We start from the raw sequence: 72089 nt of genomic DNA on the forward strand, positions 1-72089 counted from the left end.
ACCTCATTCTCAATGTAGAAGTCGGGTTGTTGGGCTTACAAGGTTTATTGCTTGAATACTGGCTCTGCTCCACTAGCCACAAAGCTGAGAGCTCTTCGTTAGAAAAACAAAAAGAAAAGCAAGACTCCTCCAAGGTCCTTCATGATGAGTGCAGGGTTAAAATGGTAGCTTCCAGACATCTATGTTTCCAACACACAGCTTGTGGTTTCATCAATCATTGTGGTTTTTCAGAGCTGTAGAGGACTTGCTGGTTCAGTCTTATCTCACAGTTAACAGGAAACAGGGTAAGAGGATGGGATAGTACTGGAATCTCTTTAAGAAAGATACAAATTGGGTGGCAGGAACAGGAGGGGTATAACAATGAGGAAAAGAAAAATTGTGTGCCCTACAGTCACTGAGTAAGGAGAACCAAGAAGTCATCTGGAGCTCACCCAATCAGGACAGAATGTCCAGTAGCTCTAGGTCACAGACACCACATCCATTGTCCCAATTACAGGACCATCTCTTCATATTAATGTTAAACCTGTGTAGTAAACAGCAATTAGTGATGAAGAAACCCAGGAAGGTCCATAAAGGATTCTGAAAGTTGTGAACAAAGGATGAGCCTGGGAGGAGATGGGCTTTAGTCATAATGAAAAGATGACATATTCACTTAAGTCCTAACTGCGGTGCCTGGGGTGTCCAAGATGTTCAGAAACAGCCATGATTCTGTGTATTTTCTACCTTCCTATAAGAACGAATTAAACGTGATTTGAAATTCCACAACTGTGTGATGTCTTGTAGAAATGCATGTTCTAGTTTTTTAAATGCCTATAATTTGGGTAACAGGATTTGGGAAGTAAAGCTGCTGTGAACATCTGTGCTATCACATCAATAAAGATTCATACTAAACACGTGTACCAAAGTTTTTATTTTTTAAAAAAACAGAAAAATATTCTAATAATTTTAATTAAACCCTCAGAAAAAACCATCACTGGAGTTCCTTTTATATGCATTCACGTACACACACACACACACACACACACACACACACACACACACACTTTATATACTTTATATTCTCTACTGACACTAAAACAAGTGACTGTGGACTTAGTGTTCAAACCCACACTGACTTATGGCCTTACAGCTGTCTGTTTTGAGCCCAGCATGAGCCTCCAGGCCCTAAGACTAAAACAGCAGAGCTATATTCCTTCTTAAAGGACCCAAATGAGAATCTCCGGTTCCTTACCTTTTCCACCTTCTAGGTGCTGGAGCCGTCTTGGCTGACAGTGTGAGAGAGCACATCACTCTGAAAGCTACCTGCCTCTCGTCTCCTTCTCCAGCACTGGATGGCTCTTCCTTTCTCCCTTCAGCATTAGAGATGGCATTGGGACCACCTAGGTGATTGAAGATAACCTCCTGATTCTAAGGCCAGTTGATTAAGAACCTTAATTCTATTTACAACTCTAATTCCCTTTTGCTACATAATATAACTTGTTCACGGGTTCTGGGTACTATGATATGGGCATCCGGGAGTGGGTAATATTCTGCCTACTGCACTTAGACTTGTTTATTCTAAACCAAATGAGGAGAAGGGAAGGAGGAAGAGAATGGAAGAAAGGAGGGGAGAAGAAGGGAAGGGAGGGGAGGGGAGGAGAGGAGATGGGAGGGGAGGGGAGGGACCTGGGACCCCCATTGTTATCTCTCTAAAAGCACCAATACCTGAACTGGATAACATATGTATAGTGATGAAGATATGTGTGTTTAAATCCTCTGACCAATCAGATTTTCATGCAGTTCTTCAAGCCTCAGGGAACACAGCCAATATAAGGATAAAACATGTTTAAGGCCACATCATAACCAATAGTTTGCAGGTGTAAACATATTCCATAACCTTCAGAGGTCATCTTTTTATGGTAACAACAACAACAATTAACATTTATTGAGCATTTACAGTGTGCCAAAAGGTTAAGTGTTCTTCATGTGCCTTTTTAACAACTACTCATTTTACAGACAAAGAGCATGAGGCAGTAGAGGCTCGTAACTCATCAGAGTCATTCAGAAAGTGCCAGAGCTAAGATTCAACCCCAGGACTGTGAGGCTCCAGGCTTTGCACTCCCAAGCATTGTACAAAAACTGCCTTTTGCTTTTAGGTCACAACAGATACCTTAAAATCATTGATTCTCTAACAGTTATAATCTTGGGGCAAAAGAAAAGGTACAACTTGCTGATACGAGTCCATCTCACGGTCATTTTTGGCTTTTATCTCCTAACCTCTCTTATGATTCTGGGGAGAAAGAAAAGAAAAGGCCATGACGATTTAGGAACAACAATGATGAGAGATTATAGGGAAAGCATTGTTCTAACAAAGGCATGTGAGAATGGCTGTCATTGCTCAAAAGATGTGGAAAATCCTAGTTCCTAAGGAAGAGCTGTAAGACAGGTTTATTGTGTACCACCCTACCCTAAGCCTAGTTGTTGTAACATGGGATAACATACAGAATGTTCTGGTAACTTTCTCAAAGGGGAAAAATGTGCCTATCCCCAAATATAAATAGTTCTAAATAAGTAACATAATAAAGGTGAGAATAAAACATACCAAAATAAAGAAATTGGGGCTGTATTTAAGATATTTATATCAAGAAAACGAGAAATCAAAAGGCACCATGATCATTAAAATGAATTCTCTAAGCTTAAAACATACTATGAAAAGTATGAGAACTATATTCAAAGCTGAACACAGGAGGCTGGGGAGATGACAGGCTGGGGGATGCATAAGCAGGAGGACTTGAGTTTGGATCACTGGCACTCATGTAAAGCCAGGCACATATCTGTAATCCCAGTAGTGTGGTGGGAGTCAATGAGGAACGGGCAGACAGATCCCTGGAGCTTTCTTACCTACTAGTCTTGCTGGAGTGTGAGCTCCAGATTCAGCAAGAGACCTTGTCTCAAAAAACTAAGGTGGAGTATGATTGAGAAAGGCACCCAACATCAGCCTCTGGCCTACACACACACACACACACACACACACACACACACACACACACACACACACACACACACCACATACACACACATACACACACACCACACATATACACACACACACACCACACATATACACACACATAAACACATATCACACACATACACACACATACACACCACACGTACACACACATACACACCACACACACACACACCACATACACACACATACACACACACCACACATATACACACACATACACACACACCACACATATACACACACATAAACACATATCACACACATACACACTACACACACACATACATATTACAAAGCACCTCTCTGTACATTAATTCATCCACTCCCCCAACAACCCTGTAAATGACACTGAATATCACTGATTGTCCCATTTTCACATAAAACCATTAAGACAAGGGAGGTCAAGGTTGCCAGGTGGGGGCGGGGAGGTAATAACAGAATGAGTACTCTAAATCCAAGGCACAATTCTGCTTGTCTGCATTGAGACAAAGCCGAGCTGTGGTTGACAGTTTCTAATCAGCAAAGCAGAGGGACTGACCACGGCTGCTCAGAAGGGAAGGCTGACACCTGGAAGCGAATCTGCGAAGACATCGTGCACACACATGAGGCCTCCACAAACACAGGGAAGACGTACAAAGCTGTGGTCATGGGGTCAGGCACGTTCTGGACCCTTCACCACTGTCTCAAAAGACAATCTGAAGCAAGGCTTCTCTTCTCCCTGTTTTAATTCTCTCACCCACTAAAAACATTTAAAAAGAGTTACTTAAAAATAACTGCTTATGAAGTTAATTATCCATAAAACAAACCCAGAACCTTCAACAAAAGAATGTGTTAGGGGAATATCTGGATGCTCTCATCTCAAGGCATACTGATTAGCACATGTATCTAACTGTACAGTCAAGCTAATATAATGAATGTATTTATTGCACAAAGGTCTTTGGACAAGTCAACATGCACACACTGCGGCACCATAAAAGCCATAAGTTGGATTTTATTTGGATGTCTTCTTTATCATAGCAGGAAAGTGGCTGAGGTTCAGGATGCCAGCCTATCATCTCTGCAGATTTCACTAAATCATTCTGCTGCCAAAGCTCACCAGTCAGTCACCAAGTACCCTACTTATGGTCCCCCCATGCTTACTCCTGCGCTCGAGAGTTCACTTTGCTCCGGGCACAGGAGCTATTGCTATGAGCACAGCTCAGCGCTGCTTCCTGAGAACTTTCTGTGATGTTTCATGACTCTGATGCTGAAGAGCAAAACACAGCATGGAACTGGCAGAGCCTGGAATCACCCACTGTAGGCGTCTGCTGTTCTTTTGTTACTTCCAATGAACACAGGAGCCCCAATAGACAGTATGCCAAAACAACATCTGGAGGCATCCCTGGTTTCATCTAGCTGTCTCTGTTCTCTCTGTTCTAGTAACTCGCATAGGTGTCTAGGTAACATTAATGGAAGGAAGGAAGGAAGGAAGGAAGGAAGGAAGGAAGGAAGGAAGGAAAGAAAGAAAGAAAGGAAAGAAGGAAAGAGAGAGAACAAAGTAATGAAGACTTTATTTTAAGAAGCGAAGTTTTACGGAGTCACCCAAACAAATGGCTGCATTTCAGGTCCCCAAAGTATCAACTAGGGATGGATTCTGGTATGAAGAGTCAATCGGGAATTCTCCCCAGGTCCCACTGGCCCTGTCACAACAAGAACCTCTGGGCTAAAGGTAAAACCTATGAGAACAAGATTTTAGGCAAATTGCGTGAGGTAATGCCTCAGCCAACCACCACCAGGGATACTCCAGACGTGTCCTCATGTGGCAATAGAAACAGAAAGTCATACCCAGCGAGCGTCGGAGCTAACATGCTGGCTGGCTTCAGGGATTATTAATGACAGCAGCCTTTGTGGAAGAGATTTGTGTGGTTAGCTGCCATCCTTGCTGGATTAAGGAGAAAATAGAGAAAAGAGCAGCGTGAAGTCACTTTGCTCTTGCAATAGCACGCCCCACCCACTGGTGCCCATCTTTTGTTCTTCAGACACCGCCAACGAGCACAATCACCTCAACAGGCCTGGCACCATGTCAAAGTAGCACCAAAGGACTCCGTTTCTAAAGCCAGGCTTATGGAATGGCGTCCCTGCACTCCTCTCAAAAACCTTACGCAGCTGCAACCTCTGCTGACTTCTCTGAAAGGTTTGGTGTCCGCTGGGAAGGAGCAGGACGATACAGGCCTTCTTTTATGGGCTGAAAACGACACAGAACGTACAATTCTCCCTATCAACTGATAGGCCAGACTACTCCTCCTCGGTGTACACCCATGTATGGAATGGCAGACATGTTGCCCAGAAGATGGTGACAAAGTCACCGTAAGGTGAAAAGACCTTGGCAACCAAGAAAGGGTGGGTTGGTGGGGGGGGTTGTTTTGTTTTGTTTTTGTGGTGGTGACAACATTAAATTTCTGTGTCTCCATGAGAACTGGCAATTCTAAACTAGAAGCGTAAAGTGGTACGGAGCACCCAGGACCAGACCTTATATGACAGGTCAGGTAGTTGGAGAAAAAAAATGCAATGGGAATGAGGAATCCAGCTGTGACAAAAGCAAGCGTCCTTACCCTTCCGTGACCCTGTCTCGCCAATGGTCCTTCCTCTTCTGCCAGTACTGTTCATTTGACAGAAAAATGAGGATATGAAACATGAACACGTAGTCCAGCAGTATATTCCTATAAAATATGAGATTCCTAAAAAAACCCAGTATTTAGTTAACTAAAGGACCATTTTGAGGGAAAAAACGCTAAAAGCTATACATCAGTAGTTCTAACTTCTCCACGGCATCTTTTCCAAGTCGTGGTAGCCCATACTGTGATCCCAGCCCCTGGGAGGCTGAGGAAGGAGGACCTCTGGGTTCAAGGACAGCCTGAGTTACATGGTGAGATCCCTTTAATAAATAAAGACAAAAGGCAGAGGTCAGTGAACACTGCACTTCTGGGGCGGCCGGGGGTGGGAGAGAGAATAAGAACAAGAGAAGAAAAAATCATATACAATTTTCAAGGTTTTTACTAACTTTTTATAGTCAATCTGCTGAATTCCAAGTTTAAAAAAAATCTCAGTTTAACATTTAAGTACTGAATTAATTTTTCACTTCGGAAATGTTTTTCCCAAATGAATGAGGAACTACAAAAACTGAAGAATTATCGACACATGAAAGTGACATAGGCATTTTGTTGCCCTGTGAACAATAGGAAATACACAACACTCTCTAGAGAAGCCAAACGTAAATCTACTAAAACGCTACATCTATTTGCTGGCTTACAGGGACTACAAGGGGCTGATGATCGTGTCTTTAAAACGAATCCAAAATTTAGGGAGTTCCAGCAGGATCTGTGTTTCCAGCTACTCCTCTGGACACTAAACGGAGCTTCTTCCACTCCTTCCCAACTGTGTCTCTGTCTTGGACCTTCTGTCACCAGGCCATTGGGTAGCACACACCCTTGTTGCCTCACCTGCCTTCAGTCGGCTTCCTTTTCTGCTCGTCTTGTCTCACAAAGACTCCTCCACACGGTCTATCACAACTTTAGCTCCCTCTCGACACCAGCCTCCGCTACCATTCCTGCTACATGCTGGAGACACTGGGGACTTAAAGATGAGTCAGGCCGTGCCTTGCTAAGTGGTGGGATAACTAGGCAGTGGTTTGCCATGGGGCATGTGCAGCAAATGTGCCTTTCAGTCATGTTTTTGTGTGTCCCAATTGCCTTAATGCTTGCTGATCTGAAAGGCAAAGACAGGAGCCACAGCAGGGATTTGGGGGTTAACTGAAGACTCTGTGTCAACATGCAAAGGGGAAAGTGGTCCAGGACGACATCTGATGTCAACCTCTGGTCTTCGCATGCACACCCATGCAGACACACACATACATACCACACCCATACATATATAAATTAAGACAAGTTCCCAGCATGGTTATTTCCTTCTTATCACTTCATAAAAACTTCCTTCTAGGATCTTAAAACATGTTTTCTCATGCGTGGTTTGTTTTGTTTTGTTTTTCTTTGTCTACTCACCACTATATAACTAAATCATTCAGAAGCAACCCTGAGCCAGCTCTACCCACCCGAGTCTGAAATGGCCTACTTCATGCTCCACTTCAACCCATTGTCTCCTTTTACCTCAACAAGTAGAAACAGTTTAATAATCACAGTGTCTGGTCTGTTACGCTATCACTATGTTTTACTTCTGTACATGCTTTTTTTTTTATGTAGCCCCTGAAACCACAGGACAGCGTCACAGGAGTTTTGTCTGGAGTCCCACTGCCATCCATCCTGAAATGCCATACATAGTAAAAATATGTTGGATGATCATTGTGGCCATTCTGCCACTATATAGAGAAAGCAGGGTGTCCTGAAATGTTTCATTGATGGAATGATTGTCTCTAAAAGGCACAGATGAACTGTGCTCTGGGTCACGGCAGCTCCCTGCTGGCTTCTGAGATGCCCACATGCAACCCCATCCATTCGCTCACCACCCAGCCTCTCCGACAGAACACTCCATTCCTTTTCATGACAGTGTCTTAGTCCATCAGAAAGAGGAAACAAATGTGAACATTACAAATAATTTTACCTAGAAAGTCACACGGAGGGAGGTGATTATAGTCATGAACAACTGGAGCTACACATAAGATCTTAAAGCTATATTGCAGGTGCAGGTGTGTCCTCTGAACAAAATGACAAAATCCTGGACCTCTGCTGGGAAAGGAGGATGAAGTTCCTCCTGGACTATTTAAAAATGATTTTTAAAATTAGATGTCAGCTGGGCGGTGGTGGCGCACGCCTTTAATCCCAGCACTTGGGAGGCAGAAGCAGGAGGATCTTTGTGAGTTCGAGGCCAGCCTGGTCTACAGAGCGAGATCCAGGAAAGGCGCAAAGCTACACAGAGAAACCCTGTCTCAAAAACCAAAAAAAATAAAAAATAAAATTAGATGTCATTTGCCCCGAATTATTCTAGCCATTCGTGTCTTCCAAATGATGTAGCTAGAGAGAGCCTGAAAGGAGCTCAGGCTTTACCAAGGGTTGCCTCTGTGTAGTGAACCTAGAAGGCTTTCTGTCTTGTACTTTCACGTGCTAACCAAACTTTAGTAATGAGCAAATATTATTTTTACACACCCAAATCCAATGGCATCATCCCTTTTAAAATCCGATAGATTCTCCACAGAAGGTTACAAGGAAATTTTCTGTGTGGTAGACCTCAAAAGACTGCCTCTCCTCAGGCCTCTCAAATTACACCATCAAGTTTCCCCCGCCCTGTTCTGGTTATGCAATACAAAAAAAAAAAAATGTTCAAGGTTAATTCTTATAAATCAAAACCCACACATACTGATGTAAAATGAGACAGGAGCCAGATATATGGGCTAGTAAGTCACGGCTTCTCAGACACACCTGAAATGATTGGGGATGGGATCAATTCCATACAGATTCTTGTGAAAGAATTTCGGGGTGCAGTCTGAACCTTTTACTCACTGGAGGCAGGGTTGTTTTTTCTATTTCCAAAGGCTGGGCCTTGTCAACAGAACCCATAGATAAACACAAACCTGAGTCAAAACCAGTGACCAAGAACTGTATGTGTCCAGCACATGACCTACTGCCATACAGTCTCTGGAGTTTATTCACTGTGTAAAGGACCACAGAGCGATGTGACCGAGTACCTCCCAAACCCAACATGTGAAAGGAAAGATTTATTTTTGGCTCATGGCTTCAGACAGTCCAGTCCATCCAGGTAAGAAGGGTGTAATGGAATTCATTGTGTCAGGAGCTTACAGCAGAGACACAGTTGTAGATGAAGAAGTGAAGAACACCGGACTCTAATGTGGGAGAGGTGTAACTTTCAAATGCTTTCTCACGGTAACCCCCTTCCATCAGCTATTGCCCACCACCTAAAGGTCTTCCAGCCTTCCAGAACAGCACTACCAGTTGGCAATATTCAATCCTTGAGGCTTTGAGGGACGTTTCAGGATCAAACAAAAGCACTTCCATGATTTTAATTGTCTCTCTGTATCTCTCTTAGTCTTCTTTCTATTGGTATGACAGAATAGCTGAGAGGTTCATTTCTTACAGTTCTAGAGGCCAGCCATGAAATTCAAGGCTGGGGGCTCACATTTGGTGAGGGTTTTCTTGCCTGTGGGGACAGTCTGCAGAGTCCTGACGCAGGAGAGGTTATCATGTGGTGAGGGAACCCATACCAGAAATGGAGCCAGGCCACATTTTACAGTGGATTCCCTCTCAAGATAACCTGCTAACCAATCAACCCATTAATATATAGAGATTAATCCATCCATGAAGGCAGAGCCTTCGATATCTAACCATCTCTTAAATGGCTCACCTGTCCCTCCTCTCCATACTTTGCAGTACAGATTAAATTCCTGCGTTTCAGAAGGGACATTGGAAAAAAAAAAAAGTGGTGACCTTTGTTCTTTATTCTCACTGGAGACATAAGTGGTCCCAAGCTCTCCTTCTAAGAACCATTGAGCTTGCTTCAGTCACAATTACAGCTTTACAGCATTTTGTATGGTGAAATAAGGAAAATTCAGAGAACATTCTTTGCTCAGTTTTTGATGCAGGGGCAGAAGGAACAGAGCTGGTGTGTCTCAATGGTTTCATTTATAATTGGAACGGGATTGACCTTTCCTACTCAAGTTCTGTGGCTTATACTCCTGACAGGGATAGGAGATAATGGCATGGAAGGGCCTGGGTTAAAATTGTAAGTCTAGAGAACTTCAATACTGAGCTTATGAAACAACACCATTTATGAAACTCTTCCATGTTTCAATGCTCCGACCAGGCTGTCGTACTTGGAAGGTAGAAGACCTAACCCTGCTTCCCAGAAGGCTGCAGTCTCAGAGACATGTAGCAAATGTGTTAGGCAGCGCCGTCAGTAGTGAGAGGGCTGGAGACCTGGCGTGGCTGGTGGGCTGCTTGTCTACCATGTAAGAAGCCCTGAGATTGATTCCCAGCACCATAGAAAGAGAGTAGCAGGGTCTGTGCCTATAATGCCAGCACTCCAGAGGTGGAAACAGGAGAATCAGAAGTTCAAGGCCCTCCTCAGCTACATAGCAAGTTTAAGGTCAGTATTAGTTACATGAGACCCTGCCTCAAGTACGGAAAGAGTAAGATTGAACCTCATTAACCACAGGAAACAGCTGGACCCTGTGGGTGCTTTATCTGCCACAGAAGAGCAGAGATACCAAGTGACCCATTGTACTAGAAAATCTTGGATCTAGATGAGGTCATTCCCTCCCATCAGGGCATCAGATTCATACTAGAGAATTCAGAAAATGATTATTGAAGGAAGCAACCTTTGAACCCACATTTCCAAGGAAGAGCCAAAGTCATGCCCTCAGTTACACTGTGCATGCAAATAACTGAATCACTCACCTCCACCAACCCCTGGTGTTTTATCTACAGAGTGTGTTACAACTGGGCATTGGACTGGGGGTGGAGGTCAGCAGCAAAGTGTTTGTATCTCACTGGTTCTGGGTTCCATTCTCAGTACTTGCCCCACACCACCACCACCCATCTCCCACACATACACACAAAGATAACAAAGACTATAACCTTTCCCTGGAAGCAACCAATTGTTGTTATAAGGATTAACAACGTCTACGAGGCTGAGAAGGCCCATTACCATTATGGAAGAAAAGCTGTGCAGGACTCTTCAGGACCAGTAACAGCACTACGTGGCAGGGAGAATCCTGCTGTGGCTTCACTGACTTGAAGCTCACCCTCCCCATGTCCCCTCTGGGCCTTATTTTCCCTTATCTGTGCAATTAGTGCCATCACATAGTAACATTGGCGTCTCTTCTCAGGACATACTTTGTTTTTTTGTTTTGGGCATATGTGTGGCATATGGTGCATGTTTGTGGGAGGATAAGCGCCCCAGAAGACAATGAAGGACACCGGGTGTCTTACTCGGTCACTTTCCACCTTGTTCCACTGAGACAGGGTCTCTTGCTGAGCCTAGAGTTGGACAGGTGGCCACCAAGCCCCAGTAATCTTCCTGTCTCTGTACCCACTCCAACAATGGTAAGGTTGCACCAGCAACACCACACCTGGCTGTTCCCATAGGTACTGGGGATTCGAACTCGGGTCCTCATGTTGGCAAAGCAAGGGCCTTTATCCACTGAACCATCTCCATAGCCCCTGACATTTTGTTTCTAAGTCCTCTTGAAATCAAGTCACCCGTAACCCGCACACAGCCCTTGCCCCAAACTATCTTATTCATTCCCAACCTTTACCTTGGCAGAAAGCTGTATCAAGCATGTCGAACATTCATGGCAGGCTTCCTGTTTCCATAGTCCCTGCCGTGGGTCACATACAAGCCAATGGTCTGAGGACTCAACCAAGAACAGAGACAGGGCTGCTGGCAATTCACAAAGCTGTATTTCTCTCTGCCCAGGGACATCCTAGGGACAGACTGGGTTGTTTGGTTTTGAGATGTGCTGGGATGAAAGGCATCCTGGAAGCGGAAGGCCAGTCATTCATTAATTAATTACGACTGTAATTGAGGGTTTGTTCTGAAGAGCGATTCCTTTGAAATTACTTTCCATCAAACAGCAACAGCCACGGAGGAGTCAGATGTCCGGTGTCCTCTCTATTTTCTTCTGCACAGGAGCAGTTTTCTTCTTCGAGGACCGGAGATTCTGGTTTGTTCTGGCTCTACCCTTCTAAGTCTTTCTTACCCTGGCTATAGAGGATTTATCTGGAGTGGTTGTGTGTGTGTGTGTGTGTGTGTGTGTGTGTGTGTGTGTGTGTGTGTGTGCACGTGATTAATGTTTAGTTTTTTTAAAAAGAAAATCTGTACCACACAAAACAGTCTTACCAAGGACTTTAATCTGACCTCTTTTCAGTGAGTGTACCTTGGAAAAATTCCATTGCAAGATTAGAAAGACATCTGAGATGGCATGCTAGCCACCTGATGTCGTGGGCCCCGCCTCCAGGTTACCACCGGGAGGGAGGAGGTAACTGGCACATTCATGTGGTTCTAAACAACAACAGCAAAGTGTGTTGGCCCAGGGGCACCTCGGGATTGACCAAGAGGAAACCCACATTGCACAATCATAGGATCTTGTCGGTACAGTTGTCAGGGAAGGAAACTCCCACAGCAAAGGGCATAAAACCATCCCGGGCAGCCCGGGGCAGCTCAGTCCTGCGGTGTCAGAGAGCCTAGGCCTGCTCCATACACAGATGGAACCATGAACTCCAACCACGGCTTTAGCCAGACCTACTCAGCCTCTGTCCATAGCTTCGGAGGCAGCTGGGGTCGGCCTGGGAGCTTCCACAGGACCCCTAGTGTCCATGGAGGGGCAGGAGGTGTCCGCATCTCCCTTTCCTTCACCACACCAGGCTGCCTGCCTCCTGGAGGATCATGGGGGTCTGGAAGAGGCAGTCCCCTGCTAGGTGGAAATGGCAAGGCCACCATGCAGAACCTCAATGATCGCCTGGCCACCTACCTAGAGAAGGTACGGGCTCTGGAGGAGGCCAATTCAAAGCTGGAAAGTCGTATCCTGCAGTGGCATCAGGAGAGAGAACCTAGCAACAAAAAAGATTATTCCCAATATGAGGAAAACATCAGCCGCCTGCAGGAGCAGGTAAGACACCGAGAGACCTTGCAGCTAGCGGTGACGCTGTCATACCCAGGGGGACGGGGGGAGGGGGAACAGCACACATGACAGTTCCTGGGGAAAACAGCAAAAGAACCCAGTCTCAAAGACTGCCCATGTAAATCTTACTGTCATACCTTAAGTAAGGACTTGGGGAAACTTGTCTGTAAAATTAGTTTTCTCTCTACGAGTGATGTAGAGAGTGGAGACAGCAAGCATTTCAGAATTATTACAGACTATCTCTTAAAAAGCAAACCTGCCTGGCTTTCTGCATGCTTTAAAACATAAAAAAGTATCTAAGCCTTAGAAATGTCAGGCAGCCAGGTGCTGTGCGGTATCACTTTCGATCCAACAACGTCAGGGCAGTGATAAGGGCTGGTATGCAGGGTGCACCCTCGGTACACAAGGCACAGGGGAGACTTCACTTTCTCATTACATCAGTTCTACCCCCCCCCTCAGAGCCCTGGCGACCGTGTGACTCTCTGCCCACAAAAGACTGAGTTACACTCTTGCGCAGATCGTGCCTAAAAAGCCGTCACACTCTGCCAGCAGAGAGATTTGCCATTATGGCATCCCTAGCTACTTTTCCAGATGCTGCTAGAAGACAAAGTTGCTCACACTTCAGAGAATGGCATATTGCTAGAGGGGGAAAGTGACAGGATGAGAGTACATCTAAAAGTTGGGAAGTTGGGATAGACTATGAAGAAGATATGCTTCGAAAAACATGTTTCTCAATCGAACATCTAAAAGGTTAAGGTCCCACCTTCTTGGGTGCCTGGATACAAGTGGAGGGAGGATAAGCATCTCACAGTTATGTTCCTAAAGCTATAAACCTCCCCTTTGTATGAAGGAGTTCCAGGAAAATCCCTGTGAACTTATGATCTACCCTACCCTGGAAAGGCCATCACAGGCTTCCAATATTAATACCATATTATTTCACAGCACTCAGCCATCTTTGCTTGAATGTAGGAAGGACCAATCAAGATAATATAAATCTGTCCTTGTAATGACCCCTAATTATTGAATAATCAGCCTAATAACTGAGTGTGTAATTGCCTTAACTACAGAGTGCACGGCTGTCTTTGTGAAGAAAACAAGTTGACTCAACATCCACACGGTGTTTTTCGTTTAATGAAGTTGCTTTGGTTTTAGAATGGAGGGAAAGGATGATGCCTGCAAATGCAGAGCCAAGAGCGAAGCCCAAAAGAAATACCAGATTATACCAGATCCAGCGGTGGGGGGGGGGGGGGTGTCAAATGTCAGACGTGCATATCTGTGAGAAGGGCTTTCTTCAGTGGTGGGAACGATCTCTATTATCTGACTTAATTCCCACATCAACTGTTAGGAAATTGAAGTTCAAAAACGTGTAATAACCCCCAAAGGCAGCCGCAAAAGGCCGAGGTGGGACTTCCTTGTGCGCCAGTCTGCTTCAAATGCTCTAACTTCCACTTCGGCATGGTGACAACTCGCCAGCCTCGGACAGAGATGAAATGGGTGTGTTGTTCACAAGAATACGGCTGTGGATGGGCAGAGCTACTCATGCCACACAGAGTTCAGGACGTATGGTTTAACTCTCATAACTTCGGGGAGCAAATATTTTTATCCCCAACTTCCAGACCAGGAGACTGAAATTGGATACCTCTTCTACTTGTTTTTCTAAATGTCTTACAATAGACTCGGGTGGGGCGGGGAATGAGTGGGTTCAGCGATGAAGCCGGGCAACTAGCCCACTCTCTTACAGGGCAGAACTCTGGGTTCTGAGGCCAAATAGGTCAAGGGTCATGCTTTTCTAGAACTGTACTTGGAATGTTTCACCTTCTATGGTTTGGAAGAGGGTCGCTCTTGGAGGTTGAGGTTGTCTGTCATTCCTGAATTACCCTATTTGCAGATGAGGTCATAAGAGGTGCCTCAGTCCCCTAAGGCTGGCCTCTCCCTGGGTCCTGATAAAATACTCTCATTTTTGCAATGTTAAATGCTACTCAAAAATCTGTGAGAAATGCTGTTCAAAAATGATTCCAAACCTTCTGAAACACAAAATTGGACATAGCAATAGGTATATCGTTCATAAAACTCCCTGGTGATTCTCGGTGTGTGACATTTGGGAGCATGGTCAAATTGCCTATTTGCCTCTACTGAGTAGAAGATTACATGCCTTGGGGCAATGATACTGTGCTAATACACCAACTCGATTTTCAAAGAATGAACTCAGAGCCTTGGGGAGAATCTAGGTGATTATTACAACATACAGCTTAAAAAGCTATGCTTCATATACTATTTCTCAATCCATCCCCATCCATTTATAAGTATGAAAGAGTCTCAGAAACAGTGGCCACATTATAACACCATATTTAGTAAAGCAAAACAGAGAGAAGCTGGTTCAAATATGAGGTGTGGGTGCTGGAGAGAGATGGCTCCATGATGAAGAGGATATACTGTTCTTGCAGAGGACCTAAGTTCCCTTCCCAGACCCCATCACCACCTGTAACCCCAGTTCTGGGGGATCAAATGGCCTCTCTGTTCTCTGCAGGCTTCTGTGTGCACATGTGGCACATACATACACTCAGGCACATATGAAAAATATGTAAATGTATATATACACATACCTATGTAGATAGGAGAGAGAGAGAGAGAGTTGGTCTCCCGTAGCCCAGACTGGCCTTGAACTCACTATGTACCCAAGGATAACCTTGAACTCCTGATCCTCCTGCCTTCACCAATCCTGGACTGGGATTGCAAGAATGTGCCATCATGCTCCATTGATGCGGTGTTGGGTATTGAACCCACGCTAGGCAAACACTCTGCAAACTGAGCTACAGCCCCCACCCTACATGCGCTGTATGCCAAGTACACTCCAAGGCCTCACTCTCATGGACCACAAGAACGCTGGCTGGGGAGGAATTACATACCTGATTCCAAAGGCTTCCCAATGGACAAGTGACCACTTTACCTTGGAAAAGGCCAAATTCACAGGGCATTTTTGCTCCTCTGGCTCTGATGCGTGCACTGTGGGGCTGCTAATGAGGAGAGCGTCAACCAGCCCGGCAGCAGCGTGGATGAATGCAGTCACTCAGTGTGCAAGGAAGAAAGTGCTCCGAGTCCCCAGCTCCGGGGATGGAGCTACTTTTATTTTGCATGAGCAAATAATACCAAGAATAAGAAGCCTAGGCGGGAGAATGCTGGAGAAAATGCCATAAAGCAGCACTGTGGGCAAGAAGCCAGGACGTGCTTGCAGTTTTCACTTTCGGGGCAAAGTTCAATGAACCTTCCAGAGTTCCTGTAGTATGATAAGTATGAGTGCAATATTATCTCATTTACGATCTTCTAACTGTCACAAGGTGACATTGGTGAGCGGCAATTACTATTCTCATCACCATTTTATGGATGAAGAAACTGAGACTCTGATATACTCAGTCAGCGAATGGGTGAAGGCGGGACCTCAGCCCTGCTTTTGGAGTTCCAGGCCCAGCGTTCCCCCTACTTGTGAAGGCGGCTATTGTGCATTCAGAAGACCAAATTCCAAGTCATTGGTGAAGCTTTAAACAGGACTAGAGTTTTAAAAGGCACCTTTGTATTAAAGAAGAGCTTTGCCCCAAGAAAAAATCCTCTCTAAATAAAGGAATTAGCTGTACAAATACAATGGGAAGGCCACAAGGTTCTGTGACTTCAGCTGCATTGCAAAAGCCTGAAGCCAGGATCTGAGTCCCCTGCTTCTAATACAAGCCCCTATTGAGCAAATGATGAGACTGAAGGACAAGGGTGGAGTGATACCCAACCATGGGCCTGTTCGGGAAGGAAGCCAGGCCAAAGAAATGCTACAGTTTCTACTCTGGCGCAATGCTCTGTACCAAAGTATTGTTCTACCTGTAGATGATGAGAAATTGACTCTGTTTCCCCACATCAAATGTGGGCTCTTTCTCTTCATAAGATCCTGTATACCCAAGCGCTCAAATAGCTCCAATGGGTCTTTTCCAATGTAAATAAAACTTCTGTAAATATCTAGTGAACATCTTTAGCTGGAGGTTTTACTACTGTGGAAACTTCTTAAGCAGTGGTAAAGAATTCACTCAGTTCTTGTTTTAATAGCTGCAACAGAGGCAATCTTATCACAAATACATTACAAACACATACATCTTCCTGAAGTTTACATGTGTGGTTCTAGTCACTTTGGGCAGAATAATAATAATGATTGCTTTATATGAAGACTATCTGAAGTATACTTCAAATTAGCTCTCACACGGAAAGTGTGAATGTGTAAGAATTACATGCATCTGAGCTAATACCTGCTCTTTAGGAAATCATACCCTATAGTCACAATCAGAAAAAACTCAGAAGCTGGGGAGGCGGCTCAGTGGGTCAGAGCGATTGCTGTGTGAACATGAGGACCTGAGTTCGGATCCTCAACATCCATGTCAAAAGCCAGAAATAACCATGCATACTTGTAACTCCAGCACTCGTGGGAGGAAGTGGGAGACAGGAGGATTGCTGGGGGTTGCTGGCCACCATCCTAACTCCAGGTTCAGTAAGAAACCCTATCTCAAAAGAATAAGGAGAGAAACGACACAGCAGGACACTTGAGGTCCTCCTCTGTCCTTCTGAAGTACATGCATGGGCACACACATGCACACACCACACACACACACATCACTTTATTTTAAAACTAACACTTTCAGATTCAGAAATGTAAGCAAAACACTAAGTCGTGTTCCCATTACTAGACAGCTAGCAGGCATTACCAAGAGGCTCAGCCCCTCCTTCCCTACTTCGGTCTTCCGGGAGTCACATCCACCCCAGCCTGTCGAAGCTCTACACAAACGCGTGCTGTTCTCAGCCTTGGAAAGAGACGCTTCTTGTTGCAATGGGTACCAATTAGCAGAGACTCCTAACTGTTCAAATCGCTGAGAATAAACAGCTCTGGGTGTCCATCTATGCTTGGGTCATCTTTATCTATCTGCCCTGCTCCCCGAGGCACAGGGAACATCAAAGAAAAGTGGACAGAAAGAATGTAAAAGCCAGAGGATGGGAGGAGTGTGGTGAAATGCTGTCTTCTGGACATGACGGCTGCAGCGCACAGGAACCCACAGCAGCTGTGGTAGACAGGACCTGCACAAGGTCAAGCCAGTTAAAACTCCAGCAGGGACGGAGCTGGGGATCACGAGGCCCCATTGCCAGCTGAGGAGCTACTGGCAGTTGGGATCTACCTGAAGAGAGGGAGGTTTTTTTTTCTTTTGGGAGGGGGATTGGATAGCACTAAATGGGCTTAGCAGGTTAAATAATAATAGTAGTAGCAATAATAACAAAGAAAAGAAAGAAGAAAGGGAGAAAGTTTAGCGTATAAAAAGACAGCAAAACCAAGAGCAGACGTATTCTTTCTGTGTCTTTCACCTAGCACATGTGACTTGATTTCCACCATTCTGCCGCAGAAAAGGAAGTTGAAAGAAAGGGGGGCTGGAGACATGGCTCAACAGTTAAGAGCACTTGCTGCTCTCTCAGAGGACCTGGGTTTGATTCCCAGCACCGACATCAGGTGACCCTCTGACTTCCAAGGGCTCCTGTATACACATGGTGCACTAAAGTCATGCAGGCACACACATACACACACACACACACACACACACACACACACACACACACACACTAAATAAATCTTTTTAAGAAGAAAAAGATTGTTATCTGGGCTGCAGATTGCTGGCAGAGGAAACCAGAGCTCAGACACACCACTGTCACGGGTGGATCTGTCCAGCTGGAATAATTCTCTGTACATATTTTACAGATCGTGGACAGTAAGATGACAAATGCTCAAATTGTCGTGCTCATTGACAACGCCAGGATGGCCGTGGATGACTTCAACCTCAAGTAAGTCCCTTCTTCACAGAGCTCCGCAGAAGGGAAGCTGGGCCTGCTGTGACTGGCTGCCAAAATCTTCCTGAATTATAATTAAAGGGCATGACAAGAGTCACGTGCAATTTAACTAAGCCAGACATAAAGTGCACATGAAAGCATGTGAGGATTCGAATAGGAATTAAGAATTAGGTGCTATTAAAAACTCTCCACTTTAGGGATGGTAATTTGGTTGTACTTTTTTAGAAAAAAATACATTTTTTATTAGATGCACTCTGTGGTATTTAGGGTTAAAGTGTCATAATGTCTGTAATCTGCTTTAAACATTTTCAGCAATGAGCCGTGTTTGTTGATGCACACTTGTGATCTCAGCTCTTGGGAGGCAGAGGCAGTAGAATGGTATGTTTAAGAGCAGCCTGGGATATAGATTGAGTTCAAGAGCATCCTGTACTACATAGCAGACCTTGTCCAAAAATAAATAATCAACCAGCTACCACAAAAAAAAATCAGCAATGAATTTAGATGAAGCAAACACGCAAGATGCTCATGGGTAATGAAGCTAGGTGACAGGTATAGGTCTGTGGGTATCCTCTTCTGTACTGCACTTAAAAGTTGACCTTGAGTCACCAACACAGACAAGCACAGCATGGAACAAGTGTTTTATAGTCCTGTGTGTGTCCTGTATCAGTGCGCCAATGTGCTAATGATGCCCTGTATGTATCAGTCAGTCTCTCACACCTGAAAAGTAAGAGAGCCCCCTCTAAACCTGAGTGGACTCCAGCCAAGCCCGCAGCCTTCCAACAACAGGTGTGCTCTTCCCCCACTCTCGCCAAAGGTATGAAAATGAACACTCCTTTAAGAAAGACTTGGAAATTGAAGTTGAGAGCCTCCGAAAGAACTTGGATGATCTGACCATTGTCACGACAGACCTGGAGCAAGAGGTGGAGGGAATGAGGAAAGAACTCATCCTCATGAAGAAGCGCCATGAGCAGGTGAGACTGCCCTGGGCTCCTGGGAACCAGCTCTGCCCCTAACTTCACAGTCCAGGGTGACCCCATAGTAACAGAAGGGGCCACCACCTGAGTGCTCACCCCAGTGTCCCTCATAAGGAACCACAGAAACATCTGTTTTCTTCCGATGTCAAGGTTATCTACTCAGATGTCAAACATGACTGAGTACAATAATAATTAACAGTTATTGCAACAAAAACAATAATAATAATAATTTGTTGTCACACACTGGTTTCCCCAACTTGTTAGTATAATACTATAAGAATCAGGACTGGGAAGATGCCTCAGTGGGTATAGTGTTCATTTAATCATAAAGACCACAATTTGGATCCCAGAGCTCACTAGGCAGATGTGGTGCTTCCTGTAATCCCAGAACTTGGGAGGCAGAGATTGGAGCCACAGGAAAAGCTGGCTGGCTGAAACTAACCAAATGGTTGAGCTCTGGGTTCAGCAAGAGACTCTGCCTCAATAAAATAAAAAAAGTGGAGAGCAATGAAGGGAGACAGGTAACATCAACCTTGAGCCACCATCCCTATGAACATGCATATGCATGCATACATGCAAATATGCTTACACACATGTGCACAGTATTCACATAAAGATGCAAAAGGATAATAGTGAGTGGGACTTGGAAGGAAGCTCAGTCTGTACAGGACTTGCTGCAGAAGCAAAGGACATTCATTCAAACCCCCAGCACACACACTAAAAACCCTGGTGTGGTTGCATGCGCCTGTAACCCCAGCCAGGTCATGTTGCCAGACTGGAGAGTTCTATGTTCAGTGAGAGACTCAAAAATAAGGTGGAGGGCAGCCTCTGGCTTCCACATACATGTACACACAGGTGCATGTACTGACAGACATATATGAACATAGCGAAAGAAACAGAGACAAAGGCAGAAAGTAAATGTGTGAGGCCACGTGTCCCTCACTGGCCTAATGTACAGAAAAGAAGGACAATGTTAAAACTCAAAACCCAAGCACCCTAAGCAACAGAAGCATGTAACTGACTTACAGAATTACCTGTCATTCATCTTAGGTCCCTGAGACAGACCAAAGGACAGAAGAACATTTTAGGCAAGCCTGGTTGCTTCTAAACATCAGAGCTGGGTTTCTGGACAGCTGTCTAGACAGTGGTTGTTAGTTAACACCTTTCCCGTGGCCTCTTGGTTTCCATGGAACCCTGGAGAAGCCTAAGGCATGGCATTTTTAAAGTCTCTCTAATGTTACTGAACTCACTGCTTCCCCAAAGTTTTGGCCTAGCACTGGAAATGTTGACCACTTAACTGCATAGACACATGACCAAAGAACACTGGCTAGAAAGGAGTCTATTTGCACCAGAAATATAATTGTTTCTAGAATAGTCTCAACCAAGGAATTAAGTCAAATAAACCATCTGACTATGTGTTGTTATAGTTTAAACATGAAATGTCCTCCACCGGCTTGGGTTTTGAATGCTCGGTCTCCTCCACTCATGGCACTTTGGGAGGTGAAATATATCTGGAGGAGACAGAATCCAAGGTTGGGTCCTTGTGGGTATTTTGTTCCTGCATGGTAAAATCTCTCTCTCTCTCTCTCTCTCTCTCTCTCTCTCTCTCTCTCTCTCTCTCTCTTCCCCTCCCCCTATTTCTCCCTCTATTTCTCCTCTCTCTCTACTTCTCTGACTTGCTCCTTTCTGTCCTTCATGAGGTGAGGAAGCCTCTCTACAAGTTCCCAGGTGTTTTCTGAGTGTGCTGTTTCTCATTGTTATGACTGATGGGAACGCCTTAAGGGAAGGGAAATTATTATTTTTTTCAAGAGAGGGTTTCTCTGCGTAGCTTTGGCACCTTTCCTGGAACTCACTCTGTAGCCCAGGCTGGCCTTGAACTCACAGAGATCTGTCTGCCTCTGCCTCCCAAGCGCTGGGATTGAAGGCGTGCACCACCACCACCCAGCTTAATGTCTTTTTTGGGGAGGGAGAATTAATTTTTCCTCAGTTTTTGAGGCTCAGTCCATGGCCACATGGCCCATGTACTTGGGCAGTGTACCACAGCAGCAGGGGCATAGGACAAAAGAGTGTCTTCACTTCATGGCTCACAGGAACTAGACAGACAAGGAGGGGCCAGGGATAAGATCTCTCCATGAATCCACCCACAGGGACCCACCAGCAAACTCCCACTCCTGGATCTTCCCAAGCCAACCAAGACAACGCTATTGGCTGAGAACCAAGCCCTCGGCACATGACCCTTTCGGGGGGTTGGGGGGACACTTTATACCCAAACCATAGCACATGTGTTATGTCAGTCTTTATTTCAAAGTTTTAGAGAATATGCCCACGATGGTTAGTCAGTTCCTAATAACTACGAAACCGCCACGCCAGTGAGAGTGGTAACCACATAAATAGAACCATTTACCAGTGCCAATCAACACAGGGATCCAGTCTCCTGGCTGTCACGGGCCGCATCACTGTCTTCCTCTGTCATTAAACAGGAAATGGAGGAGAGTCATCTGCCAAGTGACTTCAAGGTCAATGTGAAGGTGGACACAACTCCAGGGGAAGATCTGATTAAGGTCTTGGAAGATATGAGGCAGGAATATGAGCTAATCATAAAGAAGAAACATCAAGAGTTGGACACCTGGTTTAGAGAGCAGGTAAAAGGAAAGTGACCGGACCTGCCAACTCTTCCTTTGCCACACGTCACAGCACTGACGCCTCCACTTCTGTTTGGTTCACAGTCAGCAGCCATGTCCCAGGAGGCGGCCAGCCCGGCACCTGTACAAGGCAACCAAAGTGATGTCCACGAGCTGAGGCGAACATTCCAGGCCCTAGAAATTGACCTGCAGGCACAACACAACAGGGTGAGTTGAGCTAGAGAGACCCTAGACCCTGTACAGTCTCCACAGAGCATTCTTTGACCTTGTCCCCTGGCCCTGGCTCACCGGTCCCCAAGGGACTTCTGTCACTCTCCACTTTCCATTCCAATTGTTCATGATGAGGAGAAATCTGTGGAGACACAGCTAGACTTTGAGTGAGTGGCTCATTGCATCCAATACTGGCGATCGTCATATTGACCTTCCCAGGTAGGGCTTAGCCCTCTCATTCTAAAGAGAAGAAAACCAACACTTCAGACAGCTAATGAATTTGGCAAAGGTCATACAACTAGTGTGTTACTGGAGGTGAAGCTGTGTGATTTCAGGGATGGTGGATGCTAGACACACACACACACACACACACACACACACACACACATATTGTCTGTCAGTCTTCACTCCACTTATAACCAGCATGTTCCTCAAACTCCAATAGAAAGAAATTCTGGCACTAGCATGATGGGTGACAAATTTAGCCCTGGCTGACTCCAATGCACTGCTCTGTTCATTATGCCGGTGACATATCTCCCATTATCTTGCACATGTTCTGAGTCTAAGCCATTTCTGTCTTCGTTGTGGTTTGGTAAGATGTGTGCATGAACACTGCTCCCAGAGCTCACTGTGTAATCTATCACCTCATTCCCTTCATGTCTACCAAACCTTCTGACCATTCATCAATGCAGCTCCTGAGCACTGCTCTTCCCTGCATTTTGAGAGGGCATAATTAGTTCATTTGTGTTGCAAGACCATACGGTAAATAACCTTGTTTTATGAACTACTGATAGAGATCAGACATTAAAATGTGCACTGTCAGCTAGGCATGGGGATGCATGTCTATAATCCCAGCACTTGGGAGGTTGCAGAAGGAAGATCACTAGTTGCACACCATCCCGGGCTGTGTAGTGAAAACCCTGTCTCCCATAAAAATAAGCAGTGTTAAGGTGGCGACGAGGGCCACTGAAATGGTCCACAGTGTGATGCTCTTCGGTGTTCAGTGTATTTCAACTACTCTATTTCACAATAGTCCTGGGGTCAATAAGGCTCTGATACCTGGGTTCATGTGTTCCCCTGTCTGGCACTATGCTTAGCCCTGAGAATTTAGTGATGAAAGAGTAAGGAGGACAAACCACAATTGTGTGAATCATCAAAATATGTGTGTGTCAGCTGGGAAAGACTGCACGGGAGACAGGAAGACACGGTAGAGGGAAGAGCTGCCACCCTAAACACAGTGAGCACGAGGCAGCTGAGGAAAGGTCTGAGAGAGATGAGGAGGGGCTTTAATGTGGCTGTGGGCTGGAGAGGAGGGGGAGCTCCAGGTAGAAGGGACAGTGACTGCCAACGCCAGGAGGCACAAGTGTGTCCTGTGCAACGTCCAGTAACAAAGAGAAAGAACAGAGAGAAGGGGAGAGGAGAGAAGGGCAAGGGGGGAAGAGGAATGGAAGGGGCGTGATGGGGTCAAGTCACAATGGAGCCAGACAGTGTGACGTGCTGTAGGCTGTCTTGGAGGGGCGATGTGGAGCAACCTGTGTAGGCTGCTCTTCTAGGAACTCTGCTATCTGTTGAGGGAAACAGAGAAGCTGGACGGTGGCTGAGGGTGGGTATAGATTTAAGACAGAAAATCAAGGTAGGACTATCTAGGAGAAAGGACAATGACGGTGAAGGCAGGAGGCAGTGGGGGTGATGACGGCAGACCACTCATGTCGTTGGAGGCATTGGGTACCTGGACACAGATCAAGTCCATGGAGGAAATAAGGGTGAGGCATTGCTGGAGTTCTCCAGATTGCTTCCATGCCTCAGTGAGACAAAGGGCTGAGAGGAGGCATGGGAAGATGAGGCTTGAGGTCAAAAGAGAAGGAACAAAATGGGTCTCCGGGAGAGTGAGAGTGTGCCCGCATCAGAGGGATGAGCTTTAACAGGCAGGCAGCGTTAGTAAGGGCTCCTGAAAGCTAAGCAGCCGTTCAAGTGTGAATAGCTGATACAATCAGGATTTTTCTCCTTCAAATTGAAGTTACACGGTACAGAAAATCGGGTGGTAAGTCCATTCAACACGAGGACTGGATCTCAACCCTAGCTGAGATGCTTCATTTTGAAGTTTCAGAATCTCCTCAAAAATGGCTGCCATCATTTAAGAGACCATCATTTAAGAACAAGACTAGATTCACCAAATGACTGGACACTCAGTTATCATTTGAATTTAAGATTAACATCTAAGTCATCTTTGAGTATATAGGGATGTCCAGTGTTGTAGCGGGATTGTGGTTGTGAGCATAATTATCCTAAAGAGTTACTCATTGCTCATCTTAATTCAGGGGTAACCACGCAATTCCCTATTACACATGGCATCCCTATATCAGATCATTCTCTGGGGATGCAGCCTCTCTCCTTCCTGGAGCTTTGCATTGAGCCAGAGATAAAATGGAAACATTAGGGATGGTTCAGAGCCAGAGAGTTTGTGTTCAATCCCCCGTGAGTACACTACACTAGCTAGGAGGATGCAGTGGGGTTGTCAGGAGCTTTACGCCCAAAACATGGCATCAGAAGACCCAGCACTGAGCCCAAGTCCCAACTCTGTCAGCCTATTTCTTCCCAAGATACCGAGCAGAGAGGTGGGGGTAAGCTAACCCTGATTAAGCCCGTGCTGCCGAGGGCCCCAGTGGACTAGTGAACGGGCTATCATTCTCTTTTTCAGAAATCAGCTTTGGAAAACATGCTGACTGAGACCCAGACTCGGTACTCCTGCCGCCTCCAGGACATGCAGCAGATCATCTCCCACTATGAGGAGGAGCTGATGCAGCTACGCCAAGACCTGGAGCGGCAGAACAGTGAACACAAAGTGCTGCTGGGCATCAAAAGTCACCTAGAGAAGGAAATCGCCACCTACCGCCAGCTCCTGGAGGGAGACATTGAAGGGTGAGGCAGTAGTGGCTGGAACATGCTGGCCATGATGCCCCCATACATGGGAATGTGTGTGTGTCCCCAGGGCATGGCCACAGTGGCTTTAAAGAAAGAGAAAGGCTCATTTTCTCTGAAATATTCCTCAATCAGGTGTCTCATTGAGTCTGAGCTAAAAGGCTGGTTCTCCTTGCGTGTGAAGGCTTGCACTCAGAACAGTTAAATGAAGTATTGGCTCAAAGCAGGGATGGGGAGATCAAAAGGGTTTGACTATTGTGTTTCTCCAATAGAGAGCAAGCAATTTGAGTTCAAAAATAAGAAGAAAAGTCAAGGGAAATGTTTTAGACTAACATTTTATATAAATAAAATGTGGTTGGGTCAAACTATGGCCAGAGTATCTCAGGGGTCCAGCCTTGGGACCCTGACTCTGGAAGGGATGTTAGGAGAAGCAAAGCCTGCTGGGTGCTGGAAGGAGGGATAGGAAGACCGGGGAGGATTCCCTGACTCCAGACCTTCTAGGAGGTGGTCCTCTCTTCCGAGGGATCCAGTTAGCCTCCACAAACTCACGATCTTACTACATCTGCCCGACAAGCAAAGGAAGGGCTGCTGGCCGCCAAAGTGACCTTCTGTTTTTTCTCTCTTGCCTTCCTAGGACAATGGATGAGTCTGAGTCGAGAATGAAAGGTAAAAGAGACTCTGTCTCGTTGTCTGACTCTACGTGTTGTTCTGGTTAATCCGCCTGCCTGTCTACCCATCCGTATTAGCCATAATCCTTACTCTGCTCCCAAATGTCCTGAGCTCAATTTTTATTTTCCTTCCAGATAATCAGAAAGAAATTTTCAATTCAAGGTACCACAGAGCAAAGTGGGCCCTGGTTGTTTTAGCAGTAGAGGACTGAGTAGTTCTTATTCAAAGACCTTAGGAATAAATGAGTTAGGGGTTTGAAGAGGTTTTTTTCTTACATATTTTCATGTATATGATGATGAATCTTGAGGATGGAACATAATGCTAAACATGAAATTCAGTTATGTTTCATGTATATGTAGCCTATATACAGACCACATTGTAATACATATAATATATTATATATAATAATAATATCTTAAATATGAAGTCTTGAAGTGCATAATGTCCCTCTCATAGCATTATGTCAGTGCTCCAAAAGCTTGAGAATTTGTCCCATTTGGGACTTGGGGATTTTGAATAAGGGAGGCCCCTCTTGTGTATGCAAGCTCTTTGCAACAGAACATAAAGAGATGATTGACAGTGTTCTCTCTCTCTCTTGAACAATGAACTCTGCTAACTAGACTTTCAGGAAATTATATCACATCAGTTCCCAAACCTGACTTTGTTGAACAGTAGGGGTTTCCATGAGATTTGAGTAGAGAATCATGACTATTAAGTTCTGAGGCCAGATGCAGTTGGCAATTCGACACAATGCATCCTTCTCTCAAACAGACATGCTTTCATGTAGCATGCTAAAGACAGAGCAAGTACTTCTGCAAGGAGGAAGGGGGACCAGAAAGAGAAAAAATTACCCAAGTTTTTACTTCGTCCAACTCAATAGTCTCACATCTTTGACCCAGGAACCATACTTCCTCAGATTACCATGAATATATGACAGAAAAGTTTAGCACACGAGAGTGTAGACTATGCATCACTTTCTGACTCATTTTTTTATAAAATTATTCTAAGGCATTAGAGATTCAGAGACTCTAAATTAAGCTAACCATTCCAGAGCAATTGGCCTAACTGCCATGTTTCTGCAAAACTGGACAGATGGCACAAAACTCTCCTTAGCTACATCCAGGGGTGGGTAGCCCAATACTTGATGTGCAACCTGCTGTGTGCTGTGCAGGTAGCTTGACATTTTTACATTTATACATTTCCCCTTATACTCATATTAATGGTTTCCATTCTTCCCTGTGGCCTAGACCAGTTTACTGATGTATCAGCAAAGCACTTACTCAAATAAGGGATGATGTCTTTGAGAACAGTAAGCATCCCTGGCTTCTCCCCCAACCATGTCATGCTTCTAGAACCTAAAACAAGATGCCCTGAATGGCACGTGGTGCCCTGTAAACTCACAATCTGTGATGATGAGCCACAGGGTCCTCGTGAGGAGAAAGCACCCCTCCAGAGCTGGTGGCCAGAGATCTGCACCAGGCTCCAGATCTCCAGAAACTCCGTGTTAAGAGACCTTTGCTTTCTGGAGGAAGTAGAGATTTCCTCCATGCTAAGACCCTTTTCCCCTGCAGCAGAGCCCACCATATAGCTTGGTGAGAGCTTTTACAAGACGCAGGAAACCTGCAGGGTCTGGGAGCATGATTGAACATGAGCACATTTCCCATGGTGGGGAAGCCTGGGAGTGACGTCCTCTTCCATACTCTTTCCCACAGGATCTACAGCTTCAACAATCAAGGCCATCACTCAAGAGAGCGTCAATGGAAGAATAGTTCTTTCTCAAGTGAATGAGATCCAAAAGCATGTGTGAGGCCAATAAGTCTCTGGCCGTTGTAAAAACCATGTTCCCCAATGGAAAGTCCTTGCCTAGACGCTAATGGGTGAGTCTCACTGGGAATCCTTGGAGTAGTCAGATTCAGAAACTTTTCTCTGTAATGGTCTCACCAGACTTCCCATGATGCTCTTAATATATTGCTGGAATACTTTAGTCAAAGAAGAAGTTTATGAATTAAAGCTCTACTCTCCTGCTCTCCCAGGGGCCCATTAATGTGCATATGGTTTGTAGCCAATAAACCTCCATACAGGTTGCATCCGTCTTTTCTTACGTCATCAGGCAAGACAGGGCCTCATTTATCTTTCTACTGAGATGTTTGTGAAGCACTTCCATGAAAGATCCAGAGGGATCTTCAGATGTCCGACATGCACTTGGCAGAATGGCCACCCTGAAACTATGCCACCCAGGGATGAGGTGTGGTTCTTGAGGTCCTCTAGACCCTGCTAGGAGAAAAGCGGGTGGAGGACATAGAGGAAAGAATCTCTAAAAGCTCTCCTGAGTTAGCCAAATGTATGTAAGAAAGTAGCTGAGTGTGAAAATGAGAGCTAAAATCAAGAAAGGAGATTTTGTGGGGTAAATGTCATCACACAGGAATGCTAAAACCCAAATTACAAATGTCGGGATCCAGAGACTGCCCGTGATCTATGGCTGGTGGCAAACCTACTGAGATGATGACCTCTGTCCTCTTGAGAAGAGGCCATTTTCTCAGGTTCTAGGAGAGTAAGCCATTGTTGTATGACTGGTTCAGAGGGCCTCGGCTGGGGGCAAAGAGCTAGAAAGCGACGTGTCTCTGAAGACATCATCAGAAGGTGGGAACACGGAATGATGAGATATCAGCAACTTAAGAGACAACAAGGATGGATAACGTCACCCCTTTCACAAACAACCTGATGCTCAGAGAGGTGAAGGTGTTGACCCAAATGCTCGCTAGGCTGGCACTGCTGGACAAAGGTCTATGTCTCACGGTCCTTCCAACAACTTCACTTGTTAAGCTAAAAGTGGATGTGACTGAGTGACTTTGTCATCTGTTACATTTGCTGCATCTCATTTTTATTATTGTTTTCATACTCTCTTTTTAAATTTTTTAATGTGTCTGACTGTTACATCTGCATGTACATCTGTGCATCATGTGCATGCGGTGGCTGAGGAGGCCAGCGGTTGTCAGAGCTCTAGGAACTGGAGTTGCAACCATTTGTGAGCCACCTTGTGGGTGCTGGGCACTGGACCCGGGTCCTCTGAAAAAGTATCCAGTGATATTAGCCACTGTGCCATCTCTCAAGCCCTTAATAGCCTCTTTGAAAGGATTACTTTTGATGATTTCTAAACTGAGAATCTGTTAAACCTGATTTTGTTTTTTCCCTTTAATGCAACAATTAGTATTTCTGATCTGTAATCCCTCAGGAATAAAAAAAAATCTAACCCTCTAGATGGGAAGAAAAACAGAATAAATAAAAGAGGCTAGCCATATCACTAAGAATAAAAAAATGTTAATTTAACTAAATTCCATGAATACAGGGGTAAATTTTTAAGTTTGTATTTGTGATTTGACTGTTTTCAGAGAGGCTAAAAGACAGCAAACACACAAGCCTTCCCAAAGACTTTTCTGTGTTCTATATTCATCATTCTGCTACTCTGGGCATTATTTCTTAAAATATAAAAAATGTCCACAAAATTTTTATCTGTCTCCCATGCCATTGAGGTCTACATCCACAGATTCAGCCAACCACATGTCATAATTATTTGAAAACTAATTGGATTTGTATTGAATGTGTACAGACATTTTTCTTTGTCTCAATTCCTTGAACAATAGTTCATAAAATTTGCTTTGCAATATGTATTATAACTCATGTAGAGCTGGCTTAATGAGTATAGGTTATATTAAAATGCTTTAACATTGTGTATGATGAACTCTAACATCCATGGATTTTAGAACTCATCCCAATCTAATCCTCTTCAAACACCAAGGGACCACTATACGTGTTCTTCTCAAGATGAAGTTGGGATATCCCTTCAAAAGTTCCTGGGAGAGATGGGGGGGCGTAACTCGGTGCTAGAGTGCCTGCATCCCACATACAAGGCTGTGGGTTCAATCCTCAGCACCAACAGAAAAAAAGACCTCCTGGAAGAAAGGCACATGCCAAGGCCGAGTAAAACTCACAAAAACTAAACTCAGAAAACAATTGCTAACCTTACAATCATAGTTTATACATAATTTGGGAACTGATTGTAAATAATCTTCATATGGTGAACTAAAATCTTATTCATTTTAATGCTATCACTTAAAGTAGCCTGTGTACCCCAGTTTTCCCAGGAAAACTTCCCAATCCCAAGTAAACAGGAAGGATAGTCATGCATTGGTGAAGAACCGAATCTCTTTCACTAAGAGACAAGTAGAGAAAAATTAAACTATCTAAATAAAGAGACAGTTGCATAATTTTGGGCTCTAAGTCACATAGACTAACCTTTATCCTGAATTTAAATCAGTCCAAAGCTATTGCAAAATACCCATTACAAATCGATTAATTCTTGTGTATTGAGGCAAGCTGTCAACCAGAGAAGTTTCTGTTTACATTTGGTCTGGACAAACACACGCCCAACCCACATGAAGGAGGAGGCAATAAATTCTGCCGTTTTCATTCCAGAAACACTTGGAATAAGTAGCAATTATTATGCTGCTCCCACAACCCAACTGAACAAATAGTTGCCTAATCCAGAGATGTGGGAAGGATTGTTTTAGAATTTAATATTTATGTTAACCTATAGTATCATAAAATGTTTGAATACATAGATATATTTGATATTGTTCAATCCAATAAGGATATCGAAACCGGCAACTAAATTTCACAAAATGTCAGCAGGGTATGGTGGGCACATGCCTGTAGTCCTAGCCCTTAGAAGGCCGAGGCAGGAGGACCACAAATGTGAGGCCAGCTGGGCTACATAGTGAGACTCCATTAAAAAGTGCTTCATAAAAATTCATTGGTCAGGAATGCAGCAACTGTACTCTGAAGGAAGTTGCCCCAAAATCAGGGTGGCTGGGGGGCAGCTTTCCCCTCACCCCCAGAGCTCTCAAGGGTGGCCACCCTCAGGCTCTGCAGAGACTTGAAAATCCTAATGCTTGGGGAACACTCTCCACCAGCTAAATCAAGATCTGGGATGCGTGGACTCAAGCCTCTATATCTTTTCCAAATTATGACCAGACAGTGAGCAGTTCTGTTGCCATAGCAACTTCGGGAAAATGCAGTTTTGTTTTACCTGGTACATTTCCCATATCATGAATTTTTAATAAGCGCCATATGAGTTAGCAACAAAAACTAGAAAAGTAAAAACCTTCTTCATGTCACCCTTAAATGCTTGTGGTTCCAGTTCCTTTGGCAAAGTTCAAAGGAAGAACTTCCGTAAACCACCACTGAGGAAAAACATACCAGAGAGATGACACTCGATTTCAAAGAATGCTTTCCCAAACTCTGCAAACACACCCCCACCTACATGATCAAGTATTTGGCCAAGGTGTTAGATAGACTCTTGTCATAATTTCTATGATAAAACATGGCTGTGGCTTCAACCTCTTCATTTCTGTTACGGCTTGTTTGTTTGTTTGTTTTTACAACAGAGTAAATATAACCTATGAAAATAAGAAACTCAAGGGGTAACACCTCCTGACCAGGTTAAAAAAAAAAGAAAAGAAAAGAAAACCTTCCTGTTTAAGAGATTAGGAAATTAAAGTCTAGCCTCATGGAGAGGTCTCTTAGGGAACAGCCAAAAGCCATGGATTTGGGTCCCCCTATTCCAGTTAGACCTCAACCAATCAACTGAGGACCTAGGCATCATGGAGCAGAGACAAACAAGTTAGTCTCAGCACAAAATTAGATTGAGAACTAATAAAATAGTTGTTCGAGCCAGTAAAGTTTGAGTTGTTTCTTCTATAGAAATAAACAAAGCGGACAAGCAAAGCAGAGTACCTTAAATACTTCTGTATTTTGTACCTTCGTATTATTTGCCCAGTGACAATAGCTGATGAAAGGCTAAAAAGCACATTTGCATCCCGTTCAGACTGAGGATGACCTTTAGTCATTTTAACCCTTGAATGGACCTTTCCAGAAGTCTTGGTTCAGTAGCCATAGGTGAAGCATCCAAGTTTCGAAGAGAAGCTAAGTTCGGCCCTCCTCAAAGACTGCAGAAAATAAAGTCACTTCTTCCATGTGTTCACAGATGCCCTCTCTGCCTGTCACAGTGTAGACACCAGCCTGAACAGGAGAGAGAAACCCTGCTCCTCCCAGAGCATGCTGGGATGTCCAAGTGGATTCTTATCTTTGAGTTTCAATTCCTTTTGACTGTGTTCACCTTCCTCATTCCACAGACATTAACAATTTCCCTATAAACATTCATGTTCACAGTGTCACACAGATGGAGCTTTGTTGCCAAGGGATCCATTTCAACACAGGCAGCCAAGGCCCTCCTTCACCAGGAGGATAATACCATTCAAGGTTAAGATGATCATGAGCATCAGTGGCTCCCAGTTACAATGTTAATCAGTTGTTAAGACCTTGGGATTAAAAACTCCTTCATTCTAGGCATGACTTTTCACAGTAGCCTGCTTCAAATGCTATGCTAGACTCTTATGGTCTTTAATCAATAAATGCTTTTGGGATTTTTGGTGTGAACACATGCCCGGGAGTGCTTCTGTTTCCTGACCATGTTCATTTTCTGACTTGACTACATGTCTGAGTTCATCCCTGGGTCTGACTCATCCATCTCATTCTTGCTCTCATAACCACTACCTGCTACATCATTCTAAGGAGGATTAAAAAGTTTCCAGAAGTTTCAGTGAGATCATGCAAAAGAGAAAAGGGGCATGCCCCTGACATAACGTAAGGAGCTGGCTAACTCCACTTAGCTTTATCTAAAATCTCTGTGCATGTGTCTGTCTGTCTGTCCTCATGGCTATTTAATCATCCTAGTGCTCACCAAAATCTCTCTTAGAATTCTAAATGAGAATTCATCTAATGGAATTATGAGTCATTTATGAAGACTACAAGTGTATGCTGATTTCAAGAGACATGTATACAACATAACACTCATAATGTGACATAAAAATATTCATACTAGAAAAACACTTTTAAATAACTATTTGTGAACTGGGAGGATGACTCATTTGGTAAAGTACCTGCTGTACAAACACAAGGACCTGTACAAAAATGTCAAGTGTGGTGGCTCATGCTTTAATCACTACTCTGGGGAAGAAGAAACAATGGGGTCCCAGGGCCTCTGTGTCTAGCTAATCTAAGCCTCATTAGTGAGCTCTAGGCCAGTGAGAGACCCTGTCTCAAAGGATGTGGATGGTGTTCCAGAGGACAAAACTCACTGTTGTCTTCCAGCTTCTACACACATGTACATACATACATAAACACATAAGCACACCTGCATGCACACATGTGCCCAAACCCAGACAGATGAATATGGGTGTGTGCACTTGCACACAGTTGCACACACACACATGCACTCACACACACAAGCCTTTAAAAACCTGTGAGCCCTTCATCCATGACTTCATTTAACATGGCCATAGCCATGCAAGATTTCATAATCTGCATTTTGCAAATTTATGGAACTGAGGCTCAAATGGAGCACATTGACTTGCCTGTGATCATGCAGCCATAAAATGATGGATCCTGAATTTGTACCCAATGTGTTTCTGCTTTATGCCACAAGAGCTAAAAATGGATGCCAGAGAGTTATGAAAAATCTAAACATACACATTACGGTTTAATAGACATGTGCTAAATGTTTTATCAAAGGTGTGAAACCAGGAATGAAAAACCTGAGTTTTCAGTTTTGAAGGCAGAACTCACATTTTTCCAGGGACAATTAGACCTGATCTCATTTACATGGTGCCAGCACAGCATGTGTGAGTAGACAATCAGGACCAGAGAGCAACGGGATTTTATGGCCTTCTCATTGCCCAAAACTTGAAGCATTCATTCAAGGCTGTGTCTACAGACAGGCTTTCTTCACTTGAAACTGCCCCTAAAATCGTATCAGTTTGCACAAGAGATTTACTCCCTGAAAGCTGGCAAATGTCAAACCCAGAGGTCTACAAGGCTAGACCACACCCCACTCCTAGTTTTTGAAATCCTCTCTGCCACACCTCAGAGAACACCAAAGGACAAGAAACGTGAAGAGAAGGAAGAAATGATGACAGACCACTGTTGTACCAGATACTTCCAACAGCCATTAGGCAGAAATACTTTACTCAGAGTCTTATCACAAAGACATTCTGAAGATTTCCATCCGTCATCTCCAGCAGCTTAAGAAACACTGGTTTCGAGTCACCACCCAGCCACCAGCCTGGGGAACCAATCACTTCTCGAGTCCTTTAACTTGCCTATAACCTGGAAAGCTTATTAAAATGCAGATTATGACTTACTAGCTCTGGGTGGGGCCTGAGAGTCTGCATTGCTAACAAAGGCCTGGATGTTGCTGAGAATGGTGACCCAGGCACCACACTTTGAGTAGCAAAGTGACGGTTATGGAGGATTTCAGTCCATCGGCCATTTGATGGGTCTCCACCACTAAACATCGTATCTGTGAGCCAGTTTCTAAAGTGGTGGGGTTTAGACTGAGCTGGCTGGACGCACAGCATGATTGGTGGCCATCATGAGAATCCCATTCACACAGTCTTGCCCAACCCAAGCTAACCTTTCGGGAGGCCTGCTTAAGGCAGGCCCTGAAGGAGGGGGTCCCTTAGGTTCTCACCGAGAGCAGAAGATGATTGAGCGTCTTGTCCCAGTCATTCCTGGGTGTGATGCGTGGCACACCACAGTTTAGGTCTAGTGGAGAGGATGGAAAGCGTATGCCCTCGCTTGTCTACTGGGTCAGCCAGCAGAGTAAGCACTAAAAAGCGTACATCCGGGAGGCTGTGCGCTCCCAAGAATCCCCTGAATTCTTTTCAGAATCATGTCTTTACCCAGGTAGCCAAATTGGCTGAAGTTCTAAGGAGAAAGAAAAAACAACAACAACAACAACTCTTAAAAAGTGTTTGGTTCATTCAGTAAAAGCACTTGCCATGCAAACCTGATGACCTGAATTTGACCCCAGAACCCACGGAGGAAAGAAAATAGCCGCTCCAAAGGGTGTTCTCTGATATCCATACATTGACTATGGCAGGCATGTCATACACAGACATCATACACAAGTCACATACATGCACATCATACATCGTACACACTCAAATACACATACATCATACACACTCATATGCACACATCATACAGACTTCACACGCACGATAATGATAATTAATATTAATAAATAAAATTTTTCCTTTGTATTATTTTATTGTGTGTGTAGTGTGGGTGTTTTGTCTGCACGCATGTCTGTGCACCACATGTATGCCTGGTGCCCGTGGAAGCCAGAAGAGAGAGTCAGAACCCTTGAAACAGGAGTTACAGACAACTATGAGCTGCCAAATGGGTGCTGGGAATCGAACTCAGCTCCTCTGAAAAAGCAGCTAGTGCTCTTAGCCACTGAGCCAGATCTCCAGCCCTAAAATTAAATTTTAAAAAACTGTGAAATCGTATCCTAACCCACATTAACCTAAATCTGCTTGACCGGCTGCATTCACAGTGGCTACTGGTGTCACCTTTCTGTTTCCAAGAGGCTTACACTGGGGACTGGGCAAAGGACCCAGCAGACTTGTACAGTTTATAAAGACCGGAGTTCAATCCTCAGACCCTACAGAATAGTGCTGGGTAAAACTTCATGCTTGTAGCCTCAGTACTGGGGAGGCAGAGATAAGATCCGTGGGGCTCAGTGATGAGTCCCAGGTTCCAGTCGGAGACACCATCTCAAAAAAGCACAGTGGGCACCAAAGAGATGCCTCAGTGGATCAAATACTTGCCAAGCAAGCATGAGGACCAGGGTTTGGATGGCCAGCACTCACAGAAGAAAAACAAAGAGCAGACAACGTGACCTGCCTGTAACCCCAGAGCTCAGAAGCCAGAGACAGACCTCTGCGACAAGCTGGCTGTACCCAGCAGGCTCCGGGTTCTGTAAGACACCCTGCTTAAGTATGTAACAATGAAGGCAACCAAGGGAAGCATCTGACCTCGATCTCTGGTTTCCACACACACTCTCATACATGTATATGCCCACACACCTGAGAACATGAATGCACACACACACACACACACACACACACACACACACACACACATACACATACACACACACATACACACACACACACAATGTATGGTGCAAGGTTGACCTGTGGCTTCCTCACAGATGTATACACTGGTGCATGTACACATCACACACACACACACACACACACACACACACACACACACACGGTTTACACTGGAACAAGTACAGTTGCAATGAAGGGCCTGTGGAGGAGAGGTTACCATGCACCCACCTCATGCCTCCCATAGAGCCGGTCCCTACTAGGAAGACAAAACAAGGAAGTTCTTGAAGTTCAGAGAAGGAATTAAAATACGCAAACCGGTCCCTGATCTCTGTCACCTACCACCTTGATGTCATCCTAATAACCACGACCTTCACCAATAACGTGAAGAGGAAAGGATTTCAAGCTGGGAGAAACACAGCATGTCTGATCAATAAAGCTCTTTCCGTTCCCTTGAATTCTTTTCCCACACTCAACAAAAACTGCAGAAAGCTACCTGTGACCTGTGACCTGTGACTATACACCCAGTTCTACACGTCAGTTGCCGTGGCTGGCCTCACACCTCACACCCTTCCCAAACATCCAGGCATCCAGACAGCACCATCCCCTAGCGAGACCCAGCTTGTTTTTCCAGCAAGCTGCACTCACGACCTGAAGAGCAGGTTTGCCACGCAAGCTGCCTTAATGTGGCCTTTGCATACACCACTTCTGGGTTGTTATTAGTGTCCTCAGAAAATAATAATCAGCTGACAAACCAAAGAAGAGCATCCCGAGAAAACTCACTGTTGCAAAATGCTTAGACTTCTTCCTTTCTTTTTTTTTTTTTCAGTTAAAGAATAGGCTTATTTTGTGTCTAATGCACAAGAATAACACCCAAAATCTGATAAATTCTCTTAGCTACAGGGCTAAGAGTTGGGGAATGTAGGGCACTTAAGGGCTGGCAGCTGTGTGGGCAGGTGGGCATCTAGTCATCCTTGCAGATGCAGAGGGCGGAGGTAATCGCAGGAAGCCTTACTGTGGCCACGTGGTTACTGAGCTGCTCATCCACTCTCCTATCCTTCTCCCTGTGCTATGAGGTCGTTAGAGGGTTCTCAATCGGTATGGGAAGGGAAATAAATGACGGCATTCATGTCTTTGCACGTCATCCCACCCACGGGATCTCAGCCATCCAGAGGCCAGAGAGACCCAAGACCCAACTCTGATCCAGCCCACAGCAGGTGTCCAGAGTCAGTCCATGCCCCACTACATAGAGCAGAGGGGAGAATAAACCCCCTGGTTAACAAGCCACTGCCTACTAACCATCTCCAAAACAGCAAAGGGCTGAAACTACATCTTCTAGACAGGTCCTGCTCAACCATCACCCAATGGCCAAGCAGAGCTGGGAGCCTGCACCTCCCAACAAGGCAAAACTCCACTCAGTGTCTAGAGCCTTGATGAGAAGGACCTACAGACCCCTGAAGTGAAGGGACTCATGGAGTATGGGTCTGGAAGCCTAAGGCTTTGTCCACCTCTTCCTGGTAGGAGTCTGATCGGCTCCACCGGAAGTGTGTAAAGGTCAGAACTCAGAGCTGTCTGAACTTGTAGAAAGGACGGTTTTTCCATGGTACCTGCTGCTCATGGGCTAGTGCCAGATCCTTCCCAGCATGCCCCTTACAATGCTATGGCTCCGAGACCACACTTTGAGAACTGCTGTTTTAATGTCTAATTGAGCAGTAAGTAAAAACTGGATATGGTCAGAGACAGGGTAGAAAGGCAAGACAAATTAAGGAGACATGAGAAGGAAAGGAAGTCCCTCCCCTGGACATGTAGTCCTGTTTCCTGTTGGCTGGAAGTCAAACACAAACAAAACAAACTTGAACCAAACTGATAAAGCCAGAATTACATACAGCGATAATTCTAGTTTTCCTAAACATATAGCAAATGTTTGTTTTTTTTTTTAAATCAAACAAGGACGTGAAAAGCAGCAAAGTCTGCTTACATGGGGCCAGATTGTTTCAAACCTTGTTTTTAACCACGTTCATGCTGCTCCCGTGCCTAACCCTAAACAATATACGGCATAAAACTACCTTACCATTCCATTTATAGGGAGAAATCCCTTGAGATAAAGGAAATCAACAAACCAGCTCGCATTTCTGTACATAATTCTAAACCTTGGCTTCATTGGTAATCCTTGTTGTAAATCACGTCCTGTGAGCACTGAAACTCAGCCATAAAGTCACATTATACAGCCATTGTACAGACACCTAAGGGTTACTCTCCTGAGAAGGCCACGCCACACTTGGGTATATTCTGTTCTTTTCTTAGGGATCTCTCTTTCTAAATACTGGTGCTTAAACCTAAATTGTGTGCTATCTCTCATTTATACTAAAAAAATAAAAATAAATAAATAAAAAACCTCACTAACTTTTCTTTAAAAAAAATCCAGTGATCTAGTGACATGTTTCTAGGGATCTATAGTAGAGGAGGGGATCAAGGCCTCCTGGGTATGGATCTCTAGATCTCTGCATCTGTTTCCATCAGTTACTGGATGAAGGCTCCCCAGTTTGTTCATGGAAATCTCATCTATTTCTCTTTGTAGGGCAATCCATGGGTCCCTCCAGGAGTCCAGTCAATGAGAGAGAGAAGGGATTCTATGAGCAAGGGACATCAAAATCATGATGGGGAAACCTACAGAGACAACCAAATCAAGCTATTGGGAACTCATGCACCATGGACCAACAGCTGTGGAGCCCCCATGGGACTGGACTAGGTCCTCTGCATAGGTGAGACAGTTGTTTAGCTTGAACTGTTTAAGGGGCCCCTGGCAGTGGGATCAGGATCCATTCCTGGTGCATGAGAGGGCTTTTTGGAGCCCAGTGCCTATGGTGGGACACCTTACACAGCCTTGGTACAGGGGAGGGGCTTAGATCTGTCTCAGCTGAGTGTACCAGGTTCTGCTGACTCCCCTGGGAAGCCTTGCCTTGGAGGAGGTGGGTTGGGGGGGAAGAATGGGGGGTAGAAGGAGAGAGGAGAGGGGGAATCTATGGTTGGTATGTAAAATAAACTAGAAGTTTCTTAATAATGAAGAAGAAGGAGAAAAAGAAGAAGAGGAGGAGGAGGGAGGAAGAAAGAAGAAGAAAAAGAAGAAGAAAAAAGAAGAAAAAGGAGGAGGAGGAGGGGGAGGAGGAGGAGGAGGAGGAGGAAGAAGAAGAAGAAGAAGAAGAAGAAGAAGAAGAAGAAGAAGAAGAAGAAGAAGAAGAAGAAGAAGAAGAAGAAGAAGAAGAAGAAAGGACCCCTGGGACTCTCTTCCTGCCCCTGGTACCTTCAGTAGTCTGACATTTGCATGAAATCTCCCGAAGGGAACAAAATTCTCATCTGCTACCTTCAGGGTTTTCTTCTGGCCACTTCTCATTTTCTTCCCTCTATAGTCAGTCCCAGGACTGTGTCCTGCTCCCTAGAAGGGAAGGAATGAATAGTTGTCTGCTGCCAACATCCGAGCAGGACTTAAGTTCCCCAAGAGGAAGAAAAGATTGCTGAGGGTGTTTCCCATTCAACTCGGAAAGAAACAGTCTGCTCAGAGACAGTGTACAAAAGAAAGGCAGGTTTGCTGAAGCCAAACAGTACGCAGGAAGGTTCCCGGGACCCTAACAGCTAGCTACCCTTCTCTAAGTCCTGGCTCGCTGTAAGACCCCTCGTGGGAGCGCATTTCATCCTGGCATTTGTGTCTTGGAGGCATCCAAGGCTTGTGTGACTCTTTCAACAGATCAAAGGGCAAAAGAAAAATGTTCTTGGATCGACTCCTAGAGAAATCTCACACCAGATTTTCCTGGGATATTTCAGGCCAGTCAGTGCCTGTTATTCTATACTATGGTATCATTCTTTTCAAATGTGGATTAAACAATGTGATGAATGAAAAGATTATAAGTTCACAATTCCAGCAGCACTGGTTCCTAAGTTTTCCTGTGCTTGGGAACTTTTATCATCCTTTATGCCTTGTGTATGGAAGACAGAGCTCAGTTTCTAAGCCGAGGAACGACACTTGACAGGATGTTGTAAGGGGGACTTGGCACCAGGAAAGAGGTTGAACTAGAAGGATCTGATCGCTGTCTTTTCAACTAGAACAGAGTTCCCATTTACAAAGAGTAAAATAATAGCTAGATAGGAGGTACTAACTGGTTTTGAACATCTGTAGATGTCTGTAGGTTAGGGAGTGGCCGAAGTAGGCATAAAGTTTTGTTAAGACACAGCGACACCTATTTGTCTACAAGTCATTCATGACAGGTCCTGCAAGGGTCGAGTTACAGCACTATTTCTTCGACCTCAGAGATTTTAAAATAATATTTACCACCAGGGACCATGTGGCTCAAGTCTACAATCCCTGTCTTCAGGAGGCTGAGGCAGAAGAATCACTATCAACCTGAGGCTAGCCTGGGCTACAAAGTGACATCATGAGTTCCAGACCAGACTGGGCTACATAGTTTAAAAAAAAAAAAAAAAAAGAAGAAGAAAAAGAAAAGAAAAGAAAAAGAAAAATTATCACAATGCCTTTAACTTTTTGCAGAAAAATATTTCCAAGCTCTGCTGTGGATGGAACAGCAGGACAAACTGGGTTAAAATTACAGCAGGAATAATTAGGCCTCTCTCAATAGCTCTGCCCTGGGAAAAGTAGACCATCTCTTAGTAAAGCAGGAAGGGCTTTGATCCTTCACAGCCTACTAAATGGAAGCAAAGGTACTTTACAAACGAGCTGGAGAGTTTAATTGGTGTGATCACTTAAAAGATTGAAATTTGACTTATCCCTTCTCACCCCACCACTTCCCATCCCAGCAGCTGACAGGTGACAAAAAAATTAGTTAAGTCAAAAGAGATCGTTTGCGGTTTCCTTTTCAAACTGTTCAGTTCCTCCAATCCTTTTCCAGACACATGGTCAACTGTTGCTCATCGTGGTGTTTTTCACAAGATGCTAATTTGAGCAGAGTAAAAAGGTGAAGCGGTGAGTCAGAATCTGGATTTGTTTTTCTGCAGCGAGCCTGGAAGGGGTTGCGTCAGGTTAGCCTTTGTTAGATAGAAAGAGCGAGAGCGACCCCTGCTGGCTACAAGAGGCAGTGCATGCCTTTTCCCAATATCCATGTCATCACATAAAAGACCATCAAACGCATTTTCTACCCAAGCAATTACACTGAATTGAAGTTTAAGCATCTTGTATCATGTGTGTGGTGGTGAAGAATGGCCACCAGGACATCGCCAGGCTTCCTGTTATCTCTATCATGACACCACCTCATGGAACATAAAGTCCTGTGATAATGAACAAACACATTATCACCTATTTGAACTAGAATTCTGGCCAAAAGTCTTTCTCAAAATAAATGGAACCCCATGAAATAGCAAATGCTCCATCCCCATGAGCCATAATGAGGACAATTTCATAAGGTCCCACCTCAGCAGAGTTAGTCCATCAACAAAGGACAGAGCTACCCAGGAAGTGGGAAGGTGTGACATCAGAGGCAGGAGTCCCTTAATCCCTGGTGGACACAGTGATTGAAATCAAAGTGTATGGGAAACAGAACCTCTGGTCTCACAATGTGTGCAGGGCCTCCTCTGAACCCATCTCACTAGAGAATAAGTCGTCAGCTTGCAGTAGCTTTCACACACACACACACACACACACACACACACACACACACACACACTTTGGGCCACCTGGATCCATGGGCTTATTAAATATAAAGATTTTTTTTTCTTTTAGCACCAGTACCCTAATAAATAAACTTCTGAGCTGGGTGATGATGGTGCACGACTTTAATCCCAGCACTCGGGAGGCAGAGGCAGGCGGATCTCTGTGAGTTCAAGGCCAGCCTGGGCTACAGAGTGAGTTCCAGGAAAGGCGCAAAGCTACACAGAGAAACCCTGTCTTGAAGAAAGAAAGAAAGAAAGAAAGAAAGAAAGAAAGAAAGAAAGAAAGGAGGGAGGGAGGGAGGGAGGGAGGGAGGGAGGGAGAGAGAGAGAGAGAGAGAGAGAGAAGGAGAGGAGAGAAGAGAAGAAAGAAAGAAAGAAAGAAAGAAAGAAAGAAAGAAAGAAAGAAAGAAAGAAAGAAAGAAAGAAAGAAAGAAAGAAAGAATCTTCTGGAAAAGGGAAATTTTTAAGCCACACTCTTACCATTCCCTCACTCTCTGAGAGTCGACAATGATGCTTGCTAACAGGAGGAGATGAAACATGAGTGACTGGAACCAGAAGGACTCTCAGGTGACTGTGCTACACAGGTCAGCGCCAGCTGAGGGCTGGAGCCATAACAGGCACAGACAATGTCCTAACACAGCATTACAGGGAAAGGGAGTTCTGATTTCAAAGTGGGGAACCCAAAAAACAATATTGATGAAAAGATAAACTAAGACCTGGGCTCATTTGTGTGTCTGAGGTCTACAACAAAGTCCATGTGACTGGATTTCATGATCCTGGTAGCCTCCATCAAAAGCATCTCCACTGGCCCGTTTTCAGAGGACCGTCAATCCCACAAAACATTTAAAGTATGATACTAAGATAATGAAAAGAGGATAGCAATCACTCAATATTCTCAATAAGCTTGGCAGGATTTTGGAGGCTAGCCTAGACTAATCTGAGACAAGATGGGAGGAGAAATGGGGCCTATGACTTAAATGGACCCAATATTTTGACATGTTTGTTCAAATGTCCACAGTGACTTAAAACCACAGTTCCTGGGCTCAGGGGCAAAGTCAGTGTGGTTTCTCCTTCCTCGGATTTGGAAACAGTCTGACTAAATCCACTGTCCAGTACAGAAACACAGCACACAGTCTGTGACTGATCTGACTTTAGCCTGAAGCGTCCCACTGCACTACCCAAGAGAATCCAGTGTGAACAACAGCTGCGAATCAACAGATGAGGGATTCCTCGTGAACCTAAGGAAAGTGTAACAGAAGGCTGGAAAGAGTGGGAAGAGTCCAGGGGCTGAGATCTACCAGCTCCCAAAGCAAAGCAGAGAAGTGTGGAGCCAGCAGAGGGAGCCAGAGCTATACATGTACCAAAGCCAAGACTTGAGACTTGAGAGGGGAAAGGATTCGCAGTAACAGAGTGGCCCTAAGTCTCATGTTTCCAGATCTATTCTTTCCCAAAACAAATCTGATATGAATCACTGTTCCGTGTTTTGTCTGCAAAAACAAGCAATCAAATGTCTTATTTATAGGAAGGAGCATAACAAGATACATTTTATCGATTTTTTGTATGTTTATATGCTTAAGCTTTTTCCTGGAACTCACATCAAACTCACAGAGAGAGTGCTTTGATACAATATATTTTGATCATATTCTTTCTGCTCCCTCAACTTTTCCCAGACCTTCCTACCTCCCTACTCACTCAGATTTATGTTCTTTCTTTCTCATAGGAAAAATAGATAAATAAATAAATTGATAAGTAAATAAATAAAAAGATAAAAATGAATGCACACACACCAAAAAATAAATAAATAAATAACACATCATCGACTGTGTGTTGGCCAACTGCTCCTGAGCATGAGACCTGCCCTGGAGTGTGCTTGGTATATCCAGTGTCACTCCATTGGGGAAAACTCACTTTTCCTTCTCCCTACAGGTATCAAGTGCAAATAGCTTCTTGATTAGGGGTGGGTCTTGTACTCGCTTCCCGTTCTCCCTGCTGGGACTTCTGCAAGATAGATTTTAATTGGTAATAGGTTTCGCAAAAACATAAAAATACTTTTTTTCGCCGGGCGGTGGTGGCACACGCCTTTGATCCCAGCACTCGGGAGGCAGAGCCAGGCAGATCTCTGTGAGTTCGAGGCCAGCCTGGGCTACAAGTGAGTCCCAGAAAAGGCGCAAAGCTACACAGAGAAACCCTGTCTCGAAAAACCAAAAAAAAAAAAAAAAAAAAAAAAAACTTTTTTTCTTTTGTGTGTGTGCATGTGTGTGTGTATTTGTGTGTGTGTGCAGGTGCAGGATGTTGGAGTGTATGCATGTATGGTGTGTGTGTGTGTGTGTGTGTGTGTGTGTGTGTGTGTACACACACGTGCGTGCGCACGCTCGCGCGTGCATGTGGAGGGTATCATTCCTCAGGCACTGTTTTGCTTGAGTTGGCATCTCTTACTGGCCTGGAGTTTGCCATTAAGCTAGGCTGGTTGCAGTAAGAAAATGCTGTTCACATACAGACTGATGAAGCATGTACCACAAATGTAAAGACTGTGAATCAACTAGTTATTCTTGAAAAAAAAAATTAAAAAAAAAAAAAAAAAAAAAAATAATAAAGTCCTCTCTCTTGCTCTCTTTTCTTCTTCTTCTCTCTTCTCTCTCTTTCTCTCTCTGTCTCTCTCCCCCCCCCCTCCCCCCTTTCTTCTTCCCTCCTTCTCCCCCCCTGAGCCCTTTCTGAAATGTGACTATTCATTTCACTAGTTTTTTTGTCTTTGATCCGTTTTGCTTGAGTTGGCATCTCTTACTGGCCTGGAGTTTGCCATTAAGCTAGGCTGGTTGAAGTGCCTTTGATGAAGTGCTGAGCTGTGTTCCTGTAGTGTTGGTGTTCCGTCTGTCTTAAGGTAAGATGGAAGGGATGTCACCCAAGGCACTTCCAGTTACTGCACTTTATACTCTTACCCAGCCAACACCTGTGTGGGCAAAGGTCTGTCCTCCAACTCCCTGCAGCAGGAGCTGAGAAGAGAGCCAGGGAAACCCCGTTGGTAAGAGGCTCCAGTTCACTCGCAGAGGAAGCCTCGTCACTGTGCTGTTGTCTGGCGCACCCTCTCCTCAGGAACAGTGCGCCATAGAATGACTCAGGGGACATAAGACCGGACCTTCAACAGGAGGGAAGACTTGACAAGGCATTCTTGTAAGGACTGTGAAAATGACTCAAATATCAACCAACAATCTCTTGTGACATCTGGCAGACGTGGCTGTTGGCATTTTCATTCACCATCTCCTTTTGTCTCTGCTCATCCTTCCTTCAGTCCAGTATTCCATTCGCATCCTCCTAGCCGTGTGCAGCTAGCCTCAGTCCTGAATCCCCAGGGGAGACACTCTGGTGCCTCATGACACAGGGCTACCGGGTTTTCCTGTCATTTTGTTATCACTTTTTTTTTTTAAAATTTTGAGAGGAAGAGACTGACTTTGGGTGGGGGCTCATTGAGACAATGTCTCTACATGTAGCCCAGGATAGCCTTCAGTTCTAAATCCTCCTGCCTCTACTTCCCACATTCTAGAATGATAAATATGTACCACCATACCTGGGTAGACTGATTTTTTAATGAAGTAAAAGTCATGTAACTGATAAAAACTATTTTTCTTATAGACTCATTTTTCTTATTATTTTAACTGTACACATTTCTTGTGAACAGAATAAATGTATATAATACATGACTAAGTCAGAGTATTTGACATTTGTGTCTCCTTGAATTTTTTTTTTTTAATTTCTCTGGGCTCTTAAACAAAAGCTCCAATGCCAATGGTGGGACACTTCCTTATAAGCTGTTGATCAAGGAGATCTCAGAGACCACCAAAACAGTATAGGCTTTTACCACTTTTTCTTGGTTGCCCTATTGAAAAATACACCACACATACAGTGTGCACGGTGCAGAGAAATCATCTAGAACTGAGCTGCAAGCTTCCTCCCCACCTAGTAGTTTCATAGTCCCCAGGGGACTATGCTACTGGGGAAGAAATCAGCACCCTGACCCACCTGCCAGTCCTACAATTCGGGAGACCAACCTGCGAGGCAGAGGTGTAGACATGCTCAATAGTTGTGTTGCTGTGAGGGGTAACCAACTGTTCTTTCATTGGATTTTAGATCTGCTCCATAGACAGGAATTCCTGCCTGGTTCTGTAAATCTGGCCAAAAACCAATGAATGGCAGGGGAGAGCATAGGACCTAGGAGGGAACTGAATGTTGTCATTTGGCTAACTTGACGGTACTGAGCTGGCATCTAAACATCTATGTTGATGCCCATAGACAAATACTGTTCTCGGCCTTAATCAGGGAAGCCTACCCTCCCAGGAAACAATGGGAAATGCAGAAACTCGTGGTTGCACAAGATGCTGAGAGTAAGTGACAGATGGATGCTCAGCCCTAATCAAGACATTTCCACCTTTCCACCACCTACTCTAAGGCTCAGGGAACCTTGCAGTAGAGGAGGTAGAAAGGACCAAAGAGCCAGAAGATAGAGAGAAGAGTTGCAGAATGTTAATCTTCTGGGTAAGACTGCAGTCATGAGCTCATAGCAGCTGCAGATGCTCACACTAGATCTGGCAACAGTCAGGCATGGAGGAACTGGGTAGGGGGGTTCCCCTCACTGTTGAACTACTTGCTACTGATAGTTTGGGGAACAAAGAAATCACTGCCTTTGGTTGTGTACCTTTCAGTGTGCTCCAGTAGACATTTCCCATCCAGTGATTACAAAGATGACCCTGGTTAAACTAAATGGTTCACAAAATAAAACTCAAAACCATAAAGCTTGAAAAAAAAAAAAAAAGACTGGTAGGGATGGGAGGGGAGAAAGAAAGGCTGAGGGAGAGAGTAATCCAAACACTTCATGGAATTATCAAACAAAAAATTAATTTTAAAAAATGCACAATAAATTCTGATTAACACCTTTATGAAGAACTAAGAATTTCTCTACATAGCCCAAATTGACCTCAAACTTACTATCCTCCTGCCTCAGCCTTCCACGTATTGGGATTAATAGGTGTGAGCTGCCATGCTCAGTGTTGCCAAGAAACTCTAACGATCAGGGGCTGCATGGGAGGGAGATGGGCAGAGCGGATGCAAGAAGGTAAATCAACTGGGTTCTCAGCGTCTCCTGCTTTACCAAGAACCAGGCAGGAACTCCTGTCTGTGAAGCAGATCTAAAATCCTGCCTGACTTGGGAGGTCTTGGGACTCTCACCCTAAGCCGTCACCAGGATGCCCTTCAGTTTTCACTTGCTTTCACGTCTGTGGTATTTTGCCACTGATACCACTGCCTTCCTTTCAGTGACTGAAAAAAAAATTTAATGATATATTTGAAAAGGGGGTACATGGCTCAGTCTGTGAATTTTCATCAAGTACCTATCATGTGTGGTCTCTGTGACTGGTGAATTCCTGCATGGACAAACTTCAATAGGTTCTAAAGTCACAGGCAGTAAACGCCACACTGGTTACAGGACACATCTGCCTGTCATTCCTGTCTGCCTTTCCTCCCACCCCACCCACTTCCCCTCAGCTCCAGCCAGGGTGCTGCACCCACACACTCGTGTTCCAGACTTTGCACCAGGAACTTCCCTGACCCCAGACTTTATGGCTCTTCCTGCCCAGTTTTCATTCAAATGTCTTTTACTGTCAGAGTTAGGCCTAGCCTCATTGCTCATAAAAGTGTATGTCCTCACTGGCCCATCCATATGTGTCCCCTGACTCACTCTCCTCCCTTCCAGCTTCCTGTCCCCAAACTAGGCTCCATGAGGCATATGCCTGTGAGTTTTTCTTTTCACTACTGTTTTTCCAGTGTCTACAGCAGAGCAGGAGTCACACTTACATTTAATTTTTGCTTGTTTGTGAGTGATGAGTGAATGAACACCAAATGCCTCACAGGCTGGTCCTAAAGTACAGCGGTCCTTATCTCTTACTCCTGAATCTTCTTCTCCAAAGACTCTTAGTTGTTCTGGTGCTAACCCACATATTCCTAAATAAAATACATGCTAGTTGTATGGTAAGTCTCCACTGCTGAGGACACCCTACATGTCAGCTGCGTGCCATAGAAAAATCAACCTGAACTGACCAAGAAAATTTCCTCCCTGATACCTAGGATCCATCGGGAGAGGGTGCTATGCCGGCCACTGGAAGAGAAGACAAATCAGCAGCCTTCCCCAGTGCTGGACCCTCCGTGCTATGATATCAACCTGTTAAGCAAGGTGCGTCACAGGTGTAATAGTGGTGTCACTGCTGCAAGGGTAACCAACCACTTTCCGACTGGACTTGAGGCCTGATCCACAGGAAGGAAGTTGTGCCTTTTACTATAAAATTTCTCAAAATCCCATGGCTGGGGAGGTCATAGGCCCTTGAGGGAACCAAGTGTTTCTGTTTTGCTAGAGGTCATACAGTCAAGCGGCCCTCTAAATACTTAGGTTTATGTCCGTGGATTTGTGTTGTCTCTGACTTTGGTCAAGAAGCTTCTTAATGCAGGGGGGGGTGGAAAATTCAGAGACTCATAACTGATCCAAGTACTGAGACTAAGTGACTGTGAGTGTTCACCCAAGTGGAGCGTCCATATCGACACACCACCACCACCACCACCAAGGCTCAGAGAACACTGCAGCAGAGGGGTATAAAGAATAAATGAACTGGAGGGTGGAGCGGAGGGACAATACTGGGAAATACTGTGTTCTGGGCATGACGCAAATGCTGGACTCAGGAATCCACAGCAGCTGGGGTTACTGGCCCAAGATCAAGCCAGTCAAAATTCTACTACGGATGGATGTCTTCGTTACTTTTCTATAGCTATGACAAAGTATTATAGCCAAGGCAACTTACAGAAGAAAGAATTCATTGGGGCTTACAATCTCAGAGGGAGAGTCCTTGACTATTATGATGGGGAGTGTGGCAGCAGGCAGGCAGGCAGGCATGCTAGCTGAGAGCTTACATCTATCTGATCCACAATCATGAGGCAAAGAGAGGGCTAACTGGGAAAGGTACGGACTTTTGAAACCTTAAAGTCCATCCAAGGGACACACCTCCTCCAACAAGGCCACACCTCCTAATCCTTCCCAAACAGTTCCACCAACTGGGAACCAAGCATTCAATATATGACCCTAATGAGACCATTCTCATTCAAACCACTACAATGGTAGGAGAGGTTCACAAGTCCCCACTTCAAGCTGAGAAGTTATTGGCAGTTGATGGCTGTTAGGGAAGGGAAGTCAGTTTTCCTTAGGGGTGTGGCCACTTGTAAGTCATTCATGCTCCAGTGCATGTCCATACATATACATGCAGCACTGATTGGGTTGGACTCAGCAATCTGTTGGAGGAGTTAGAAGAAGTGGGGTATAGATATGGTCAAAATACATTGTACACATGTGTAAATTGTCAAAGAATAAGTTTTAACGTTGTATTTAAGAAAACATGTTTGCACTGCTATTTCTTGATTTGTCAATTGGAGACATGAAAGACCTAAATTCTTATCATGGAAGATGACAATACAGGATTCTTAAACCATCCAACACCTCCAGCTGCCCCTTCTCTACCTAACCATGTATGATCACAGCAAAATGTGTGTGAGTTCATGTGTGTGTGGTATGTGTGCCTGTGTGTATGTTCATGAGTTTGTGTATGTATGTGTGTAATAGTGTATGTAGTGTGTGTGAGTTCACCTGTGGTGTGTGTGTGTATTATACGTGTGTGTGTGTATTATACGTGTGTGTGTGTATTATACGTGTGTGTGTGTGTGTGTGTGTGTGTGTGTGTGTATAAATAATATGGAATGAATGGATACATTCTCAGATCTGTGGTGTGAGATTTATCCCCAAGGCTACATTGCCCGTTTCTCTTCCCCAGGTCCCTCTTGATCACCCAGCTAGTCACTCTCCCTTGAACACTGAATGGGCATGTGAACCATTAAGCTTTCCTTGGGAATCCCTCCTCTGGATCTTCACATTTTTTTATTAGCACATATTGCTTTACTGGTTTTTTTATTAATCAGTTTCTCCCATGAGTTTGTAGCCCCATTATAACATAGCTGTCTGGGGGATCTGAGGGCACCAATGTCTCTCACAGCATCAAACTGGTTACAATAGATTCTCCAACATTTTTGAGTAAAGAGCACACAGCCCCGCCTACTGCTGGGAGAGAGATGCCCTTCCTGTAGTAGGCAAGGCCTGTGGTCAGCCACCATCACAGTGTCAAAGTATGACCCCACTCTCTCTCCCTTCACTGCCCTTCCTCAGCTTCAGCAATCCCAGGCCATTTCAGACTCTTACCTTTTCTACTAGTTTTTCTTCCACGTTTAAGCCTCTCTCAAAAAATAAACATAGCATGTGGTTGGAGAGATGGCTCAGCCATTAAGAGCATGCTTCCAGAGGACCTGGTTTCAGTTTCCAGCACCTACATGGTGTCTCACAAGCACCTGCTAACTCAAGTTTCAGGGGATCCGCTGCCCTATTCTAGCTTCCTTGGGCACCAGGCTTACAAGTGGTGCACAGATATATATATATATGCAGGCAAGACACCCATACATACACATAAAATCAAATAAGTATAAGAACTTTCAGATTAGAGTTACTACAGTCAGAGCAACATGGCTTCTTCCACGTTAGGCTAATGGCTTTATGAAATCTGATCTCTCACTGGCCTCTTTTGACAACAGCAACAACAACAACAAAGCGTTCAAAATGGAAAACGTACAACCAGTTGCAAAGTTCCCTGTGGCTGGCACTCCACAGCAATGGTTCCCAGACTCTGTCTAGCATCTAAATAATGCAGGAAGGCTGGTTAAGGCATATTTGGGTGGCTGGCTCATGGTCCCAGTTTCCCATCCGGAGAGTCAGGAAAGGAGTCTAAGAATCTACCTATCCATTCTAGGCTGGTGCTGCCCGGCTGGGGACCAGGCTCAGAGGTCTCTTGCTTCCCCACAACACTTCCAGGCGCTAAGTTGATGTGGCCATAAACTGTTTTAAATCCCCTACCCTCCACCAGCATAACCAGCTACTAAACAGGGTTACAGCCCTTCTCAAACTTAACACAGGCACAGATCACCTGGCAATCCAGTTAAAGGCGGATGCTTTCTCAGTAGATGGAAAACCTCGAAGTCAGTGCAGAGCTTCCTGGTGAGACCAAGGTTGCTGGTCTGCAGACCAACCTCGGAGTAAAGACATGGCACAATTTACCAAGGAGATTTGTTCTAGAACAAAATGAATTCCTGGGTCCACAGCTTTGAGTAGATTTCAGATATTGTATTTCTAATCTGAGCAGTATGGCTAATACACTTCTACTGTGTTCAGACCTCTGACAAAAGAGAAAGCAGTTAGCATGTAAACTTTCACCCGCATGAAACTCCATTATGAATGGGCCAGCTGATTCATCAGCATAGCCCAGAAGTACCCAAGCTCTTGCTCACAGAGTAATGAATGAGTCAGGATGGCTGGGAGGGTGGAGTTGTTCATACATCGATTGAGGAACTTTTTGTTCCTGTGATGAATGGTGTTGTTCCACGGTTGCTGCATTTATAAAGCTTCCCATTGACATCCTGCTCCTAATGCATTATTGACTCTGAGCCTCCCACAGGTCCATTTTCATGTTGTCATACCTTGGCTATAAAGACATTATAGTGTTGGGGAAGTGGAAAAGAACATAAGCTGCTTTAGATGCCTCCCTAATCCATTGCTCTCTTGTACCTGCAGGTAACAGAAAGTATGCCGTTAGGTGAGTGCGGGCCACCTCCGTCCGTATTTTGCCAGGCCAAAAATAGAAATGCAAAACCTTTGTCCAAAAATATTAGAAATTTCAAGGCTGTGACAGCAGAGCTGTCAGTCAAGTGTCGGAGCCTTCTAAAGTCATACATACCCACAAAGCCAGCCCTGGAAAGTCAGGTGATGGGTTTAGAAACTCACTCTTTATCTCCCCCCTCTTCCCTACTTTTAGAACTAGAATGGTGTTGTCATTCATTACAAGGTTGAATAAAAACTTGTTTCTGTGTGTCTCTGCCCTGCCTTTCTTCATTTTTTTGCTAAACAGCTTGAGCTTCTGATCGAGAAAAGTCTTTCTAGAGGCCACTGAGTCCCCAGATGGCTAAACAAAGTCTACCTTTGGTCTGACTGTGATAAAATGCTTTGCCTAATCTACGATAAGGATATGTACTACGCAAACATGATTAGAGGGGAGAGTGCATGGTCTCCTCAAAGTACAAGTTTCCCGAGTCATCTGACGGTGCTTCCTAAATGGCAGTGGCTCCCCACACATTCTGTGCCATCCTCCAGACTTGAGAGGTCCAGATGAGACCAGGACATACCCACCCGGGGGACCATAAGAGTGAGAACCACTTTGAGCAGCAAAGCCAGGAACTGCCCTGTCCTTGAAGAACACACAGACGACGGGGGCAGACCAAGCACCTGAGATGGGGCTTCTCTGAGTATGGTGGGCTGTGGGGGTAGAATATACACCAGATTTCACAGGACCAACCTGGGAGAGACACATTGATGACTGTGTTCATCTGGCAAGGTCTTACTATGCCAAGCTTCTTCTCTTTGCTCCAACTCTCTCTCAGTCTCTCTGTCTCTGTCTGTCTGTCTGTCTGTCTGTTTCTCTCTCTCTCTCTCTCTCTCTCTCTCTCTCTCTCTCTCTCTCTCTCTCTCTCTCTCGGAAGTGAGTAGACTTTAGGACAACTAAACATCTATGATATAGCTACCATATGCAACTATATCTTCAAAACACAGCATGTTCCATCATCTAAGTAATCCATGAATATCTGAAAAGTTGATGTCCTATGCAAATCATCCCTAGACTCTCCCACTTGCAATACTTCCTGGTCACTATGTACATGAGTTTCAGAGTGATCAAATATGTTCTTAGTCACATTCTCCTTCAGAAGTCTATCTCCAACTTACCTAATATTACCTTTATGAGCCCAGCCAAAAGCAGTGATAATACAATTTTTTTGAGATATGGTCTCACTATGTAGCCCTGGCTGTCCTGGAACTCATTATGTAGACCAGGATGGCCTCAAACTCATAGAGATCTGCCTGCTTCTGCCTCCCAAGTGCTGAGGTTAAAGGTATGTGCCCCTATGCCCTGATAATATTTATTTATGCTAACAATACTATGTCTGTGCATTTTTAGGTTAGTGTACAAAGCAGTAGGTTTTGGTACACCATTATCATCCATATGTGTCTTTATACTTTGGTTTCATTCCTTCCCCTCCCCACTGCTCCCTGGACCATCTCTACCCTCCTCACCCCTGGCTGGTGCCTTCCTCCCAACCTCAGACAACCTTCGTCTCTTCTTCCATGTCCCTCTTTTCTCTCCTCTAATATTTCTTCCTACCATCTTTCTAGTTTCATGACATACACACATATATGGGTACATACATTTTTATATACATCTTTATAAATTTTTTCTGGGCTCTGTGTATGAGAAAAAGCATATGATATTTGTCTTTCTGAATCTTGCTCATTTCACTTAACATGGTGATTTCCAGCTCCATCTACTTTCCAGCAAATGCCATGGTTTCACTTTTCTTTACAACTATATAAAACTCTTTGTGTGGATGCCCCCACATTGTCCATATTATCCATTTAGCCCAATGCACATTTAATGATGATTGTTATTGGCACTCACCAGGTTGTAGCCATCATCAAGTTTATATTTCTTATCCTTCTCCTATTCTCATATCTGATATGAGGAGCTACAGTTCACTGGGTACTTCCTAGGACCAGGTACCATGCAACGCAACTCAAAGATCCACTCTCATTTAATCCCTGCATCAACACTATACAGGACAGTCACACCATCCTCCACCACATGAATGAAAGAAGCTCCTCAACCAAGTTCACGTGGCAAGCAAGGAGCAAGGGTAGATCTCTGCCTGTGTCCCAGTCCTGGAAATCCCTCAGAGTGCTCAGAATCATCTGTTAGCAAGCAGGCAGAGGTGCCACAGGAAGGCCTGATGACCATTTTAATTGTCAACTGATACAAGCTAGAATCTCAGTGACAAGTCTCAGTGAAGACCTGTCTGGATCAGGTTGGCCTGTGAGCATGTCTTGGCTGTCTTCATTGATGGGAGAAGAACCAGCCTGAAAGTGGACAGCAGATCAAGATAAGAATGTGGCTTGCCATAGCAATTGGTTTCCAGGGTTACTTTTCAATTAACTGAACATTGCTTCTCGGGTCAAATTTGCTGTATAATTTTCAACCCTGACAATTTTAAACACTATATCAGCACAATTAGTGGAGAAAGAGGATTGGGATTAGAGATCTAAAACCTGAATTCTGGTAGGATGTCATATTTACTATGTTCCAAAAATATAAATAAGCACACACTGCAGTCAGTACTGTACTTCGAAAGATTGAGGTAAATATTTAATAAACCCTCGAGTGATTTAGGAACAAAATAAACCCTACAGCAAGAAACACAAGAAGTGATGGGTTTGGATCAAATTGCCCAGAAACATTGTGTGTCACCATTAACATCAACACCTCGGAACCAATATCACTCTTTAATTACTGCAGCCTTCCCAAGCCTGGAGTTTTTCAGACAGTTCATTTCACAGAGATGTATTTACTTTGAAAAAGCATACCCAGCTAGCAGCCTGTGGCTCCATCAACCTAAGACTCAGCCATAAAATCCTTTTATATTTCTCCCCAGGCAGTAATTATTTGATACCCCTCGACATCTGTGTCAAACACAAAAGAAATTGTTCCGGCTTTTCCTGCCTTTTCATTGCTCAAAATCATAGAAAACAACGAACAATTTTTGTGGAGCCCGAGGCATCAGAAATATTAGTTACGTTGCGGGAGTTGAAGAGAAGCAACTCTTTGTTGAAAAAAAATATTAGTAAGACGAGTCTCCGTCGGCACCTAGTGAGTCCCCAGGGAAGTATAAAGCCCCTGGTTTCAAGGCTAGGAAAGATGACATGGGAGTAGACAGACCACAGAAGAGGTCATTGCTGCCACTAATCTTGCTTTCCTGCGGGGTCCTAACCTTCTCTCTTCTCAACCACACCAAATGAGGTCCCTCCTAGGGCAGTTCTTCCAGCCTCTGATGCCCAAACCGGATCACCTAAGGATTGCTCACTTTATTAGAGTGCAGAGGGTACAATGAACTTATTACCTGGACTCCCCAGAGCTTGCGGATCCACCTGCCTCACTCGGTTCTTTATCAGGACAGCTGTTCTGTCCTTATGCCCCACACTTCTGGTCTCTCGTATCCAGTCACATTAAAAAAATAGTGCTCTACATTTGGAACACTCTGTGTCTCTCAGTGTCATTCAGAGATGTAATAAATGTGACTTTTTAGCCGTGTTCCAGGCCTTCCTAGGCTGCTTCCTTTCCAGCACACCTCTGCTCACTTTCCCACTTGGGGGAGGGGGACCCTGAGCTCCTGCTCGCCCTTCCCTGCCAGACACAAGGCACAGGTCACTGAGGGTCTCGGTGAACAAAGGCCCCATTCTCCCTCACTTGTCTGGGATTCCAGATCTTATGCATATTCATGTCTCTCTCCAGTGCCACTTCTTCAGCCTAGAGACTCTGCTTCCTCTCTGAGTTCCCATAGCACTTTCTCCAGACCTTTGCTTTCTCCACTGATGAACGCCCACGGCAGTGTTTCCTCCACAGACCACCATCTCCTCCAAAGGTGGACCACCCACAAAGCACTTTTGACTTACTTTGTTTTTAGAAAATAAGGTGTTCTGAAGTGGATCATTTTCCTGCTCATCCTTCTGAATGTACATACATTCACAATGTTAAGTATTCATAGAGTACAAAGTAATTTCATGTCTCCTTCCTAATATCAAGCAATAATGGTAAATAATGTTACCATATTTCCCCTTCACATCTTTTGACAATCTTAATCATGCTATTAAAAATCTTGTAAAATGCAGTTTATGCCTTTCTTTATTAAACAGAATATATAAAATATGATGCAGGATTTTGTGCAGTTAACACAAGTCATCTTTTTCAAAACCAATCAGCCTGCTGTAATAAAGCAATGTCTACAGGGGCTTGAATAGCAAGTGGGTGGACACATTTAACATCCCAGAACACTAACAGCTCATCTACAGTTCTTGATCTCCCAGATTCTCCTTGTACTTGAAACATGATGAATGAAACCATTGTTACTATTGACAACAGTAGACTATCTCTTCTTTTGAAAATTTCATTCATGCACATAATGTATCTTCATCATATATATCCCCCCTGCAACCTCCCTCATGTTCCCCCAGCCCCTTTCCAACCCATCTCCCACCTCACTCTCAACTTCACACTATGTGGAAGGATTAATTAAAAATAACAACCAAACACCCCCCTCTACGTGGTAACATGAGCACATCTGCCACTGGGTTCTGAAAAGCTACTAAATAATACATCTATTCATCTCATGTAATGTTTTCATATATGTTATGCTTTGCCTTGGGACTATTCTGGGGCCAACGATGACTGACAGCGTCTGGATTAATTTTGTGCTGTCGTGCACACGGAAAGAATAGGTCTCCAGCATCAGAATGGGAAATGAAGACCCTGGGCTTATATTGAACTTTTATAGTGGCCTAGTAACTGATGATTTAATTGAGAATGCTGTTTGTCAGCGGGGTGGTGTTTGCAAAAGAGTTTCTCTAAGTCACATAAAGAGCAAAAATCAATTTAGAGAGCAAATATTGTGTTACTTACTCTCCACTTTCCATGTTTGCATTGTTGCTATAGGGAAGTCATTAAGCCGTAGATGCCTCTGCCGCCTCCTTTGCAAAATGAGGAGGATGGGCTATGAGACAGTCGCTTCCAGCTGTGAGAGCTAGGATATAGTTCATTGCAGTTAAGAAGAAATATCAAGAAAGACAACAAAGATGTGATGAATAACTGCCACTTGATTGCTTGTTTTAAAGAAAAAAATAGTAAATTTGCGTTGTTCAACAATCACAGAAGTACATTCTAAAACTGAGTGACTGCTCATTCCTCTCTTCACGTATCACCGGGTTGGCATAGCATCCCCACTCTATGAGTATGAGGGAATCACACTTAGTGCTCTCTCCTCAGACCTATGCAGGGCACGTACACACCAGTTCACTCTTCCCTCTTCCACACAAACCCCAGGCTGTCTGCTAATCCCAGGAACTTTCAACTCTCTGGATGGTTGTGTAAAACTGACTCAAAATTGCAGCTGCAGGCAAGAATCAAGCCCTGGATTTGGGCCAATGCCATTAGGGGTCTTAGGATTGGTCAGGCACACCTAGAAAGTGGGGTGTACCCTTCCCTCCTCTCCTTGTGGTAGGAAGAATTGCTTATTTCTGGAAACTCTCCATTAAATGTTTTCTGACTATACACTGTGAGCCTGTGAAAGAGGGGGATTTTATTTTTTAGTTGTTCATATTTTGTTTGTTTTTATTGTGAGTGTGGGTGGCATGGCACCCACTGTTTTTTACTTGATATTATTTTTAACCAATATTCATTTAGACTTGGTCTGTATTACTCACTTTTCTTTGTTTTTTTGTTTTGGTTTGGTTTGGTTTGGTTTTTGGTTTTTGGTTTTTCGAGACAGGGTTTCTCTGTGTAGCTTTGCGCCTTTTCCTGGAACTCACTTGGTAGTCCAGGCTGGCCTCGAACTCACAGAGATCCGCCTGGCTCTGCCTCCCAAGTGCTGGGATTAAAGGCGTGTGCCACCACCGCCCGGCTATATTACTCACTTTTCTATTACCATGATAAAACATCATGACCGAGGCAACTTACAATAAAAGAAAGCATTTGCCTGGGGTTACAGTTTCAGAGGCTTAGCATTCATGACCATCATGGCAGGGAGTACGGCGGCAGGCAGGCAGGCACAGCACTGGAGCAGTAGCAGAGAGCTCACATCCTGAGACACAACCGTGAGGCAGAGAGAGTGGCACTGGGAATGACTCCCACCTTTTGAAACCTCAAAGCCTGCCCCCAGGGACACACCTCCTCTAACAAGACCACACCTCCTAATCCTTCCCAGTCAGTTCCATCCACAGTGATAGACCTAGCTCTTTATTGTCCATCCTCCATTTCTGCAGCCCAGATCTGCCATCTGGAGTCACTTCCGATCTTCAGGCAGTATATCCTTTCAGATTACTTTCAGTGAGAATGTAGAAGCTGATGTGTAACAAGAATTGTTAGAAGGTCTTATTAATAAAAACAAGCCCAGAGCCAGGTATTGGGGTGAACACTGAAAGATCAGAGAGAGACAGAACAAGCCACAGCTAACCTCACCTTGCCAGCTTCTCAGCTGATCTTATTTCCTCAGACTGAAGGCCTCTGAGTCCTCATGCAAATGTATCTCAGCTGAACTGCTGCTCAAAAGCCTAAAAGCATAAAAAGCCTCTAGTTTCTGGTCTTCATGCCTTATATACCTTTCTGCTTCCTGCCACCATTTTCTGAGATTAAAAGGCATGTGTCTTTCCCAAGCAAAGACATGGGATCTCAAGTGCTGGGATTAAATGTGTGTGCCACCACACCTGGCTCTGTTCCTAGTGTGGCCTTGAGCTCACAGAGATTCACACAGATCTCTGCCTCCCAAGTGATAGGATTAAAGGAGTATGTGCCACCATTTTCTGGCATCTATATCTGTCTAGTGGCTGTTCTGTTCTCTGACCCCAGATAAGTTTTTGGGTGCACAATATATTGGGGAACACAATGTCACCACACTGATGACAGGTTTTTTTTTATCCTGAAAATACCTCTACATTGCCCTCCTTCAAACTTAGAATCATTGAACAAGAAAATTCCCAGAAGGATGGTTATTTTCACCCCGCATACTGAGTACATTATTCATTCCCCATGCTCAAGTTGCCTTTGAGACATCAACTGTCACACTAAATACTGTGACCTTGACGGTAATCTTTCTTTTCTCTCCATCTGCTTCTAAGTTTTCTTTATGACCTGGTTTTTGTTCTGCTGGTATGGCTGTGATTTATTTGTATCTGTTATGTTTGAGATTTGTGAGATCTCCATGATCTAAGAATTTGTTGCTTTAAACAATTCTAGAAAATTCTCATTTTTGTCAGGTGTTTTCTTTCCCTGTTCTCTTGAATTTTTCTGGAACTTTCTCCCAACATATTTAGACCTTCTCACTCGGCTCTTGACTCATCTTTGCCATTCAGCTGCATCCTGAGCCTTTTCTCGGAACTATGTAGTTCAGAAATTCAATTTCACCCTGAGTAATCGGCTAAATAGAATCACTGAGCTAGTAGTCCCGAGAGTACTCCCATCATTGAACCTTTAATTACCTTATTCATTTCTTCTCCTTTATTTTTCAAATATGCTGGCAGATCTTGTAATTTCTTAGCACTTACTCCAACTTTCAAGTTTATACTTTATTTTCAAAAATACTCAAGTATGGTGGCTTATATCTGTAATGCTAGCACTCAGGAGGTAAAGGCATGAGGGTCACTGCAGGCTCAAAGATAACCTGGTCTACACAGTGAACTCCAGGCCAGCCAGGGCTAACATCGAAATACCTGTCTCAAAAAGAAAACATAATAATAAATAAGCAAAATGCTTTAATATGAGTGTAGTCGTCTTCCACTCAGCATTTCCATACACAAAGGAGCATGGTTGTTGTGATCGACTGTCATCGCAGCCAAGCAAATGCCTTCCTGGCATTTGTTCAGCAATTCCCTCTTGCAAAAGCTTCAACCCAGATGGGCTTTTTGACTATTTATACCCCCTCGTGTACGAGTAGAGAGGGTCACAAGACCCTCACCTGAGTATCCAGCTACTTCCTACCACTCTGCCTTATAATTTCTCATGGCCTCAGGGAGGGGCTAAAATTTTTAAGCTAGGGAAGACTAGGGAGTGGGGATTCCACCTATGCAGTTATGGGGAAGCTGGGTAAAGGCTTTTCAAGCATGGCCTGTTGGCGGGGGGAACACCCACACCCTTGTAAGTAACCCCTCCACTACACTCTGTAAGGAAGCCTGATCAGCTCATTGGTTCCCCAAAGTGAACTTCGGTGAAATTATTACCTGGGCTTGTTGCTGGTACCTTAAGAGAATGGATGGACATTGCTTATGTGGACCATGGGAAGGAATTTTAGCAGCATGCATGCACTTGTGTGCATATGTATTTGGAGACCAAAGGTTGATGTCCCGTGTCTTCCTCAATCAGGAAGATTTTTGAAACAGGGTCTCTCGTTGAACCTGCATCTCATCGATTTGGCTAAACTAGCTGGCCAATGAACGCTAAAGATCTTCCTGTCTCCACTATCCACCCTTTGGTGTTATAGATACAATGCCAGCCTTTGAGTATGAGGGTTATGAATCCAAACTAAGGTCCACATCTTTGCCAGAGAGGCACTTTACCAGACTCAGGCGTCTTCCTAGTCCCTCCTGTATCTCTGTATTGCATCTTCTCTTATGCTTGGTTTAATCTTGTGTTGTTTTGTTTATCGTGGAATAGGCTATATAAATATGTGTGTCATCTGGGAAAAGAGACACTCAACTGAAAAGATGCCTCCACGAGATTCCCTGTAGGGAAGTCTATGGGTCATTTTCTTGAATAATGATTGATGTGGGAGGGTCTAACCCACGGGAGATGGTACTACCCCTAGATAGGTGGAAATACATTGTATTTAAAAAAAAAAAAAAAAAGGCAAGCTGAGCAATCCACAGGGAGCAAGTCAGTAAACATTCCTTGAGGGGCGCTGCCTCTGCTCCTGCTTGAGTCTCTGCGTGAGTTCCCTCATCTACTGTGCTCGGGAGCTATGTCAAATAACGACCTCCTGCAAGTTGCTTGTAGTCATGGTATTTATCAGAAGAACAGAAAGTAAACTCAGACAATAGCATAAAAGTGTGTCTGTGTCTGTGTGTGTGTGTGTGTGTGTGTGTGTATGTTTGTGTGTGTGTCTATGTCTGTGTGTGTGTTTGTGTGTGTCTGTGTGTCTATGTCTGTGTGTGTGTGCATGTGTCTGTGTGTGTATGTGTGTCTGTGTGTGTGTCTGTGTGTCTGTGTGTCTGTGTGTCTGTGTGTGTCTACCATTTATGCCATGTGCCTTGGTGCATAGCAGGCTATAGCATCCCGGTTTATGTAACTATACTCCCCAATATTCAAACAACAAGGAAGTCATCTAACAACATACTTCTCATAACATCCCCGTTGTTAAGTGACTCATGACTGTGTATTATATTCTCACTCTGAAAATCCCACAGCCACTGAGATAACAGATCCACCAAGTCCTCAAGTCATAGCTGAGCAGAAGCACCAAATAAGGATAAGCTATAAGCTGGAGGTGCTGGGTTAACTCTGTAAAAGTCAATACTAGCAGTTTACGTTGACTCCACTGAACACCCCCACTCATCGCCCAGCTTCGAGGAAGAATTCATAGTCCAAGTTTCCTCATCTCTTCTCCCTCTCCAGAAGACAACCTCTCTAGAGCCCACACAATCTGTGTCTACATATCAGCGCTGCAATAGCTTGCCCTTGCTGGGGGAAAACAAAAGTACGAAGTCCTCTGAGAGCTATAACATTGCTCCAAACGATCTCGTTCAAACCTAACATTAATCATTAACGCTCAGGTGAGTTGTCTCAGAGGTCAAAATACATCTCGATTACATACAGGAAGTTGTATCTGGTATCTATTTACAGATGCAGTCACCAAACAGCCTGCAATAGCAAGGACTCTAAATTTGTGCCAATGTGTATGAAAAAGGGGCAATCGGGTCCTAATTCAGTCTCTGATATTGTTGAAAAGATGAATTCCTATGAAACAGTAGTTTGATATCCTGTAGTCACTTTATAAGCTAGAATAACCTGCCAAAGGGTAAATCTCACTGACACATCGAAGACCCAGTGTTCTATACAAAGTGCTGCTGAGTAGAGACAGAAGAGGCTCCTTCCTCTTCCCTCAAGCAGTTTAGTGGATCTGATGGTGGAACCTCAAAATTATTGCCTTCTAGTATCAGATTTTAGTTCAAATTTAAAACATCACAAATCTGTGAATACTATGCGATAATGCATGAAGTTATTTCTTCAGACAACTAAAAATGGATTTTTTTTAACTCTGACTTAAATATAACTGGGTCCAACCACAAATAAGAATTGTGCACTAACCATGGATCTAAGTGGTGTTTTTAAACAGCTTCAGTATGTGTTCTAGTGTGTAAAACTCAGTGGAGACTCACCTCACATTTTGTACAATTTTAATGATGTAATTGTCCAATAGCTTTAATCAAACAACTTTCTCTCTACCCCATTAATCAACATCAAAAACTACATTTATTTACACACCATACACACACACCAACACACAGGCACGTTGGTGCATGCATGCAGTCTGTGTCTCTAAAAGCTTACTAACTGCAAATCTCAGCTGTGACATCTACTAATAAATTGATTTAGGATCGTAACAAACACCAAAAGCTGCTTGTTGTATGTCCAGTCATTCGTGGTGAATACTTGGGGAAGATTAGCTGATGGACATATGAATAGGTAGCAATAGATGAACTACCATATACCATATAATATATATGGCATATACCATATATATATCGTTCAGTTCCTAAAGCAGGGCTAACTTGGTCAGTTTTTAATTTTGTATCACTTTTACTTTATAAAACTTGTAACTGAGATAAACTATAACCAATTTGTAACACGAAGGTATGTTATCTAAAAGGCAGAAACAATACAATCTTATTCTATTTTAGAAGAACGTTATTTGGAAAAGAAACATAAGCAGATTCCAAATGGGTTTCCTTTTGTGCGTGTACATGTGCTTGCTTGCTTTTAATCATATTCGAATCTCCAGTCAAGTAAGTGTTGAGATGGGAATTGGTTGTGTCAAAGAAGGAGATACGTTCCGTCGGGAGTGTGAATAAAAAGGGATCTCTGAGGAAACTCATTCCTCAGCACTCAGTGAGCGCTCCCTGTCAGTTCCCGGCTGGTGAGAAGGTGCCCACATGTGTACATGGAGGACCCAGCAAATCCTCCTGCACAGAAGCAGATTCCGGCTCTGGAAGGAATGTTCTGTTCAAACAAATCAATAGATTGAGTGGTCAAGATTCATAATTGCTGCCCTCTTGTATCAGTGGCCTCGGGGACCTTAGGTGTGGGTCACTGTGGCTGTCTGCAACCTCTCAGGGAACCACTTTGCTCCAGTGCAGTAAGCAGCAAGGAAGAGCAAGCTCTGCAGCTGGAATCCATCAGGGATCCTGGGAGGCAGCTCCGACAGCGTCAGGAAGGTAGAAGCAGAAAGCATGGCCTGGTGGTGTCTAGCTGGCCTCAGACAGGGGAGACAACATACCAGATATAAAAACTGGTTTCTCAGTAATTTAAATTTTCAAAAGCATTTTCAACCATTAGACACTAGTATTTAAAAAAGTACTAGTAATTGCAAGGTTTTCATAATAGAGTTTGTTTGTTTGTTTGTTTGTTTGTTTGTTTGTTTTTTAAGATAGGAAAAAGAAAACACTCAGGAGGGGCTCTCAGGGCTCCAGCCCTGGCCTAGGAGTTCCCGGCACCTGGGAGCTGCTGGGAGCCAAGAAGAGGATTGGATTTTCTTTGGAGGTATGCCCACTGATAGGGTGCCCACATCTCAGTACACCCATAAGCACACAGGAAGTACTAATTAGACTCATACGTTATTTTAAGGGGGGCATGAAATTAGATGGAAGATGTGTTGGGGGGCTCCTGGGGGCAGTTGGAGAATGAAGTCAGGGTAGATATTATCAAGATATATTGTATACATATATGAAATTTCCTAAAAATACAATTCAAAATATTTTTGAATTCCAAAATCAACTGACCCATCACCCACCTAAGCTCATTTGCATATTCAGTTCCCAAACTCTGGGCATGCGTGCTCACGTGCTTTGAGACAGGGCTTTTTACACAGCTCTGGGCTAGCCAAGGCCTCCTAACTTAAACCAGGCTGGTGTCAGACTTGCAGTGATCCTCCTGCCTCTGCTTCCCAAGGGCTGGAATTACAGGTACTCACCAGCACACCCAGCCTCATACAAGATATTTCAATAGACTAAAAATATAAGTTCTAGACAAGGATAAATTTAAAAGCAAAAGGGGAGGGGGGGTAAAACAGAGGCTCTGAAAAGCAATTCATCCATCGAATAAGCCATCGTCTGTCCTCACCAGTGTGACTTACCATTGTGTTCCCACAGCTGTCTTGTTCAATGCCTGAATTATTCAATAGATTGCAAATAGTCTTTATTTGTGTACGGGGATTGAAAAAAGAACCTGCCAGGGCAGGTGCAAGAGCTGAAAGAGCACCCCTTCCTCATTCTTTTTGTTACCTCTGTTTATTAAAAAGAAATCACCCCCACCCCACCCCAGGAAAGCCCTTAAGAAGTGCCTCTGGTGGTCATTTCTGGAACGGGATGGAACATATTGCTCTACTAAAGAGGGGGAGGCCCAAAAGTGGACTGTGTCATTCCTGAAGTGACTTGGCAGCAGAGGAGGCGTCTCTCCTGAACTCTATAAAAGGTCAGCTCCACAGCTCCACAGCTCCACCAGACAGACAGGCTGTGCTCCAACTCCAGGCTCCAGGTGCTGCCTCCCAGAATCCCAGATGGATTTCAGTCGTCGAAGTCTTCACAGAAGCCTGAGTTCCTCCTCACCAGGCCCAGCCCTCAGCATGAGTGGCTCCCTGTATAGGAAGACGAGCGTGCAGCGCCTGGGGGCTGCACCCAGCGTCTATGGAGGGGCCGGAGGCCACGGCACTCGCATCTCCGTCTCCAAATCTGTAACGAGCTATGGGAGTGATCTCTCCAGCGGAGGGGATCTGTTTGCTGGCAATGAGAAACTAGCAATGCAGAACCTCAATGACCGGTTGGCGAGCTACCTAGAAAAAGTGCGGTCCCTGGAGCAATCCAACTTCACACTTGAAGCCCAGATCAAGCAGTGGTATGAAACCAATGCACCTAGCACCATCAAGGACTACGGTCCCTACTACACACAAATCAAAGAGCTGCAGAATCAGGTGAGTCGTGAGGCCTGTGTTTTCTACCCTACGGTTTAGTTGCATAGTAGATCAGGAGGGATGGGTGGATGCTAGGTCAATTCAAACACGTGAAGCAGATTAGGTTGAAATTCATAACTGAAAAAATGTATTTTATCATGTGGTGTTAGTGTGAACAAAACAAGTTCACCCCACACTTTTTCTAAAACTTCAATTTAATTTTATCATCCAAAAGTACAGTCTGTGTCTTTGTCATAGCTTACAATATCAGGTCTTCATGGAGAATAATCTTATTTTTAAAAGAACTTCAAGGGTTTTTATGTGAGTTTCCCACTAGTCTTCACGAACTTTGAAGACTCAAATCAATTTAAAGAGATTTTTCTCTTTTCATTTTTACAAGTGTTATAATTCAAGTATCATCCTACTAAGGTTATAAATAATAAAAAGGGTTCAGAGGGGAGACAGAATACAAATATTAATGGCATCTGTATTGACTGATAGATGGGTAGATGACAGGTGGTTGGGTGGATGAAAGGAACGATTTTTGATACCAAGATTTCACTATGTATCCTAGGCTAGTCTGGACCTCACCCGTCTCCTGCCTCTTCCTCCTCAGCACTGGGATTAGCCACCATGCACAGTTCTGATAGCTGGATTTTTTTTAATGTCCTGTTTAATTATCTGCTAACCATCATCAAGCATTGTATAAAGCACTTCTGCAATAATAAAATGTTCTATTGCCCCAATTCGAATTTATTGCAGTCATATCACAATCTGTTCCTGTGTCATCCGAGATAGGTGGGGTTCTCCCCCCCCCTCTCTCAACTCTCTCTCTCAGACTTTGCTCCTGACTGAAGACATCAGGCACAGCAATCACCTTTTGCTTTGCTTCAGCATTCTTATCTAATCAAGCAAAGCGTCCTTGGCTGTTTTGCTTATATTTAAAATTATTGCCCCTTTAGAGCAAAGGCCGTCGGCTCCCCAGTGGGCCTCTTTTCTTGAGTTGTGTTATAGGCATCAGTCATTCAAGCTTCACAGAAACTCTCAGCTCACAAGGCTAAGGAGATGACATCACCCTCAACAGGGCCTTCCTTCAGGCTTTCACTAAAACACATTCCAAATAAACCGGTTGTTCCCCAGCATGTCTCTCAAGGTTGGTGCTTCTGAATTGACTTGGGGATTATCCACAATACCTAGGAGCAGCCACTAGCACCTACTAGCTGGAAGCCTCTTAAGGGACCGCTCTCCAGGAATAGCTAATGCCTTCTAGATGTAGACTTCCAATCTACACGCATCTTAAAGAACACAGTGCTAGCCTGGCAAGCACAAGAACCTGAGTTCAGCCTCCAGAACCCAGGTTTTAAAAAAAAATGGAGAATGATGGCATGTGCTTGTAATCTCAATGGTGGAGAAGTGGAGACAAGCAGATCCTTGGGGCTTGCTGAACAGTCAGCCGCACCTACTTGATGAGTTCCAGGACAATGAGAGACCCTGCCCCTCCCCCAAAAAATGTGGACAGCACCTAAGGAAAGACATGCAAGACTCCACATGCATGCACCTATACATATGAACAGAGAGAGAGAGAGAGAGAGAGAGAGAGCTTCCATGCTTCTGTCTTAGTACCTAACGCCTACCACTTCTCATTCAGCCACTTCTCATTCAGCCACTATTCCATAGACACTAGTTGGGAACTGAGCATCACACGTAGAGGAATATGTCAAACATAAAGTGCTTTGGGTGGAACCAGGCCTGGACAGAGAGGCAACTATCACTCAGAGAGGTCAAGGCAGGAAGGCTGTGCAGAGCATCAGAAAGAGGGCCACACCCACTACTAGAACTGGAAGATAACCTTGAGGGTCCCTTGAAGTCATGGTGTCTGAGCTGAGAGGTGAAGGAATGGGAGCTGGCCAGGTGAGAAGGGCTGGCTAATAGCAATGTTCCAGGTCCGCACGGCGCCACAGACAAGGCACTTACTAAGGTTCAGTGATGGGGATAGTTTCAACTTCCATGTTGTACAATCACAAGAAAACGGGCCAGACCAAGAGTCCTGTTTAACTCTAGTACATTAATGTCTGTGTCATCATCCCCCTACTTATCCTCACATGGACGTTCCTGAAATGGACATCACCTTTGATGGAATTACAGTTGTCTCTGAGGACAAGTAAAACCATTTTAAACTCCTGCCCTGATGAAAATGCCATTCTTTCTCTCTCTGTTTTCCAGATTAAAGATGCTAAAATACAAAATGCCCGATGCGTCCTGCAAATTGACAATGCTAAGCTGGCTGCAGAGGACTTCAGATTGAAGTAAGTTCTCTAAATCACAGTAAAAATAGGGGCGGGTGTGTGTGTGTGTGTGTGTGTGTGTTGGCTGGTTGGTTGGTTGGTTGTTTTGGTTTTTGTTTTTGAGATAGGTCCTTGCTATGTGGTCCAAGCGGACCCCAAAGCCAGCATCCTGCTTACTCAGAATTACAGATGTCTGCCACCACACCCAGCACCATGATAAATTTATCTGAAAAAGGAATCCTTTTAGTAGCTTTTTTTCTCATTTGTTTAGTATGTATATGTGTATGTGAGAAGGGGGAGGGGATAGAGAGAGTGGGAAGAGAGGGAAAGGGGTAGGGGAGGGAGAGGGAGAGAAACGGGGGAAGCCACAGCACACGTGTGGAGGTCAGAGGAAATTTGCAGCTCTCTCCTTCCATCACGTGGGTTCCAGGGACAGAACTCCAGATGTCAGGTGGACAGCGAGTGTCTGCCTGCTGAACCAACTCACAGGTCCTGAAAAATAATTCCATCTAGTAGCTTTTCATCACACTAAGATGAGCATATTATTGTGAGACAAGAAACTTGTATTACATTAGAACAGAATCGTGGAGCTTAAGGGCTGTTAAAAGCTGTGTGACCCTGCCCGGCACTTGGAGACAGGCATCACTCTCCCAAAATGCTAGAATTTGTTTACCCTCTATTGTTTCTGAACACCTCTCGGTAACTGCTATTGTTCTGGTTTGTCAGCTCTGGTTCCTAAAATATTCTTTCTTAGTAACCTGGCTTCTGCCTTTTCACTCACTAAACCTAATTCTGTCATTCAGAGCAGTAACAAAGCAACCGAGAACTCCATGTCTGCACAAATGTCCTTCTGTGATGTGAGAGTCACATGTCTCCACTGGGTGACCCTCCACAGAATCATCCCATGGCATGGAGATGTGTGGCTCCCACATCACAGCCAGATTCCCTGGATGACTCCTGTACCTCTCAGTGTTCCCCTTTCATCCAGCCAACCAAAGAAATGGAGCCAACCTATGATTAATACACTTCCAATTCTGTTCACCATCTTGTGCACGCTCACATTATGAGGCTCCCTCCGAACTGCTGACCAGTAGGGCTCCCTGGCTCCAGGCTGCAGGGTGTGGGTGTGGACCCACAGCCCTGCAGTTTAGAAGGACCGGGTTTTGATGCTAAAAGAGATGAAAAAGAAAGAAATCAAAAGGCAGATCTGAAGGCGAGGCAGTTAGATTCGTGAACCCCAGGTCCGCTTGGTCAGCGGCTGTTCTTCTGTGTTATCCCTTGGTTGGCTTTGGTGTGTTTAATTTGTGTCTCTGCTACAAGGCTGCAGAGGAAAAGAAATGACTGAGATGACTCATAGTGTATGCATCTATTTAACAAAAATGATCAAAATAAGTTCACTCTGTAAAATTTATGTTTGGGTTGTTAGTTTCTGCAGTGTTTGGGGGCAGTTGTTTGGGGATTTTTTTGCTTTTTTATTGTTGTTGGTTTGGTTGGGGTTTTAGCTTTGTTTCCTGTTGTTTTATCATGATGGGGATCAAGCCTGGGATCTTATATGCAAACATTCTACCACCCAGCTATATGCCCAGCCCCTGAATTTATAAACTTTTCAAAAGTTACTTCAGACCAAAAGGGAACGGAAGTTAGATATAGATATACAGAGTCTTATGTGAATGAGCATTTGCCTGCATGTGTGTGCCTGGTGCCCACAAAGACCAGAAGGAGCCATCATATGCCCTGGAACTGGAGTTAAAGATGATTATGAACCACCATGTGGGTGCTGGGAATTGAACCAAGGTCCTCTGCAAAGTGCTCTTAACCACTGAGCCATCTCTCCAGCCCCAGTGACAGATTATGGTACAGAGCAAATGATCTGGTCCCCAGGTTCTCATTCATTTTTCACAAATATGTGAATGGAATTGTTATAAAGTACAGGAGGCTGATCTATCTCATTGCATTAAATCGTCTCTTCTATAATGGCTTTAGGAGGGCTGTTAGATTTGCGTCTTAATTCCTCCCCAGGTTTGAGACGGAGAGGGGGATGCGCATCACTGTAGAAGCTGATCTCCAAGGCCTGGGGAAGGTCTTTGATGATCTGACCCTTCAAAAGACAGACTTGGAACTTCAGATTGAAGAGTTGAGCAAAGACCTGGCCCTCCTCAAGAAAGAGCATCAGGAGGTGAGAAATAGGTGGGAATGGTTGGGGAATGGTGAGGGAGCTCCCATAGTAAAATGACAAAGACGAGAGGAGGAGAAACAGGAAGAGGCGGTGGTGCTGCTGACAGTGATGGTGATGACTGTCAATCATGACAGTCACCCCAACTTCTTTGCAGTGACCAGAGCACAGGAAGACGTCTTCTGGTTTCCTCTCATCTTTATTCATGCCCAACGAAAGAAGTCACAAGATGTGTCTTATATCTTGTCCTCCCAGCCTGACCCGAGAATGCATTTCACACTACACTCACTCAGAATCTCACTCTCATAGGAAGTCGACGTCCTTCGCCGGCAGCTGGGTAACAATGTCAATGTGGAGGTGGATGCTGCTCCAGGCCTGAACCTGGGAGAGATCATGAATGAGATGAGGCAGAAATATGAAGTCTTGGCCCAGAAGAACCTTCAAGAAGCCAAAGAACAGTTTGAGAGACAGGTAATTCTAGAGTGTGAGCAGATGTGCAGTGCAATTCCATTCTACAGGAGAGAGCCGATGTTTCCTTTCTCTTTTTCCATCCTCCTGTCTTTCTTCTCTCCGTTCTTCTTCCCTCTCCTCTTCTTGCCTTCATTCCTCTCTTCCTTCCTCTCTTTCTTTGCTCATTTCTCTTCATTCTTGGAATTTTAGAGCGAGGCTCTGCAGCAACAAGTCACTGTGAACACCCAGGAGCTGAAAGGAACCGAGGTTCAAGTCACGGAGCTGAGACGCACCTACCAGAACCTGGAGATAGAGCTCCAGTCCCACCTCAGCATGGTGAGCACCTCTGGCCTCCCCTGCTCAGCCATGTCTGTGCTGACGAAGGCCCGTGTTCACAACTCTGAAAGCACAGACCCCTGTAACCTCTCCCCTGGCAGAGCCAACGATGAAACCGGTCCAATGGTTAACAGTAACTACACCACAGAAAGAAGCCAAGGCAAGGACCATGAGCTGTACATATGCAGATGAAAGAGTAGATCTTGAACATTCCATGTGGGACATCACACTTACCCTAGATCTTAGATCAAAGATGTGCTTTAAGTTAGGAAAAGAGAAGAGACATTGCAGGCCAAGCAAACATCAGCCCACAGCAAGTTATGTCAACAATGCTCCCAAGATGACTCTATGACATCCTACTTCCTGGGTCAGGGCTAAAGGGACAGACTAGTCTGGGTCATGTCAGTGTGATGGAAAGAAGAGAGAAATAGCTGAGCTGTGGGGCAACTATTAGAGTTGATTCTCAGAAAGAAAAGAAAAAAAAAAGTTATCAACATGACCTTCTCCCAGGGCAAGGAAGCAAATGTTGATAATGAGGCACCGAGCGAACACTAGACACAAAGCTCCAAATAAACTAAACAAAAATCCGAGAGATGGCAGGCAGAGCTGGCTGGCTGGGTCTGTCTAGATGGGAAGAACAAAAGAGCTAGAAAAATGGGTGCTCAAAAGCTGCAAAAATTCTTCCCCAGAGGTACAACAAATTGCGCTGCTCACTTCAAGTCAGCCAATAAGAAACACCTTCCATGTCTTGCTCTCCTAGAAAGAGTCTCTGGAGCGCACCCTGGAGGACACCAAGGCTCGTTACGCCAGCCAGTTGGCAGCCATCCAGGGAATGCTGAGCTCCCTGGAGGCCCAACTGATGCAGATCCGGAGTGATGCCGAACGCCAGAACCAGGAGCACAACATCCTTCTGGACATAAAGACCCGGCTTGAGCAGGAGATCGCCACCTACCGCCGCCTTCTGGAAGGAGAAGATGTAACAACGTAAGCACCTTAGGATGCCTGTCCGTGTCTGTTTGCAATTCTCTTTCACTGTCCTTGTCAAGGCAATGCCCAACACAAAGGCTATTTTACACACAACAACAAGATGAAAATACACCAAATAGTATAAAGCACCCCAACTATCAATAGCCTTTGAACAAGGTCTTGGGGCAGACCTGAGTCAGAAGATGGTTCTGTGAGTGATAGAAATGACACTTGTATTAATTCTTATGTTGAATGTGGATGTTGAATGTATAATTGGATGCGTGATAACCTTTTGAAAATTCTCTTTGATTGCTCATGAATTAAACCACAAGCCGCAAAGGCCCGTGGGAGCCAGTTTGTAAATTAGCAGAACTGGAGCAGCTGCCTGCAAATGTAAATCCAAGCTCATCAGGAGAACACAGATTTGAACTTCCATCCTAACTGTATTCTCCTGGAACTACAGACGGTTCCAGTAGATGCTAAGCGGGTTGGTTTTGACACCATGAATTTCCCAAGCTAAAAAGTAGAACACTCCAGAGTGGAGTAAGCGTGGTCTGAGGGACAGAAATAGGAAAATAACATTTAACCTCACATCAACCCAGACTTTGAAAAACAAAAGGATGAGGAGGGAAAGCGCCCCGGCTCTGGCACGGAAATAACGCTTTCTTTCTGTTTCTTCGCTTTGCTTTAAAAACAACAACACAGAACTAAGGAGTACCACCTGAGCACTTTGGAAGCAAAGGGTAAGTGGTCTTGGGGGCTTACTCCATAATGCTGAAATCTCAGCAGCTCTCTTGAACTGTCTGCGGCCGAGGAAAGGTAAAAGGCGGAGCGTCCTCAAAAGCACAATTAAGAACCAGGTTTCTACTTACTTACTTATTTGTTTATTTATTTATTTAATGTGTGTGTGCATGCATGCATGCATGCATGTGCGCGCCCATGCCACACTGCACATATGGAGGTCAGAGGACAACTTTATGCTTACTACCACAGCCAGCTTGCTTTAAAAAAAAAAAAAAAATAGGTTTCCGCACCAGAACTCAGATACCCATACTTTTTTAACAAGCATTTTATCAGATGAGCTATCTCACCAGCTCCCAAGACACCAGCATTCTAAAAAGCTTGTACATAATATACAGAATTCATCCCAGTGGGGATCTTGGCACACTCCCTGTGACAACGCATTTTCTTAGCCTGTTGCTAAGATAGTGATCCTGGAAAGGAAATGAACAACTGAAATGTGGCTGTCATTCAAGATTGTCTATTTCTATCTGAGGTGAGAAGGTGAGGGATTTATAAATTTGGGGAGAGTGATACATTGTCTGAGCTTTTTAAAAATAAAACCAACTTAAGATTATATAAGAAAAA

The 72089-nt window shown here is 44.4% G+C and overlaps 2 protein-coding genes across 2 annotated transcripts in view; both read left to right on the forward strand.

The window, feature by feature from the left end:
- The first annotated feature begins 12185 nt into the window (after positions 1-12185).
- Krt23 (keratin 23) lies at positions 12186-29641 on the forward strand. The gene is made up of 8 exons (XM_028889516.2): positions 12186-12626; positions 18409-18491; positions 19312-19468; positions 21952-22113; positions 22198-22320; positions 25022-25242; positions 25877-25908; positions 27624-29641. Exons 1-8 carry the CDS (start codon positions 12231-12233, stop codon positions 27716-27718), a joined length of 1269 nt encoding a protein of 422 aa, XP_028745349.1. The 5' UTR covers positions 12186-12230; the 3' UTR covers positions 27719-29641.
- A 34275-nt stretch (positions 29642-63916) lies between these two features.
- Positions 63917-72089, forward strand: part of Krt20 (keratin 20) — an 8998-nt gene continuing 825 nt past the window's right edge. The window contains exons 1-7 of the mRNA XM_028889499.2: positions 63917-64532; positions 66735-66817; positions 68816-68972; positions 69279-69440; positions 69630-69755; positions 70516-70739; positions 71427-71464. Of these exons, the coding sequence (XP_028745332.1) occupies positions 64122-64532; positions 66735-66817; positions 68816-68972; positions 69279-69440; positions 69630-69755; positions 70516-70739; positions 71427-71464 (1201 nt within the window). The 5' untranslated portion in view covers positions 63917-64121. The remainder of the gene's footprint in view (positions 64533-66734; positions 66818-68815; positions 68973-69278; positions 69441-69629; positions 69756-70515; positions 70740-71426; positions 71465-72089) is intronic.

This window comes from Peromyscus leucopus, chromosome 8b (genome assembly GCF_004664715.2).
Source record: "Peromyscus leucopus breed LL Stock chromosome 8b, UCI_PerLeu_2.1, whole genome shotgun sequence".
NCBI classification, from domain to species: Eukaryota; Metazoa; Chordata; class Mammalia; order Rodentia; family Cricetidae; genus Peromyscus; species Peromyscus leucopus.

Excerpts from the sequence above, each read along its gene's own strand:
- Krt23 (XM_028889516.2), top strand. The coding sequence starts at position 12,231 with ATGAACTCCAACCACGGCTTTAGCCAGACCTACTCAGCCTCTGTCCAT. Across the intron at positions 22,321-25,021 it reads TGCAGGCACAACACAACAGG|AAATCAGCTTTGGAAAACAT; the intron begins GTGAGTTGAGCT and ends TCTCTTTTTCAG. Across the intron at positions 25,243-25,876 it reads CTGGAGGGAGACATTGAAGG|GACAATGGATGAGTCTGAGT; the intron begins GTGAGGCAGTAG and ends TTGCCTTCCTAG.